We start from the raw sequence: 72,089 nt of genomic DNA, 5'->3' as shown, positions 1-72,089 counted from the left end.
GATTTAAATAATTGCATTATGCTTAGTAAATTATATTTTATTGAGAAATATGTGCTTTGAAAAAATATGCTGCATCTTTAGTTAAAAAGATTAAATTCTACCACTGAAATGAGATTATTTATAAATATAATCATTTGGTTCAGTTATTTGTGTTTTCTGGAAAAAAATGAAAAAATAATTTAGGTCTATATTTTAGAAAGGGGTCATCACCCCTATGAGATAAATTAGAAGCAAAATGGATATTAGGTAAGGTGCGTTATGAAACCAGTTTGAAGTTGCAGCACAGGACCTCCGAACCCACAGGCTTAGCATGGGGTTGCTAGCAAATTCAAAACGAAAGCAGCACGGCTATTTGAAAACTTCCTCACATCACCATTCAACCACTAATCTCATTTCACCACCACAAAACAATTCACAAACACACAATCTTCACTCCCTCCTGTGAGTAACCACGGTAACTTCCGTGACCCCACAAACACAGGCCTGTTCCTGTGGAAGAACGGGCCTTTCTTTCCTAATGTTCATTAATGTTCCCTTTAGTTTGCCCTGGGCTGATGGCCGCACAGCGTAGGGAAACCTTCACGGCCCGGCCCCCGAGAGAATCTCTTGTTGATGTTGTCCCTAATTTGGTCGGCTTGTGTTTGCAAGTATTGAGTCTTGAAAACATGTCCACCATGTAAAAACTGAAGCTCAGTAGGGCTACTAGTACTATGACTAGTTTTGCTGTGTTCAAACGCTGGATCAAATCCCAATCACATATGAATGTATATTATTGTTGATCGACAGCATAGGTGTCAAACTCAAGGCTCGGGGGCCAGATACGGCCCGTCACATCATTTTATGTGGCCCGCAAAGACACCGATTTTAAAAACAAAGATGTTGATAGCAATTTTTATTATCATTCATCTTTTTAAAATATTTGAACAGTTTTTACTAGTCTGATTTCAAAGCTCTCCGAAGGAAACTATGAATACAATGCGACCCACGACAAAAATGAGTTTGACACGCCTGATCTACAGTAATGTATAATGCCTAAGGTGTTCTGTGCTTTCAGATCTGAAAATATAATCTAGATCTACGCAAATATAGCATTTATGAAGTAAACCATGGAACAAAATGTTTCGTGTATTGCACATTAATATCATTGTGATGGCTTCACAATGTGAAGCTCGTTTTCCGTTCCTATTTGTCGGGTTTGATACAAGACACCTGCCTTGCTGACATCTGACAGACACAAGTCAATCTCATTCAATGCAGCTAGAAGCAATTACTACATGAAATGAGATTTTTGAACATGTGACAGTTCATTTTCGAAAGTTCAAACTAGGGCAATGGGTGAATTTTATTGAAATGTAATGTAGTGAATTCTGCAATTCACATTACTGTCAGATATTGCAAGATTGGGACCGTGTGACAGAAAGAACTATTGTACGAACACTCAAAGTAGTTTCAACAGATTGATCAAGGGGCCAAGTCAAGGCATAATTGTCTGATTTTGAAATATTACATAATGGGAATCTGATTAGGTTCTTGGTGGTGAACACAAGCAAACTCTTATCGTAGTAGTTTGGGATGAGAGATGTACACAACAGTAAGCTAGTTCAAGAAACATTAAGCATGAGTGGGGGCGAGGAAATCTTTTTTAGGTAGCAATTGGAGGAAAGTCAGGAAAGGACAAGTGAGTGATGCACAGCACTTGGAGGGTAAAGACACACAGCCTGGAAGTGAAACACTGAACAGAGCCCTGATTGTCCTCCAGGGAAGTCAATTTAACATCAGAGTAAGAAGTAATGTCTTCCTCTCTCAACAGTGTCAACCTCCTTAACTGCTTCTGTTGCCCCTACCCCTCTCCAAACACACACACGCACACACACACACACACGGAATTTAAGAAAAGGGTGCATCTGTCTCCAACGTACCTGAGGATCGGACAGACGAGAGATATCTGGATAGAGGTAAAACTTGATGCCGTCATACGCTCCCGGCAGCGTTACTCCTCTGATCAGCAGAATCAGCAACATGAAGTAAGGAAATGTGGCCGTCACATACACAACCTGCAGGTACAAACAAACGCATGCAACACTGAATTTTTGCATAGATTACAAAAACCGAACAGGAACTCGATAGTAATAATAATAATAAAAATAATAATAATAGATTGTCTCTTTTGTCCCATATTATTCTCACTGTAAATTGCATTTTTTATATATTGTGACTGGTGCATTTTTTTCTTCCTGCAATATTTTTTTACTTACATATATTCATATAAAAATGCAGAATCCAACCATCTGACAGATGATTGTACATTACATAAAACATACTACAGTTCATCGTGTTCATCACAGCCGAAAACGTCCCAAAGGATAGCTAAAGAGCATTTTGAGCTTAACATCTCAAGAAGCCACTTGAAAAAAAGGCCAGCGTGGGCAACATATATCGCCTGGCTTTCTGGAACCCAGTCAACGGTCACCAATTGAGGGCAGAATGGAACAGAACAGAGCCGGCCAGGCCAGGAGAGTGAAAAGAAAGCGAGGGCTCCCTTGGCTCGGTCTCTTAAACAGGAGGAGCCCGGAGGAGTGATGCTGGCAGTGTGGGAAAATGTGCTTCAAAGAGATGCACAACAAACGGACAAATACACAACTTCATTCACAACACAGAAGTACACACACACACAAACTAAAGATTAACATACACTATATGGAATTGATCCTTATGCTGGATTGGCTCTAAATATAGTAAGATGCTAAATTCCTGGCTGAGCATGTTACGCAGTCATGTTTTATGATGCTAAAGACTTATTAAGGCCGTACACTTTAAAATGTGCTAATCCCAACATGTCCGACAGGAAAAGTGTGAGAAAACCTGTCTCCTGCCATGCGGCCTGCTTCTTTCAGATTGACAAATACGACGATTACACATCGTAAGCCTCTCATCCCCCTTTTCTCCACTTTTGGGGTGACAAAAAGGGCAATATTCACTCCCTGTGTGAACTTTGACGCTGCCTACACCTCACCATGAGTAAACATTTAAGCCGGTGCAAATTTACGGGTCAATCCTGCCCCCGCCATGCCGTAAATCTTACCGGGAGGGCTTAAATGTGAGAATGGCTTGCAAACACAGTCACAAAGCAAACAGCTTAGCGGTGTCGCGGCTGAATGGGCACGTTGGGTCTCTGGAGAAGAAAGTGAGGGAGGGAGAGGCCGAGGAAATACTCTGCATGCTCCTCATGAACGCTCGCTCCTCTTTCCCTCCAGTGAATACAGGAATCAATCTTGGACCGGCTGCTAAAGCCCCCAGCCATGAAGGAGCATTCTCTCCTCTTTACTTCACAGACGGACAAAAGACACTTTAGGGGCAAATCAGCAGTGCCACCTCGTTGTTTTGTTTTCCCTCTATCATGTAGAATGCGAGCCCATTCATTTCCCCCCTCCTCACACACCTCTTTTTTATTCTCTGTTTTGCCATTCTTGCAAGCCTTTTCCACATTCTACCTCCATCTCCCGACTTATTCTGGACCACTGGGCCTCTGAGAGTTCTCCCAAAGGATTGTTGGGTGTGCTTATGACCCTGCTCAAGGCAGCTCTGGCGATGGAAATTAAATGTGGATTCAGCAGTGGTGAAAAGTAGTCATAAGAAGAAATCGGTGCTGTCTCACCTTGCCAGTGGACTTGGGTCCCTTCCAGATGCAGAAGTAGCAGATAAACCAGGCCAGTGCCAGGCACATGGCCAGCTCCCAGCGCATCCCCCCCATGTGCTCGATGCCATCAGATATCTTCAGGACTCTCCGTCTGTATGGACCCAGACAAAAACTGACAACTGGCAGCTCACCAATAAGAGGAATTCAATGTCTGCATGAAGAGTCCAAAACCTTTTTTGCTAGCCTTTTTTTAGTTCTATCTTTTGCAGCTACTCGTATGTAAGTTATATAGGGAAAAACACTTGATCGTCTTTTAGAATTACGCAGCATGACATTCTGCTGAGAATCAATTCGCATTTTTCACTCAGAAAGAAGTGATTATTGTCAACTTGCCAAGGGTATTTTATGTGCTATTTTGAAATTGGGTGAAATGGGGTGAGGACTCTCGTGTTACCAGTGATCGACTTTCTGCCAGAAACTCAAATTGAGACTGAGAAGCCTTCATTATGAAAAAAATAAACCATTCTACTGCAACAGATGAGTTATTCTCCTGATAACCATTTTTCTGTGTTAGCAGACTGAGTCGATCTCTGAGTTTTTCTCCGGGTAGTAATGCAGAATTACTTGGCACTTTGCAAGCCTACACATTGGAAAAAAGTTGTTCTTCCATGGCCACAGCGCATCCCCGTGGGCCTGCATGTGTCACAGTCAAGGTGACCCAGTCTGCAAGCGTGCCACCATAGGTCATTTGCGGCAGTGAACCAACCCCGTGTTTCCTGTTTGTCAAAGCATTTCCAGGCAACGGCATTGATGGAGGATGCGAGGCGGCACAGCTAAACGCCGTTTGCCAAATCTTGGCCAGTGAGTTCACCCCCGGAGCTCCTGAGGCAGCCATTGATCATGGTGACATGTTCTTGGTGGCAGGCCACAGGCTAAGTCCAACTCAGCTACCATGTCCTGGTCAGCCACAAGGGCTACCTTGGAACACTACAAGCGATCTGGATTGCATTTGAGTACTCTAACAAGTGCTTTAGACAGATTCATCGTGCAGCATTTGTCTTCAGATAGACTTGTACGCATTATGCTAGCTAGCTAGCTAGCTATACCAAAGGACGATCTTTTGACACCTCTAGGTCAGGGAATCAAAAGCCGTTTTTTTTGTTATCCCGTATGAGTAATTCTGTTTAATTGGTCCTTGTGTTGGTCCTTGAAATACATAATTTAAAAGTGTATCAATGTATTCTTTTGCAGCGCTTAGTTTCAAGACATCAGTAAAAATGGTGCGTCACCGTTAATGATGCCGTTGTCATGTCATGCATGTGGGACATTTTCTTACACATAACAATTTTCTTCACAAAATCACCTCAAAGGGCCTTTTCTTTCAGATTATACTCTGACGAGTTATTGGGTAAAAATTGGACAGTTATGTTGTAACAACAGGGACTGGCAATGAGAGTGGAAGTGCGGTCAGCATTGCCCGCTGACAAAGGCCGATCTGCTGCCATGCTTGTGACTCCAACTGGGAGACAGCTGGCCTAGTGGACCCGAATGACAAATATGAAAAGAGCTGACTAATTATTTTGGCCAGGGGAGTTGAGGAGATCACTGAAACCATCTGAGGCTGCCTTAAGATTTTACACATGAAGCTATCTGGGTCAGGAGATGATTGCTTAAAAAGAAATGGCTGGAGTGTGACTTGGTGGAAACTGTTTCATTCACATTTGATATCCAAAGAGATGAGCGATAATCTCTAAAGAATACTGAAAGTGGGGAAAAATACTGTACTCACTCCCAGAATTCAATAACAGGAGAGGTTGCGTTGGCGCTAGTAATGTTGGTGGCATTTTCTCCATAGTAGTCGACACAGTTCTCTGTGGAGACACATTGCCTTCATTGGCTTGTTGAAGAAGAATAAACATGAATGTGATCAAAGATGCTCCGCTCTCCCACCAGTATTCCAGTAGTGGCCACAACTAGCCCACGGAAGCTCAGTGGTGAAGCAGTTGAAGAGGTAGAAGATAGCCCAGGCGAGGATGACTACATAGTAGACGTTTAGGTGAGCTTCAATCACCTGGGTTGCATAGCCAATGCCTGAAATCACATTAAAAAAAAAAAAGGTTTGTAAAATTACACGTGGATGACGATAGAAACCTTTGAGAGAGCAGGAGGGATTTCTTACCCTCAAACAGGGGGCAGACTTTTCTCCAGCATGTGATTCCTCCTTCGCTGGTGAACTGACCAAGGGCGGTCTCCAGGAAAAACACGGGGATACCGCAGCATATGAAGAAGATGACGTATGGAACGAAGAAGGCACCTTGACACATATGAGAGATTTTTTTCAAATTTTTTTTGGGGCTTAAGAATAGAGGTCTGACTATGTTTAAGCAAACTTTTTTTTTAAATTCAGGAGCAAAAAGAATGCAGCTAATATGTTCTCAAGCTGGGTCAAGGGTACAAAACAGCCACAGTACCAAATCATTAAATCCCGAAAGAATCAATAAAGTTGGAGATGATTAAAAAGTACAAAACCACTCATGACAAGCCATTGTACATATAAATATACGCATTGCACATCATCTGAGTCTATCTTTCAAAGTTGCTATGATCTGTCTTAGTCTTCAATCCTACATGAAACTGTATTCACTTTGTTTGGACTACATTTTTCAACACAGTCCTCATTCACCCAATGATGAACTTTCAGGTTGGGAAACAACCAATTTAGTCATGGCGCTCCATTGAGTCCAAATGGAGTGGACAGCCCAACTCACTGAGTCCAAAGAAGAACCTGATGTCAGCAGACTCCAGGCAAGAGCATGGAAGCAGGACTTCAGAACATTCACAAACATTATACTTCGATCCCACTCTACAAATTGATCGTTTATTGTCCTCACGGTTGATTGTAGTCAGAGTTCTGCTCTTTCTGCTAAATGAGTGACAGTGAGGTAAACATTCTTACCTCCTCCATTCTTGTAGCAGAGGTAAGGAAACCTCCAGACGTTGCCCAGCCCGATAATTTCTCCCGCCACAGACAGGACAAACTCCATCTTGTTGTTCCAATGGCCTCTCTCGTAATACTCCCTGTTGTCCAGGCTGGAACTGGAGTCATCCGTGTCCCTGCCATCCTCCGGTTTACCGTTTATAACCGGCCCGCTCTTCTCGGCTGTCATGTCGCTGCCGCTTTGCGCAGAATCTCCAGCGGGCGAAAAGAGGAACGTTCACTTAAAATGCAGCGGCACGGCCCTCCGCCCTGAATAAAACAGGAACAGTGGGGAAGTGGAGCGTGGGATTTCATTAACAATTCATTTCCATTTTGCTTATGAACCAATAGAATAAAAAGGACATCGCAAAATTGAAATCGTCATGCTTGGATAGTGGAAAAAAATAAGTTTATATGTACCAAGTGAAGTACTTACCAAGTTGACTCCCAAAATGCAACAGTGGCAATGGTCCTTTGGGTTTCCTCAATGATGATGCCTTGGCAAAACGTGGGAAGGAAGAGATGCGATGAGCAAATTAGGTGCAGTGGTAAATTTCTTGTCTACAAAAGATTCCTGGACTGGTTTGGTCTGTGTTGCACACCAGGCGGTGGACAGTGTGCGACTGCGCTCCCACTATCCAACGTGCTTCTCTCAAGCGCCTGCACTTGGAGTAAAGCCACATGGTGGGAGGGAGGTGAAGGCAAGCCACAGGATGAAACATGGAGGAACGTTGCCTTGATGCAGATGAATGGATTCTGAAGGTCTGACTTTTTTTTACCTTACAAATGCAACTTGTGGCTGATATAATAGCAAATTTTGAACTCCTTTAAGGTTTTGACATGAAAATTGGCAGACGGTGGCACGAATAATTTGCATTCTCAGTGGCCTCCTGAAGTGCAATCAAATCTTGTGAGGATACAGTCGTAGCATCTAAAGCAGGGGTTCTCAAGCTATTACGATGATTTAAAAAAGGACTTGACAAGGCCCAGCATGGTTAGCGACATTAAAATAAAATACAGTAGGGTAGTAGGCCCAAGTGTTTAGCAAAAACTTATATAGACTTTTATTCCTAAAGAGTGTATCTAATATTTTTTGCTAGCCACTTTAACATAATGCAGAGTAGCTGCTGTGTGGGGGGGTAAAAGAAACAGTTAAATCTGTATCGCACATAAGAATTGAACAAAATTGCGCCTAAATGTTTGAAAACAAACCTTTTGCAATAATTCAAAGCAAATGTGTTGTGCATAAAAGTTTTTATATAATTGAACTGTACTTAACAAATATTATGTCGTGGTTTAAAAAAAGTTGAAGCCATGCACTACTAGATCACTTAATTAAATTCAGTGATATTTTTCCCCAAACGCCACTAGAGGGAGTCAGAATATCACTAGTGGTGCTCGTTTACACTTTGAGAACCACTAATAACTTTTGTTTTGCTTTGGGCGATACCCTCTCAGATGAGACTCTGTATTGGCAGAGTATGATCATGAAACCCAGAAATTATTATTATTATTATTATTATTATTATTATAACATACATATAATAAAATAAAAAGTAAAAGTAAAAATCACAATAATGACTGTCAAAACAAATATACAAATTTCCGAATTTTTAGTCCTGCATTCATGAAAAACCCAGCAGCACAAAACAAGTTAAGACTTCTCTCTTTGTACCTGGCCTAGTTGGGGACAGTCACCCCCCCCTCCCGTTTGATTTTGTCAATTGATGTCAACAGTCTTGTTCGCTCCTTCTTTTTCGCTTTTGCTCGCAGCATACCAAGTCAACACTCTTTGTCTCCTGCAGCAGTCACAGTGCACTCCAGCATACTAATAGACTCCTTTGTCAAAAGAAAAGACAAAAGCAAAAAATGAAAGGACAGGATTGCCTTTGTCAGCAGCTCATGATAAACGATCAGCCTGTCATAAAGTCCTATCGCACACGCTGCTCGAGGAACAAGAGCAACAACAGTTTGCTCACCGGGGTTTTGAAACTTTCAAACGCTTGTAGGTGTTTGTTCATACACAAATCAATTCGCTGCGTTTCCAGGCGTGATATGCTTGCTGCACAAGGAACTCCCCTAACTCTAAAAGCCTGACCCAGTGTCTAAGAATCCCTTCACGCAAGGGTCACTCGTCATTAGAAGCTGGGAGGAAGTGGTCTGCATAAAAAGCACGGCCACCCAATGCGGCTGGCAAACACCGTGTGTGCTTTTCAGCCAGAGTCAAGTCCTTTATTTATGTTGTGAGCAGTGCAACATTTTCTGAGTGGGAATACTTCCTTTAGGAGGTGGAGAAATTTGGACCAATGCATTTGCAGATGCACAAGTGTTCAGTTATAACCAATGCTTGTTGGTTGTTGCAGTGCTTTTTTTCCTGCCATCCAATCGTTCATCCTCACACGCAGATAAAAATATCGATCAGTCTGGAGTGAGGGAGCACAACATCATCTTCCACATCCACCTTGGTGAGAATTTGTCAATTCCTTGATTGCCGGCTGACGTCTCAGCCTCTGAAGGCCCTAACATTTTCTTTTTTTTTTTAAATCTCTATCAACTACAAATCCATAATGTTGAGTCGTCAGAGTTGTGACTGCCGTCCTTTTTTTTTTTTATTGGGGGGGGGCACTCTAAGGGTCACAGAGGACCCCTAGAGTTGAGAGTATGTCAATACAGCCCATCATACACACCCACTCACTCGTTCTCGCCTTACATGACCCCTTCTTTGGTTGCGAACAATTAAAAACATCCTCAATGTCACTACACGATACATCTACAGAGTCGTTGCAATTCAAGTATCCCAGATACATAACAGCTATTTATTTACATGCTAGGTAACACACCGTTAAGTGTCTCAAATGACACTGTGGCAGGCCTGCTTTAAATCAACCATTGAATGCACCATCTTCTATTTGCCAATGCATTTCCACCTTTGCAAGTATCCATATACTAACATAGAACATTACACACTAAACGCCACCAATGTTGGCCCATTGTAAAGGACTGTCAGTTACGGCTGCTTCTTTTTGGGCCAAAAAGGAAAGCAGCGGGATTCAACTTGGGGGCCCAGTGAAGGGGTTTTCTTCCTGGAAAAGAGTCCTCGCTCATGGACTTGAATGCACCCGGGCGCTAATCTTCCGAGCTGTGGGAGCCCACTCTATATTCACACGCAGTGCCGAGCTCCCCCACCCCTCGAGCAGGCGCAGTTACGCATGCTGATGCTATACTGTGCGCGCAAATGTAAAACGAGGTAACGCACGCTTAATGCCAACATGGTGAGTGGATCGAGATTGGCGTACACGGGTTCCCAATCAGAGAAAACCCAAAAACATGTGTCATCATATTGGAAACATCAAGGTCAACGTCCACAAAGTCTAACAAGACAAATTATGGCAAAGACACCAACAAACACAAAAAAAATAAGTGACCTTTGCTTATTCTTTAGCGTTAGTGCCCGAGGTCAAAGTTGAACAGCAAATAGGTCAAAACTTAGTCTTAAACTCCATCGACTTATACCTCATTTTAAAGCGTTTGATGAAGAATTTCCAAATGAGGGAAAACCCTACTTAAAATATCCACTTAAGGTCGATTAAAAAATTCATTAAGTCACATCTCATATTAAAAAGCTTAGTGTGGATTTTCAAAAAATGTAAATGTATTGCCAATTTGTATTTATTATGATGAAAACTGGAGAAAACCATGAATATCCCCCTCGATAATGTCAGCAACTAAACAAGGTAAAGATCAACGTCCAATTGAGTCGTCCCTCATCTTAAAGGGCTTGATGATGAAACTATTTATAGACATCCACCAGCGTCTGTAATGGTGAGCTACCGCCCTCCAGTGGATTTGAAACGTAAATTTCCAGTTACACAACCAATAAAAGTGCTCAAGGCTGTGTCCTCTATAAATGACCCTCCATCCTAAACCACACATGCTCACATCCCGTACAGGCCTATCAAAGCAGCTCAGCATGCTCAGCACATATGTGCATTGCATACTGCCACATCTGCAATGTGGCCAACGGCAAAGCAAAGAAGATTAAGTCGAAAAGTCCTCCACTTCAAATCAATCCTCTTTCAAGCCACTTAAGCGCTATGAGACCATCAGCAACATTAAGTCCTCAGGAGGAATGTGATATTTTGTATCGTTTATATCGTTAATCCCTAACGCTGTATTTAAAGTGTCCAAGCGGAACACATCCATCCATACGTTTGAGCCCCCCCCTCCATCCATTCCCTTTTCATGTTTTACTTATTTTTTCCTGGAAATCTTCTAAATGGCACATACTCAGTTGGCCATGACACCCATTACACGTGTAAAAAATAAAATTTGATACACATTAAAAGTCTTTAAATCCTTAAAGGCTATATTATGGGATTTAGTGAAAAGGTAAATGAAAAACTAATTAAATTATTACCCCAATTAATTAAACTAGGAACAAGGAACAGTGTTTGAGAATGTTGCACACTGTTACAGACCTTGAGGAACTGATTTGCCGGTGTTAATAGTGAGGCTGATGTTGCTGAACAAAAAAATACATTTTTCTTTAAACCAAAAAGGAAAAGAAAAAGAGGTAAATGTTTTGGAGCTACAGCGCCCCCTGTAGGGTTGGTGGAGCTCACATAAATGTTAAACATTTTCAAAATAAAAGAAATAGGGTCTCTAGTTGGTTGGCAATCAGTCAAGGTGTACCCCCCTCACTCCCTAAATTAGCTGGGATAGGCCCAAGAACACTTGTGATGTAGAAAATAACGTTTGGGGCTATAGCGCCCCCTAATGTCTTGGCACAAACATTACAGCCTTAAAGTGCATTTTTCATAAATGATTGCACTGGTTCAAGAACCCTGTAATGACAAACAAAAAATACATAGATTTAAAAATCAACTTAAATAATAAAAATAATACATAAAAAAAATAAAATAAAGAACAAAGAAAAATAACAAAAAACTGCCTCTGGATAAACGCGAGATCTGCCTGTTTTTATATCTTTAATTGGAGGCAAGTTATATTTGAACTCCTCTTCAAGATAAAAAGCAACCAAGCGCAATCCACAGAAGACTTCACATATCAGGCGCATAAATTGTACATGTATCAAATTCTTTGACATGCATCTTCTTAAAAATACTGGTAAATGTTACCTCTCTTGTCCTTAAAAGGGAACTGTAGAAACACTGGTTTATGCATCACTCATGTCCACATAATATGTAGAAAACTAATACAAAAGCAATGAATCTGCGATATTGCTAAAGCACATTGAATCAGACGAGGACATGTGACACGGGGCCAGGACACACCATGCTGGGTCATGCTGCTCTGGGAGATTTATTTAGTGATTTTTCCATATTTGTTTTGAATTATGTTTCTTTTTTCTTTTCCACTTGCGCTCTTGTCAAGGAGTGTCATGAGTGGGACAGTCAAGCAGCAAGAGTCACAGTTGATTATCATCATCATGAGCATCCTCCCCCATAGTATCAGAATCATTTGTCATCATCATAGAAGTTTTTCTCAAGCTAGAAAATTAGTTTACATCACATTGTTTAACTGATTTTGGAGAGCACAAACATTCCATCAACACACTCTAGGATTAAGGGTGGGTAACAATCAGGGGAGGAAAAAAAAAGCATGACTTTTTGCATAGTATTAATTGAACAAAGACATTGAGTTCTTTATTTACAATTATTGTATAGATTTAGAAAAAAAATAGATATTGTTTAAAAACATGATTAACACTCAAATCACTTACCCAATAAATGGCTAAGCATGTATGCCAAAAGGTCAGTAAGCTTGTTGGCATGTGTCTTTTTCTTGGTTCCACAAACTGCATGCTGCTAAATACAGTACATCGAGGCAGGTGAGAGTATATTGCAAGACTTTTCAGTGATATCATCAGCGGTGGCGGCGTGTGAAAATAAAATGCAAATCGCACATTTTGAGGTGCTTTTGACTGATTGAATTTCATTATTGATGCATGACGGGAGACATTATCCAAGTATTGACAGTAGAACCTCCAAAGAATGTCTCAATGTTTGATCAGCGTGACTTATTAAGTCTTGACAGATTATCCCCTGGAAAATAAAGTCCATACCTTTAGTAAGCTATAAGACTAGCAAATGGAAATAAAGGGGCCGCACGAATATATTGTATTGTATTCCCAAAAATAAATCCCTAACATTTAGAGTTACAGTAACACTCCATTACAAATGAGTCATGCTACCAATGTAACAGTGATGGCAAATGTTTGCTTGTTTAGGGCGCTAATGATGGCTTAGTATTGCTCGCGCTGCTATTTGGTTGAAGATGGATGTGTTGTCGTGGATTAGTCAGATGGGATAGGATCCAGCTCATGACAAGCAGTATAGAAAATGGATGGATGGGTCAGTTTGACCCGCAACATAATAGGAGAGTTGAACAGCACAAGGCTTTGATGACTGTAACAATGCCAACAAAATGCCTCTCGGTGACAAAAAAACATCTTCCCATTATCTCCTAAAGCATGGGTACTTTTACTGTATTTTTGTTTTATTGTGTGTCCTATGAGGAGAAATGACTTTGGAGGTTCCACTATAGATTACATTTGAGTGTTTGGCTTTTTTTTTTTTGGCGGGGGGTGGGGGGGGTTGTTTTTACAGACAATCAAATAAATAAAAGTCATTTGTATCTTGGTCATCTTATTTTCCAACAGGCCTGAGCTGACTAGTAAAGCTTGTGCACCTTCTCTACACAGGATCAACGAGAGGATAGGCGCAACGAGATGGGACATCTTGGAGAGAAGATTGTAAGACTAAAGTGTATTTATTTAGTAGAAAAACGGTTATGATTTGCATAATGAGCCTAGAGACCACACCACGCTTTGCCAGTGACTTGAGTTAATAATAGAAAGAGTACAGGCTTTTTTTAAAGTGGCCTTTTCCTTCCGAGTGCAAAATTTTGGCTTTTTTTTTGTAACGCTCCCTCTGCTGATCGTGTGAATCGGTCAAAGCACAATAAATATTACAACTATACGTGAGCACAGCTGAGATGCTAGAGTACTGTATATTCCGTGACAGCAGGAAGACAAGCTTTGTTAAAACACACAAAAAGCACATCTAGATTTTACACCACGTAAGTTGCCATTCATAACCAAATAGTGCAGAAAAAGTATTTTTTTCTTCTTTTTTGGATGTCTGTATATATGTTTATGTACAGTATATAGAAAAAGAGTCAAAGCAACATTCCATTTTATTATTTTCCCCCTGGAGATGTTTAAAAATGGCCTACAGCGCTGTGAGCCTGTTTGTGGAGGAAAATTAATTAAAATTAATTTGGATTAAAAAAGCAACAACACTATAGCTCAAATTTTAAAGACAGAATAATAGTTATAAAATGATTTCTGTCGGTGGAAAAAGCAAATGAGTAAAGGAGCAAGTTTCACTTAGCAACATGAAATTTGGTCGGCATAACTAACATGAATAGACCCACAAAAAAAAGAGTCAAAAGCCCAAAACCAAATGACATAGGAAGTCTGCCATTTTTTCAGTTGAAGCAGACATTTTAGCCATTTTACGAAATCTTTCAAAGGTCAACTACCCTTAAAAATTTGGTCCAATTGATACTGAATTTGATCAACGTCGACGAGAGAACCGGGTGATGCTAAATTGGGAGCTTTTTGAGTTTTCGCCACAAATATTGATTTCAAGATACAATAGGTCTGCCATTTTGGGTTGAAGTGACAATTTTTGTTTATTTGGGTCGCTTCCATGGGTTTGTCAGAGACAAACAACCCCTAGAAATATTGTCTTGATTCCTCCCAAGTGAAAAGCAAGTCTACCTGAGACTTGGGTGACACCAATCGCCACCCAATTTAAACGCTATAAGCCTTACATGGCGAATAAAAACTCTTGAATCTTCTACTATTTGAGTAATGAATGAAATGTAATGCAATCATTCTTTTTTTGTTGTTTAAAAAATGGCCTACAGCGCTGTGTGGATGTTAGTCTCTCTTACAGAGGAAAGCCATTGAAATTTATTTGGATTTGATGAATAAAAAAATGAAAACTACCACCATGTATCCCAATGACATTGTTTAAAATGATTTCAGTGAGGTCAATAAATGTTCCCTTGCTAATGTGACTCAAGCAGATCATTTTGAAGGTCCTCATAGCAACCTTTAAACTGGAAATAAAAAGTTAGAAGCAGCACTAAAAGAATGATGGAATTATTCCTCGGGTCCCCGTGGAGGCCTTTCTTTAAAAACCAAAAAAAAAACAAAAAAATCAAAGGCAACTCCATTCCAACAATCAAAAAGAATAATACTAAGATTCCACATTTACTACCATTACAGTTTGGTTTCTTTTTGTTTGTTAATCCTCTAAAAATATCTACAATATTTCACAAGATAGCAGGCAAATTCCAGCTCATTTTTTTTCCTATTTTTCCCCCCTCAGTTTATTATTTTTTTTTTACGTTTAATTTTAACCCTCAGCAATAATAACACATCATGTGAGCTTCGGCGTCCCTTCTTCTAGAAACCAGGAAGTATATCTCTAAGTGGTTTGTAAACAAATTACATTCTCTTTTAAGACATAAATAAGTCAAAAGTACTTTCGAGCCATTCCAAGCAGGAACAAGGCAACATGCCGACAAACAAAGATAGAACTCTCTCTACTGTAAATATATTTATGTGTTCATATTTATAGAATATAATCCCGTAAATGCTCGTAAAACGCCGTTGTATTATTTTTGCGCTCCTCTTTTCTTTTTTGGATGGGTGGTGGGGTGGAGGTGCAAAGCTGCTGTGCAAGTTGAGCCCTGGCACCCGGTCACATGATCAAATGTCATGTGATCATGCCACGCAGAAGGAGGAGAAGAAGAGGAGAAAGATGTCCTCACGTCCACCGCAAAAGAATCCAAACGGGTGTGTAGGGGTAGAACCCTTTGAAATAAAACTCGGGCAATGTACATTCATGCAGGAGTGACAATAATAATATAACAATAATATTAATCTGAATATAATTACGAGGAGAGAGATGGTTCCAGTATTTGTCTTCTGCCTCATTGTCGTCAGTCAGTTTGCTCCATCGCAAGAGCGAGACAACCACAAATGCAAGATGGTCGTTTCGCTTTTTCTTAATCTTTTTTTTTTTTTTAGGGGGAGGGGGGGATCGTGCGTACCGATTACTTAAGGAGAGATGAAGGTTATGAAACCATGAGGTTAGAGACTGGTCTCCAAGCTGTGCAAAGGGCTGGCGGGGCTGGATGATGCCGCCGATTTACTGGTGTCGATGGTGAGGTTGATGCCGCTGTCGATTGCGTTGTTGTTCTTGTTGGGCGACGTCGGCTGGCTGGAGTACTTCCCCCTTCGGCGAGCCGAGTCGTCGTCCGTGTCGTCGATGAGCGGGATGTTGGGCGTGGAGTCCTCTATCCTAAACTCGGGCTGCGTCATGAAGTTGTGGATGGAGGTGCGGGAGTCGGGCTTCTCCAGGCCTTCGTAGAGGGAGCTGCGGAATGCGTTCACGACGCGGATCTGCCGTGGGGGGGAGAGGAGCAGATGAGGGGATTAGGAGGATGTGGGACGGCGGGGGCGCGGAGGGATGTGGAAGGAGAGAGCCCTTCATGGATGAAGTCGGAAATCCCGGCTCATTATGCTAATACATAGCCGCCTTATTGGTGTTGGGTCAAAAGGTTACTGCTCCTTTTCATGCTGAATCCAGCAAAGTGGGACATTCACAGATCAAACATGGGTTGTGAATTCTTCCATTCAGGTCCTTGTCAAAGAATAGCAAGTTCTGCCAAAATGTTCAACAGTTGGACAATACCATTCAAATGTTTTTAGGTCAAATTAAGTTCAGATGTAAAGGTTAAAGTGAATTTTAGCTGTATTTTGAAATTTTATCTGAAAGCCCCATATGCGAAATTTTGTGATTAGCATCTGTATTTCATATTCCCAAAATTTGTAAAAAAAAAATATATATATGAAAACAGTACAGTCTGTCATTGTTTCATAAATGACTTTTTTTTTTCATAGAATTAAATTTTTCTATATTTGGTGATTTTTATTATGAATACAAAATAAACATAAATAGTGGTACATTATTGTACGTATATGACCCGGATTACGAATAGTACCTTTTACTCACTAAATTTTCCAATAAAAATGTTCGGGTTCCGAACAGTCTTGGCATGGATTCACGGAAGGCTCAGATTGGCTGCGTACACAGTAGACTATATAAAAACGCTACGACGTTGCACAGTTTTGTTTGAAAAAGAGAAATCACCAAAACCCCTTTGCTTCCCCAAGACCAATATGGCGGCTCATCTTTGTGACATCACATCAACTTCCTCCATTGAAGCTTGTTAATAAGGAGGCAGGGCGAGGGGAGGAGGTCTTTGCTGTGCTTTCACTAAACAGTTCACTCAGGTTGGAGACGTGCACTAAAGGAAAACTGTGAGGAATGTAAAAATCACAAAAAAAAGAACAAAATGACACAAATGCCTGTTATAAGTATACGCTTTTAGTCCAATGTGCTGTATACCTAGAAACAAGCCACGTTAATCAACGTAATGCTCACACACAAAAAAAAAGAAAATAGATAAAATGAATAAATGCGTGGTCGTCGACCACCATTTTGTATCCCACCGGGCACCCTCCAGCTGTCGGCATCAAAAATGATTTGGTTTCTTTTCACACGTTCTACACTGACTATCTGCCCAATCTAATGTTTTATAACAGTGATTTTTACAAAAATAATGTTGACACTGTATTCATTATTATTGCATCTCACTGACAGAAGTTTCTAACACAGTAGACTTTTACAACTCAAGTTTGCACACCCTCTTATAACCGGAAATGCTGCTGAGTCCGACACGCATTCAAACTCATGTTAATTGAAAAGTCTTCTATTTCGAGGAGTGACCCCGCCCTCAAAAAAAAAAAAAAAACTGTTACATTACATTATTTTACAGTGTCAATTACAGCTGAATATATTGAATGTAGTTTTAGCTCCACCCGTCATACACACAAATGCCATTTGTCGATCAATCCAAAGAGTTAAAATCACTCTGACAGCAGCGGAGAGCCGACTATGAAGCCATAGTCTGACACGGTGGGATACAATTCTGGAGAATATCACATGCAAGTTGGAGGAAATCTGGTGGACAAGGTCAGTAAGGAGGAAGGAGGTTAGAACTGAGCCATCCAATCAGGTGCTCTAAAAACCAAACCAAAAAAGTACCAGAGCCAACTCTGCTGACTCTGCATCCACACACTCTGCGTAGACATATAGAGCACAGGGTGGTCCCAAACAAAAGGAGGGCAGGAATGGATTCCACACATACACAAGCAGTGCAGGAGGAGACGACTCACAGCAACATCAAACAGCACACGCATGTTGTGAGATAATGAGCAAACATCGTCATGTACTGTGACGACAATAGGGAAGTTCACACAACCGACATGCAACAAGACAACAAGTAGAGAAAGTTGACACAAAACATGGATGGGAAGAATAGTTAATTTAATGTCTATTCTTTTAATCAGGTCTGACGGTCTCAACTCCATGCATGGACTGGTAAACATTCAAATAAGAGCTTAATCAGTCTATTAGGATAGTTTAATTTTGAAACGGTTTAATGTGCAATGTTGTATAATCTTTCAAATTATGGTTATTTTTTAAATGTGTTCTTGAGGCCCCCCAAAGCATCAGATTATAAAAACAACAAAAAATGTAACACACGACAACTAATACGCTCACGTTTTAGACGCAAAGATATTGAAGAATTTGCCCCTCAAATAAACCCTACAAAATAATTTGCTACACTGCACTAAATGTAATATTTGTATTCAGAAAATACTTTTACTAAAAATATATTTGAAAATCATATATAATTCAACAAAAAAAATTAAATGCACAATAGTTTATTTCGAATTTTCAGTTGAGTTTTTAAATCAAATTTAATGAAAACCATAGTACAGTAATACACTAATTACAGGATTACTTTTTTAAATTCCTGTTGAGTTCTTTACATTTTAAAGTAAGCGTTTATAATTTTAAACACTTTAAAATGTGTATACATTAAAAAAAAAATGCAGGAAACACAGTAAAAGCAATATCATTATTATATTAATATATTCAAAACTACCTGTCGCAGTTTACATTTTTACACTTTAAAAATAATGATCATGCTAATGATACTATTAAATGATGGGTCCTTATAATAATATATGCTATGTATAATCAATTTATCAGTCAAGTTTTGGATCCTCGTTAATAACTAGTCATCGAGTGTTATCAAGACTATCATGTGACAGGATGTCTAACACGTAACACCGATGGAGTGTTCCAAGTCGGCGGGACGTTGAATTCGCCAATTGTCACTGTGGCTGCAGACGATGTACCCTATGTGTCTGTAACCATGGTGACATGACACTCAATTACACAACAACATGAAGCAACAAGACGGGGGTGAATACATTTTATGGTCGCTTCACATTTAATGTAAAATTGAGAAAATACGAATAAGAGTAAATAAAAGCAATGTCTGACAAAGGAAGGCATTTTAGTTAGCAGAGTATCATCTTTACACAATGTATAATTGCTTTGGACCCCAAATAAACCATCACCAAGTGAGGATCAATTAGAGTAGTGCTAATTAGTAGCACATCTTAGCATTAGCATAGTTCCTCTCACCTGTTGACACCAATCAGGATTTATGTGATTAAATAGAACAAAACTGGACACTATTGTTTTTAAACCTAATACCATTGAAAAAATTATTTCACCGCTAACATGTTTAGCATGTTCGAGATTTCTTTTTAGATGAAATAAGACAAGACCCTTGAATGAAGTAAACCATTGCAGCTCATACTTGAATGTTTACCATCAGTGAAATTAGTTTGCGTTAGCGTCCGTCAAGACATAAACGGGTCAGTTGGGATGCCAGTGGTAATAGGTAGTGGTCGAGAGGTGGTGGTGGGGTTGAATGGGCATGTGGGTTGTCGGTTTTATGGGAATATGAGCAGAGGGAGACAAACTCACAACCTGAAATGTCACGCCGTGGGTATCACCCTTAGTCCCGCGCTCCTAGCACTCTGAGGAAACAGACAACACATCGACCAATGAGAGGACAGTACACCAGAGCATGGAAGGAGATTTGAGATCCAGCGTGAATAGCAACAAGACAGAAATATGCAAAGAAAAAGCAGAAGAAAAGCAGAAAATTAAAAATAACGTTTCAGGGACTACACCCCCACCAAAATATGTCCGATTGGTTTAAAGAAACTGGAACCTCCAAAGTGGAAACCATTATTTGTAAAACTAATATTAATGACCAAAGGAGTGTTTTCGGTTACATTTTAGAATTTGATCTGCCGTACAAGTGTAAAAACAACTGTTACATACAAATGAAATAGAGCAAAACTACCTTTGAAAAACTGACAAGACTACATCCTTTAAATGCTCACTAAGATTTGTGAAGGTGGTTTTCAGTTACACTTTTTGGAAGCTCCTTGGTGGTTTTAAAATGTTTAGCAAAGTACAGATGACCTCATTGACCGTACTTTATCTTGTTTATTAGCTCAAAAGCAGACCAGTACTAGCATTCTGCTTTTAATCAATCTAACTATTGAATAATTAGTCGCCGTAGAGGTGTCACTTTAATTGATTAATTGACAATTAATCGCAAATTGCTTCGTATTTTAGTTATCAAGAAATCGTCTCGAGATATTTTTTTAATTATAGATTGTTACGATTTCATGCTCGCAAAAGCAATAATTCTCCGATTTCGCTAGTCACCGAAACACTGATTCAGGCTCACTGAGCTGATGTCTGAAATGTAAAGGCATCTATGTTTAAAAGTGTTGAACTTTTGAGGCTCCACCATGTTTTTAGTATAACGGGGCTGATGTTCCTGAATGCCAGCAGACAGACAAGCAGACTGACAGAGTTCTGACTCACGGCCAGTAGACGGAGCAGCAGCGCTTGTAGGAGAAGAAAGGGCATTGGACAAGGACACGTGACTAGGACTAGAAACATTGGTTACATCCTGGTTCTGGCTGGTAGTGGACGATTGGCGTCTCAGAGCTCCCGCCCCCTGAAAGGAGGTGCCGCTCTTGAAGGTGTTGACTACTTCGATCTGCAGGAAGTAGAGAGCGGAACAGGAGAGGACAAATGGCAGCTTGGGGTGAGCGCGGCGAGTCCAAAGACAACAACAAAGCACAACATGTCCTGATTGCGATGAGACGAGGCTGAAGGTCAGGGAGTTTCATCACCTCGGGAGAAGGGTCTGGCTTTGAGCTTCTCAGCCTGACCGGCAATAGAAATACTATATATATTTTGAGTATTTTTATTTGATTTGTCAACCTGAAAGATTTTTTTTCTTTAAACCAGATTAAGGAAAATAAAGGCGAGTGGTGTGCAAATACTACAACAAAGTTAATGTAATCAGTTAATCATAATAATTTGACTTAATTTCATTCACTAAAATTTGTTATCTTTACATTTATGTGAATAATTATATTATTATTATTATTATTATTATAGTAACATATGACAATCTCACATGAATTCATTTGAGGAGCAACTTTCTAATTTTGAGGAGCAATTTTATTCTGGGGACCTGACACAAGGTTTTTATTTAATAATAAAGCAAAAAATCTGTTGAGCTGTAAATTTAATAACATACTATATTTTGCAGTCCTCAAAAGTTAAAATCAAACCAGGCCTGTATTCTGACCTTTTTTTGTAATTATCTTTACGGTCCCTTGCAGGACATCGACCTGTGTTACCATGGCGATGCTATAACTTTACCCAGGACCATAAGCGACATACACAGTGAGATGAAAGCATTGAGTGCACAACAGTCAGATTGTCTCGAATATCACAGTGATCATGGTCTGTAGGGCTCAGGATCCAAGGACCATCTTCTTGGGGCTTCTCGTGGGTTCACGCGAGAGTCGCGTGTCTGTGAACTTATCTTGAGAGCAAATATTTTCCATTACAGAGTAGGGTAACAAACATTGAACATAATTTAGACTAGGTATGAGATGTCGTGTAGCGTAAAACTGTAAGTGAGCACCCCACCTGAGTCTGAATCCGGTTGAGTCCCCGGAACCAGAGGATCTGGCCTCTCCTCAGCTCCCTCTCCGCGTGGTCGATCTCCTCGTTATCTTCGTTTACGTCCTCCTCTGGGTGTTCGTCCTTGTGGCTGAGCTGGCCGGCCCGCCTTAGGAAGCGCAGCTTGCTGTTGGGTATTGTGGCGATCACCTGAGACCCGCAGAGATGTTGACGTTTACATTGTGTGTGTGTGTGTGTGTGTGTGTGTGCGTGTGTGTGCGTGCATAGATGTTACATGCAATTAATAAATGTGATTGCTAGTATAATCATCCACACTGATTTGCTTTGCAATAAGGTGTATTAGCTCCCACTGCCTGAGCTAGGATTTTTTCCCTTGAAGTGGGCCAGGGGGTCCGCAAAAAGAAAAAATTTACAAATTCAAAACGTACTTCAAAAATGCATATTTTTAACAATTATATTTTTCAGATGATAAATCCCGAATATGAGCCCTGTTATGGATAGGGGCGCTGAGAATTGGTGCGTACAAATTGTGATGGGTTTTGTTCGTTACCTGCCCCCACACGAGTTCCCCCAAGCCGAGGAAAACACACCACATCCATTTCTCCAGGTCCAGAGGTTGGCAGCTGAAAGGTTTCCCTCCAAACTGTACAATTATTATCTAACCACAAATAAAAATAACAAGGACACAAAGGAACATGTTTAATATTTGTATATTGTGTACAAATGAATTCATGCTGTCAAAATTTGTTTAGGAATTTTACACGCATTGGTTCTAATTGACTACCAAAGAATAGTGAAATAACTAACTTACCTGTACGGCGAAGGTGCCGAAAACGATGGAGCAGAAGATGGGGTTCCTGAAGATGCCTTCAAAGACGTTGCGCTCGCCGTGTATCTTACGGGCGTTGATCTCATTAAAGAGCTGCATCATGACGAAGGTGTTGAAGATGATGGTGTAGTGCTCCGAGGGAGGCGCGTGGAGGGGGGCGTTGCGCCCGCTGTCAATGTCAAAGATCTGCTCACCTGTGGGAGGAAAGCAAAGTATGAAGTCATGCTATATATGCAAATTAATTCGACCACCTGCCCAGCAACACTCGATAACCCTAAGTGCAGTGTGAAAAGGGCTTTAGCACCTACCGATGAAAAGGAGGAGAAAGATGATGATGAGCTGATAGACGCCGTGTCCCAGAATGTTCTTGGTCATGGTGCTGGAGATGAGAGGCTTGTTACGTCCGTATGGCCTCCTCTTGAGCAGGGACTCCGTGGGGGGCTCGGTGGCCAGGGCCAGCGAGGCGAACGTGTCCATGATCAGGTTGACCCAAAGCATCTGCACTGCTTTCAGGGGTGAGTCCTGACAAGCAGAAGATGCACGTTAAACCTCCACCAAGTCTAGACATGATCATGTGATCGATAGATCAATTAGGCTCAATATGGTAAAATGTAGGACGTATGCTGTTTTATGGCTAAAGGGGCAGAATGGAGAACAAATTGTTTGACTTGCTTCATTTGTTTAAGATTAACAGCCACAAGTTGAGACCGGTTTGTGCTTTAGCTGCCCCCCAGATGAGTGCCCCGCTAAACATAGTCGTGGAAAATGGGCTATTTTAAGAAGCTCTTAATAAGGCCTGTCACCTGCTTGTGTGGGTTTTCTTCAGGTACTACAGCTTCCTCCCACATACCAAAAACATGCATGTGAAGATCATTAAAGACTTGAAACTGTTAATGAGTGCGAATGCGAGTGTGAATTGTTGTTTATACGTGCTGCTGTCGACAGGGACAAATTGTACCCGGCTTCTCGCTGAAAGTCAGTGTGACTATGAAGGACAAGTGCGCAAATGAAGTACTGTAAAACTGCACTGCTGCATTCTGAGGAGTCTTATTATTTCTTCCGTCCGTACCTGTGTGATGCAGGCGCCTGTGAATGCCACGATGACGGCGACCACGTTGACCGTGAGCTGGAACTGGAGGAACTTAGAGATGCTGTCGTAGACGTTGCGGCCCCACATCACCGCCTTGACGATGCTGCTGAAGTTGTCGTCGGTCAGGATGATGTCGGACGCCTCCTTGGCCACGTCGGTGCCGGCGATGCCCTTGAGGAGGAGTGTGGGGATATTATTTTACCAAACATTTTTGACAGGGATTGTATCCTGACATTTGTCAAGGGGAATCAGTACAAATCGCCTCAGTGCCACTATGACAAAACTGATTATGCCAAGGGCACAATAGTTTGGGCATCAGCTGCAGTGATGTTGTGTCTCCCCTGACATCCTCTAGGGGGAGCTCATCATCTTTACAGAGGCAACCGCACATATCGAGAGGTGAAGAAGATCCATCTGCAAATGTGAGGTGCGCTCTATCTCTAGGTGGAAAATAGTTTTGATTACCATGGCAAAGCCGACATCAGCCTTCTTCAGGGCCGGCCCGTCATTGGTCCCGTCGCCTGTCACCGCCACCACCTGCCTCTGTTCCACCATGGTGCTGTCAATAATACCTGTCACACACATAGCAACATGTTATTTGTGCAGATATGGCAATTGGACTAAAAATAAAAATGTTTTTGTTTTCAATAAAAAAATTATTTCAAGAACAAGGCTGTAATAAGAATAAAGTCACATGGTATAAATGAACTTGGCTCCTAATCTTAAATTGTGCTGTTTTATGTGCCAGTGAAACAGCATGGTGGGCATGACTGCAGCGAGCCAAATATTTTATTTGGCTTTGTGGGTGTTTTATAATTAATGCAGAGCCATGAAAATTTATGAGTGTAAATGAACTTGGAGATTTTTGGGTACTCCTTTCTGTGCCAAGGAAAAAAAGCATGGTGGGAATGACTTAAGTGGCCTATCTCCATTTTTTTTTACTGTGTTTTAAAAATCAATTAAGAGCAAAATGGACAAGTTTTTTTTTTTTAGTGGGTATGTTTCAATTCGTACCAAGAAAACAGCATGATGGACATGACTGTTGTATCTGTGCCTTAGTCACACCATTCACCCACCCCTACCCTGTGAATTCCACCTAGCAACAAGTGATGCCACCAAGACAAATGCGTGTTTACCTTTAACCAGTGTGTGTTTGTCAGTCGGGGAGGATCTGGCCAGGACGCGCAGTTTCGGCCAAACCTTATCAATGCGTTCCTGCTCCACCTGAACACAATTAAGCGCATAGAGTGAGTGATGTTTTGTTTTCTCAGGGTCAACTCTTCCAAGGTCAGGCAGCAGCGTACCTCTCCCTTTTCGTTACGGATCCTCCTGTTGAACTCCTTGCCATCAATGCAGAGGAAGTCCTCCCCGGGATGGATAATGCCGCACTTGATGGCAATGGCCCTAGCCGTATTTATGTTGTCGCCGGTCACCATGCGAACGGTGATGCCCGCGCGCTGGCACTTCCGAATGGCATCCGGCACCTGCAGAAGTGCACAAACAGAGACGTGCAGGGTCACAATATGTATTTCACGAGCATTCAGACATATTTTTCTACAGATTTTTTACACTCAGCCAAAAAATCTATTTTATGGATTTGTTCTGATGTAAGCACAGGAGTTTGTTCTTCTCCCTGATTTCATTTCATTTTATTATATCCTACTGAAGTAATATTGCGCTGCCTAAGATACTGTCAGTTTGTACAATAAAATAAAAATAATCATTTTTAGTCGCCTACTGGGGATTTCTTGTTTCTTATACATGGCCCAGTGGGAACATTCTCTTCACATGACAGATCAGAATTAATGTCCAAAATACAAGTACACTACGCGCTGTATGCAGTGCACGTAGTTGTTGCGGCAAGCTCTCCGCTACCCGCATGTGATGCGGAAGAGCATGGCTGATCCGCTGGGAGATATTATGTATGGAGATTGATGCATGTGAGATGCCAACATGTCCTCCTCTCTGGCAAAGGTCATTGTGGGCGAGCTGCGCTCTCCAAACCCACACATCTACAAACACAGAGGCGGACCGATGCATACGTTTGACTCGCGAGTTACTTGGGCATGTTCCACATACTTTTGCCTTTTTTTTTTAAATCACAGAAATGCACCAGCACAATTACATGACTAGGCCAAATTAAGCCTCTCTCGTGTACACAAACACATTTTTATTTATATTCATTTAACCTTTATTTAACCAGGCAAACAATTAAGAACCAATGTAATGCACTCGATTTGTCATCTTCATGTCTGCCGGTCATCAGAAAAAAAAAAGCGGTTAGAGCAAAAAGCACAACAAGGATTTACTGCAAGAGCAATTACACTCAGCTCGGCCACCATAGTCATAATCTCCCGAGGTTGTTCTTCTTATTAAATTTTCTGTTTAGGTTTTCTCCTCTCCTCCCCCATCTCGGGCAGCCCTCCAGACTAGCCGGTCATCAAAACAAGCTCCCTACAATTGCTCTAATTGAAAAAGAAGACGAGCAAGAGAGAGAGTGGCGGGGTGTTCGCAAACAGGATGAAAAGAAAAAGAGGCTGAATAATTCAACATGGCTGTCCTGTACCTGCACGAGAGATGCCAAACCAGGTCATACAGATATTTCCTTCAAGCACAGTTCTGCTTCTGGTAAGACCAAGTCTTTTGTAAACAACTCGACACCGCAGATTGCTTTGCCCTTGACATATGATCCAAATACATCCATTTTGTGCAGTGCTTATCCTGTTCAAGGTCATGTAAAAAAAGGCTAGGCCCTAACTCTGATGAATTGGGCAAAAAGAAAAGTGCACTGGTCACCAGTCAATTCTAAGGCTGATTAATGGAAGGGTGTAGAGTGCAGATATATTCACGATTTTGGTAATGGAGCAAACAATCCAGTCGCAAGATTGAAAGTCTAGATAATTTTTTTTAAGCATGAGTGGCTTGACATAGGTTAACCAATTTGGAGTAAGCGTGTTTTGTTCAAAAGTGGATCACGGTAATGCTTGATGTAGAAGGAAGCGATCTGCCTATTCCACTGCTTGGGCAGCTCATCGTGTCATCTATTGCATCACACAACATCTGAGGCTTTAACTTGGTTGGGAGGTTGGTGTGAGTGAAGACTTTGATGTATGTGGCTGATGGTGGTCCCATTATTGATTATTATTATTTTTTTCAAGTTAGCTATTGAACATGACCTTCCACGCCTTCCCCTTAAAAACGTACTTGATGAATACATCTGTAAGTGGCAGTATACGGTTGGATCCCAGCTAATAAATATAAATATGCAAAAAAACAGGTACTTTTAGTCTAAATGCTGCAAATATTATCAAAGAATACTGTCTTAAACTCTCCATTTAAGAATGTCCTTGGGAGAATTTCAATTGTCCAGTGCATCCATTTTACAAGAGGAACAAGGGCAACATTTTTCATTTTGATGATTGTGGTGTCCTCTTTAAGCATCTTTTGTTGCAGCTGATTTAAGGACATCCCACTGGTTTAAAAGCTCCGGGTTTTTTTTCTTATGTATTCTGTATTTCTGTTTATTTCCAAAAGGCAAAGCAATGCTAACGATAACAACATCAAAGGACAATGCAAGCCAGCGGCCTCAAAGGATGATACGATTGAACCGTAACCATGGTAACTAAAGGGCACATGTACAGTAACTAATGTGACAGACGGAAGACAGACTTGTGGACGAGCAGGCCGAGGAAATAAATAATTTCCAGTAAAGGTCATTTCGGTACCAGATAACAAATTCATTTCGGCATATTGAAATATTAAGGTGCTGATCCTAGTCCCAGTACAAGTCTTACCTTATAAACAAAACAATAGCAAAGAGATTTTACTAGCAACAAATCCCAAAACCCATCCTACCTCTGGCCTGACGGGGTCTTCGATCCCGACGACGCAAATGGCCGTGAGGTTGCTGAGGATGTTGTTTTCGTCATCCCAGTTAGGTTCGGGGTCGCTGGAGAAATCGCGATATGCCACGCAGATGGTCCTCAGGCCGTCGCAGGCCATGGGCTCGATCACCTTCTTCACCATCTCGTCCTTGTCCCGTGGACGGAAAACCCGAGGCTCGCCCACCTCGTTCAGAATTTGGCTGCATCTATAGGATTTAAGAATCAAGTCTACCAAAACCTTTCATATGATATACTATTTGTAAACTAGTGACTGCCTCTCTAATATATATGTACCCCAATTAGTCACTATTCATTCATCCCATCTGCATTTGAGTAAATAATCTTACTTTTTTAGGACGATCTCAGACGCTCCCTTGCTGTACATGCGGAAACCCCCGTCGGCCAATTTGATGACAGTGCTCATGGACTTCCGCACCGAGTTGAAAGTATACACTTTGTAGAGTTTCTCCTCTGGGATCTGGTTCCTGATTGGCTGGTAATCTCGCTTCAGGCCCAGTACCAATCCCAGCAGGCCACACTCCGTCTTGTTGCCCACCTGTTTCGGCAGACCGCCTTCCTTATCCGGGGGCTGCAAAAGCAGACGCATGAGAAAGGTTATGAGTGTTTGTGTTGTGAGATAAAATCAAATGAACCTGCTCTTTTTTTTCCCAGGCAAGCAGTCGACCTTCTGTATTATCACATCGAAGCAATGTCTGAACATGTCTTTTTGTCACGAAGCTCGCATTAATCTCGCAGTTACTAAAAGGAAAAGCTGACACAAAAAAGAAATATCTGTCCTCTTATACAACAAGTTCCCTTTCAGCCAGCGTCAAAACTCAAATCTCATCAATGTCAACATCCCACATACTTTACTGACGTCTTAAAGCAAGCACATTCACTCATCTCAAGATCACATCAGGATAGCGAGCAATGTGCATTCGCACTCATTTATCATAAGGAAGGCCTGCTTCAACACTCTCCAGGTTGTTGTTGTTGGGTTTTTTTTTGGTGCATCAACGATTCTCAAGGTGCAACTCGAGTAACCGCAAAAACAAAAAATTGTTTAGTGGAAATTGGAAAATACTACAAACAAAATCAAGTCATTGCTTTATATTTTGCAATCAATTATACATTTCTGATCCATTTCGAGCCACTTGCGTTTTTTATATTCAGGCAGATCATATCAGTGGCTTATTCACCAATTCAGAAGTAGAATAGCAATCAACCATCTCCTCGACATCGATTATATCAAACTCTATACCAAGAACGTAAATTGATTCTCTGAATCAACATCCATATCCATTTCTATCATCGCAATCCCTCGGTTGTACACAAAACGGAAAGTCAGGGGCCGTGGGCCAGTGAGCATGACCGGCACCATCCAGAAGGAACAAGTTTCCAAGAATACTTCAAGATGATGCCCCCCCTGGACGAGCTGCTTAGTGAATGCCTGAGGCAACAGAAGCCCACTAAAGAGAAGAAGCCAGATGGACTTGTCTGTCAAAGAATGTAGTCCAACTCGTGCAATATTCTACCACTTGTACTGCAAAGTGATTTTGCAATCTGTTCCATGAAGCAGCCAGACTGGATGAAGACAATTATTCCATTTGCTCATTAGCCAAAGACAGACAGCAGCTCACTGATGTCAATATCGATCAATTACGAGAGTCTTCATTTGTTTTTCGTTTTTCTCACCACATACTCACAGTGATGTTCAACGTGCCACACAGCTAAACACGAATCGTAGCGAGATAAAAGTGATTGGAATTTTAATCACTGAAAACACTTTATGTGATTTCTTTTGTTCCCCTCTCAGCTGGAGCTCCTCGGCTGGTGCCAGCCGCTGAGAGACAGCCATGTAAATATGGCCGCAGCGAAATGAATCAACATTTATTATTCCTATGCGGGAAGTCCAAATATTGAATTGCTCTTTGTAGAAGTGGCTCAATCTTTTCTCTATACCGAGGTCCAGTTATCTTGCTGGATTTTATTACGGTACCTTACCTTTAACTAGGTCTGAAGTTTATTTAATTCATTATCGACAAATAAATCATTAAAAAAAGCATTTAATCACACTAAAGTTTTCACAATGCGCAAATTCCAGTGTTGTGCCGGTGTTTTGGTGTGTTTATTGATTTGAGATTCATTTGTAGATTTTTCTGATCCTGAGTAAAAACACAACAGAATGGAGTTCAAAAAAAGTCTTCCCGGCAGTTAAGGCGGGTGAGATTTCGCTAAGGTTGAAGAATGACGCGACTTCCTTTCTGTCACCGAGAGACCAACGTTGGCACGGTTTTGCTGCCGTTGGCAAGTTTCGGGGCCCGCTCGGGCTGAGGACCAGCTGCCCTCTCCCTGGTCTTCGGGTGTCCCCGCGGGCAAAGACATATGCCAAAAGGAGAGCTGGCAACTTCACTTCCTGTTCATTTCCTTGCCTCCTGTTCCTTGCACTTCTTTTCTTTCGCCTTGGTGATCTATACCCCTCCCTCTCAATGACCTTCTTCAATTCCCCTCTAACCCTTTCTCTTCCACCCCATCCCTCTCGTGTATATGATACACTCGCGCTTCTTCGCGTGAGCTGTACAGGCCAACTGGGCTGAAGCCCGGAGGTGTGCTGGAGGGCACCGAAGCGCTCTCGCGGTCCATGATGAAGACACTTGTCACTCGAGTGCAGTCTTACAAATCCTCCTCCGCTCTCACAGTATCATGTCACCATCTTGTCTGCCTCTCTTTGCTCCAGTTCTTCATTTCCTGCTCTCTCTTCCCACTATGTCCTTCTCATTTGAGACACTACTTTATCAGGGCAAGGTAAATGGGTCCTATAAAAATAAAATATATAAAGTGTAATAAAACGCTTTGAAAAAATCTAAAATGCAAACAAAACAAATAAAAAAGAAGTCGTGCGTTAAAAACGTAAGTACAACTGATTTGGAATTAAATTGAATTAGTATTTAACAACACTCATAAAAATATTTAAAATAAACTAAACCTTTTAAAATGCCTACAGTAAAAAAACTAAAAATATTAATTCAACAAAAAAAGAATATGTATTTTAAAAATCACAAAAATTTTAAATACATTTTATAGGTTAACAGTATTTTTTTCTGTGCATTCTGTGTTATTTTCCATTTTCTTCTGTGCTATTTAAATAATGATGGATACTACATATGTTGGAAAATACAGTCGGTAAAAAAAAACCAACAATTATTCAACACGGACTATGTGGCCTTGAAGCAAAAAAAAAAAGAGTGGCACAAATGTCATTAGGATCTCTTAACGGTTAAAAAATAAAACCCTGTCACAAAAAACACATCACTGTATTCTTCACGTGCTCTGTGTCCAAACATTTCCCTTTAGTGCAGTCAAAAATAACCTCTCAAGAGATACTTGTAAAATATAAGTGGAATCAGATTGTGCGTAAAAAGAGCAAAAAGACAACGATATAAATATCACTTTCACTGTGAAGAGGCGGTTTGGTCCCTGCGGGCCAATCATGAGAATATCTCTTGCCATTCTACTGAAGAATATCTGGACTGGCCCGATTTCATGAAAGAGGTCTGTTTACTTTTCCTTTAGGCTCGACTGATTATCGCCAAACAAACCGTGGATAAGTAATACTGGCGTGGGCTTCCATATCATAATCGCGCATATTAAAAATTATATCACCAGTGGCACCGGTCAGCCCAGAAAAACGATCAGTGGAAGAGTGGAATAAAAAAAAAACGGAGATGCTGTTAAGCTCTCATAAAAGTCTCAATATAACGATGACGTGCCGTCAACTCTGATGGGAAGGAGGGCTGCAAATTCTTAAAAGAAGGGATGATGAGCAAACTATGTTAATTACTATGCGAGGGTGGCTTTCATTTACGAGACACTCCAGATGACAAATGGAGCCTAAATGAACCTCCGTGCTGAGCCAAAATGAGCAATGCTTCATAATAGAAAACACATTGTGGCTTTTTTTCTGTTGTTCTGTTATGCCATTTATCACCATCAGTGGTAATTTTTCTCAGAGCACATGCTGGTGGGGAGGAAAAAAAAAAGTTGTATTTTATATTGGAATACAGAGCAGTAAATCGTCTTATCTTCACTTTTGGGGTGTGGCTGAGCTGAAGCATTCCCAACTGACTTTGGGTAACAGGCAGGGACTAGTTTGACCTCAATAGCCAATCACAGCGCACTGAATAAGACTCAACTAAGAGGCCCAAATATTTATGTATAATAAAGCTGATGTGTTTTGATTGGAATAAAAATAAATGATTGCTTGAGTTTGTTAAAAAAAATATATACATGGGAACATCACCTTGGAAAATAATATTGAGAGGGGCAAAAAAATTGCAATTATCTTAGTATTCAAAATCTTTGAGCCATTGTGTCAATGTTTGTGTAGGTGTGTTTTGGCCACAACCTTTCCACACACTTCATTGTTGTACAGTGTGTGTGTAAATAATGTATTGAGTGTGTGCTAACCCCTTGCTACAGAAGATGCATCTCTATTCATTCATTCATCTCCGGAACCTGAGGCCTCATAGTGGCTGGATTATGAAGACATAGCAGCGGTAAGGATATGAAAATTCTATGCTGCATTCTTTTCCTTTGTGCTGCCGCCGCTGTGTGCAATGGCCATCAAAGACTTCCAGAGCCATCTTGGCATCTCAGTGGATTGGCCTCTTATATAAGAACACAGCGGCTAACATACTGCAGGGCTGGCGGCGCGCTGAGGGAGCGGTGGGGGCGTCAAGAGCTAAATATTGCTCTGAAATGTCTCCTTATTCAGCTCCCAGGATGAACTTCCTTCCTTAATTGCATGCTTTGCTTTTTGTCTTCATTCAAAAGCTACTAAAGAAAGAATGCATCCATATTTATGCATGTATGCGTGTTAATGCATGCTTGCATGGATGGATGATCACGCCTGTGCTCGTGAATGGTTAAATAGGTGGAGATTTATTTTTTTTATCGGATGTGCTCAAAGCGTTTTACAGCGTCTTTTTGTTCACACACACGCATGTAGGCTGAGGAAAAGAAATGTTTTTACTATTTCTGATTATGGCAATTGCGTGCATTTAGCATGGTCAGCTAGTAGCTTTTTCAGTCCCACCAGTTTTGTAGACTGTTTTGGAGCGCATGGGAAGCATTTTGAAGGGACAGCATGACGTGCAGGATAAGTGGATGAACCGAAGATGGTTTTTTTTTTTTTTATGCAAACTGCTTTTCGATTTTGAATCCGACTCCATCTCTCAAGTTCTCCCCAGCACCAATCTGCCGTCTGCTGCACTCGGACAGATTGGATCCAACTTCAGTCTGCTACATTTTGAATATCAGATTAGAGTAAAATGACACAAGGGCTCTCAAGGTGACAAGTTTGAGCGATGCCTACTGCATGTAAAAAGGCAGCCAAGGACACTAACTGCTTGACTGCCTTCATATCTCCAAGGTGTCGGTGGAAGCGCGGCATGAAAGTTTTTCTCTTCCATCAGATGAAGAGGAAAGACGGATAGTGTGCATTGCAAAAATAATCATTTGGTCAAGTCTTCTTAGAAAAAAAGTCCACATCAAACATCAGGAGTCTATTGTAAACACAACTAAATGACATTACCAATCAATTATATATATATAATTTCATTCTATAGCATTAATATATAGTAGAGAGACTAAAATGCTTAACTTACGAGAATTTTAGTGGTGTAGGCGCTGTTGATGGAGATGGAATTGACAAGCAGGTCCAGCGATTTGGGAGGCAGGACCCCCGGCTCGGGGATCTCCTTGTAGTGCACGTCGCCGATGTAACACTGCACCGCCGTCATACGGTTGGTGGTGAGCGTGCCCGTCTTGTCGGAGCAGATGGCGGTGGCGTTGCCCATCGTCTCGCACGCGTCCAGATGACGCACGAGGTTGTTGTCCTTCATCATTTTCTGTTAATCGAAACAAAAACTGTCATACAAAGGCAAATTATTGAAAAGGTGCAGTAGTGCCGGTCATCACCTTAACGGAGTAGGCCAGAGAGATGGTGACGGCCAGTGGCAAACCTTCGGGCACGGCGACCACCAGCACGGTCACGCCGATGATGAAGAACTTGACGAAGTACTGGATGTAGATGGGCGTGCATTCGGGCAGCCAAGGACGCTTCTGGATGACAAAGGCGTCGATGGCGAAATACAACACCAGGATGATGACTGTGATGGCCGACATGAGCAAACCTGGGAAAATATACCACAACCCACTGTCGTTAAAACGCTGTCTTGAAACCCGAATTTAAAAATCCTACTTTGAATGCCCAAATATACAGAACAGATAATTTGATGATCATTCTTTTTCTAAATAAATAGAAATATTATCTGCACACAACAATTTCAATGGAAAACAGGTTGTACTAAAACATAATATCTACAGCAGTATCTGGATATATGGACATTAATCATGGCGCCTCCAGGCAGCAAGTAAATATAAAGCGTAATCATTCAAACCTAATCTTGCTTAGTCGCCCATTCGGAAGGTCAACTACTAGAAGCGCTTTAATCAGTCTTTGTATTTGGATTAAACTCAGTCGACAAATGTGAGCGATTCCCTTTGGTGGGAATCAATATTTTTTTCCCCCTATCGAGCAAGCAAGCAGCTTGTTTGAGGAAAGAAAAAGAATTGACACTGCACACCTGCACAATCGGGTGTATTATAATGCATATCCATGATATATATGTTATTGTTGCAATTTATGCTATCGTGCCCAGTTCTTGGGAATTGTTTGTGGCTACAACAGCTTGTCTTTTTTGTGGGAAGACTTTGTGTACCGCATTACATCCATCTACTCGATGCAATTTCTGCTTGTCCGGCAAGATATGACCAACATTAATGGTGTTTACCAGAATTAATTGCAGCTATGCGACGCTTTATGTCCTGCTAGAAAGTATTTTTCTCTGCCCGGCGTTGAACCCTAAGTCACCTCGCAAAGCTTTAAATGGTGCTTAGCTGGGGTGTCAGACAGAGTGCACGGCGACGCGATAGTAACATAAAGCATAAAGGCAATCACAAGCTCCTGCAGTGAACAAAGTCCACACAGTCTGCGTCGAGAGCACCTGATGATCCAAGTATATGCTAATCCATCCGCAGCATTGCATTGTTCTGACACCACGTCCTCATTCCGTCACTCACGCCGACCGGCTGATGTAACGGTGTCGCTATGACAACAAGGATTTTCTTTGAGGAATTTTCGGATGAGGTTGTTTACAAAAATAGTGCTTCCAAAATACTTTTAGTGCTTAGCTAAAATAAATGCATGTGTGTTACATGCCATTGCAGCAGAGAGAACACCCACGATGTGGGCATGTAGATTGTGCTAAAAGTGCCTGCCAATACACGCACGCACACACACACACACTCCTTCACACCCAAACTTGTATCATGCAGGTCCACATGCACAAGAGTATTTTTGAAAACTCAATGAGAAAACCTGTTAGCAGGTTGTCAAGTGTGTGCCAAAGAAAAAAGTGGCGCTATGACCCCTAAACATGGCATGAGGTCATTTTAATAAATATAAACGAATTACATGAGTGACTAAAACGACAGGAAAATATTTAAAAATTCATAAATATATTAATTAAATAAATGAATAAAAATATTTTTTTACTGAATTAATTTTGAAAAAAAAAACAAATAGAACCAAAATTGAATTGTGTGTATGATGCTATAATTTAACAATACATTTATTTTAATGAGGCACAAAAAAGTGATAGTAAAAGATTAGAAAAAAAAAATCCTAATTTCCAACTTGATTCTTTGATTGTGATTCTAAATTGTTAGACTTTACCTGCTTTGCCAATCTGTACAGCCAGCTTGGTGAGCTTCCCTTGCAGCACCGACTTCTCCTTCTTAGGAATGGACACCTTTTTCCGCTCCTTCTCCTCCTCGCCACCCTCTGCGCTTTTAAGAGGCTGCATCTCCATAGCCGCCGCGCCATCCTGCTTCTTGACTGCAAAGAGCACAAAGCCACAGCGAGAAGCAGCGTCAGGAATGGTGGGTATAGGGCACGGAATAAAAGTTCAGAAGAAAGTCAGGGTTTACCAAGGAGAAATCAAAACAGGGGGTAATTAGTGTGCAGCTTCCTTTCGAAAGAACATGATCAATCCCACCACGTAGACCAACACACAAAAATATAGTTGAATAAGGTCCAGGATTGGATTTGAGATTCCATACAAATGCAAAAAGACCACTGACTAGGTTTTTAATAGCAGTTTCTTCCAATACGAAACAGATTTGAAAAAAATATATATATTTACATAAATAAAACTATAATGATCTTATAGTGTCAACTACAATAGAGAACCTACATAGTCAACGGCAGCATGAGAGCTGAAAGTATTAATTGCATCATGAGCCTAGAGACGCAAACAAAAAGTAGCATCAACTACATCATGACAGCAGAGATTCAACTATGCTACATGCATAAAGCATCAAAAAGTTTCAATTGTCAAATGAAAGCCTAAAGTGTAAACGACTAAACGAGAGATTAAAGTGTCCACTATTACATGGGAGTCTCAAGTATCATTGATCAAAGTCAACCATATAAAGAGAGAGAGCCTAGATTTAGCCTTGTTAAAAAATATCAAATTCATAGTGTCAACATTGGACCATACTTTCTGAGAACCACCCAACTCAGTGCTTCAATAATAAAACGCTCATCTCCCACCCACAAGGATACAAAGAATAAAAAATACAAGAGCAACGGATGACCTAAGCACCTGAGGCTAGGTATGGAACATTTTGTGAAGAAACTTTATCTCACAGAGCCGTCCACACCAGGATAAGATCAGAGACCGCAGTTGCAGGCCACCAGCACTGAGTCCCCAATACCGAAATCCATGAGGCAGGACCACTGTACGTCATCTTTGCGTACTCATTTAAAGGGCATATGTGTTTTCTGAGCCTCTTTAAGTATGTAATGCTAAAACCATTTGCAATTAATGAACAACAAATGAACAGTGGGGGAAAAAAGGCATAATGTGCAACTGGAGCACATTATCAGGATTCTGAACGTTTTCAATTACCTGGATGACCTGATCACATTACCCAGGCTGCTCTCGTTACCACAACATGTCAACAACAAGAAGCACAACAAGAACAACAACAAGACAACACAGCAGTGGCAGACGCAGCGGTGGGAAAGGAAGTGGAGGGGAGGGAAGGGAAGGGAGGGGGGGAGTTTGTATGCTAACCTAATAAGACTCCAGGTTAAACAAAGGACAAACATGGGCTCTGATACAGCCCAACTCTTAATTGTCTAGGTGAGGTAATTCCACAGGATCCTTTTCTGCATTAGAAGTGCGCATTCCTCGTGGAGACGAATGTAACCTGCATTTGACCCACAGCTTATACTGCACACCGGAGAGCGGGAGGAGAGGAGTAGGAGTAGGAGTGGGGGAAGTACAAAGGGAGAGATGTGGTCTGGTTACCTTTAATCTGGTTGCTCTCCATATTGCCATCTTGCATTTTACCTACGATGGACACATACAAGACAGTAACAACAAAGATAACCAAGGCAGACATGTCAACAGAATCATCACATGGACAAAATAGAAAACAGTGAGGGGAAACCCCACCCAGCAAAAAAATGAAAACAGATAAAACAAATATAGGGAAACAAGAAAATGACTTTTAATACATCTTTGCAACATAGAAAGTGATATGTGAGTGGGCTGGATTGCACGATTTAAAAAAAAAAAAAAAATCTCGCTTTAAAAAAAAAAGAAATTGAAGTTCAGGCTGTGTTTGCAGCACCAAAGGTTTTTCACTCATTGGATCAACTCGCCGTTTGTTCTCGAGTGTCCAACACAACTAAATTGGCCGGGTTGAAATGCAGGGAAGGTCATCCAATAGCACTGTGTGACTAGCAAAAAAGTGTCTGACTGCTGCAGCTCTGTATAATTTTCCCTTAAACAACTTAATCGTTCTAATCTAAAAAAAAATAAAAGTTCTGTTCGTACAATTGGATTAGTGGAAAGCCATCCCATATCAGTGTGTGTGACCACCATCAGTTGAAAGGTTCTGGATGGTTCTTACTAACACTTGTTCATCCGACAAACTAAACAGGCTAAAACATATCGTGTAGCATTTGACATTGAACACAAGATTGTTTCCACAGCGCACGATGGAGACAAAAGTGTTTATGCATGCAGCATCACAGACTCAAAGTCAAGCAGAATGAATATGCGAAGAAGGGAGGGAGGGAGGTAGGTAGGGTAGAGAGAGCCTGAAAGAAAAAAAAAGCCTCCCACACAGTGACGTTACATAAGAAGGGGAAAAAGAAATCAAAACTTAAGTTTGCGGACAGAGAATTTAATTTGTCAGTGGATTGTTGCTAGCTCAACGAAAGAAGTTTAATTTAAAAATATGTCTTGCTTATGTTTGCCGGTTGTCTGTAACGTTGGCGCTTGAGCACTGCATTGTAGATGTCATTTATCTACCCTGTGCTCGAATTACAGTGACGAGCACTAATTGTCAAAAAATGAAGACAGATTTTTTTTAAATATCACCAGACAGGTATGCTGGAGCAGTCCACACGGCTGGAAAGTCTTTGATTTGCACAGCAGACGCCAGAGTTGCAGCGAGGATGACAAACGGCTGCATCCCGGGACGCTGCAAGGTCGCCGTCACAGTACAAATAACCGCCCAGCTGTGTCGAGCACAGGCTCCGCGTTTGCGCCCGTCTCCTTGGAGACGCCGCGGTGCCACCGTGAAAGGAGTTCATCTTTTATTTCATCATGTACCAGCAAAAACCTCAAAGAGAGGGATTTGCACTAAAGTAAATAAAGACGACAGCTCTTGTATGATTTTTGTCAGGCAGATTCTCATTTGATGCTGAGACTAACATTTTATTTCTTTTTATATGAAGATATATGCTAAGATAAGATAATAATATAATTTCAATGAAATTGCACTCTCTTCAATTACAATAAATATTTAATAGTAACTTTGAAAAATGGAAGCATAATTTAATGAAAATTCGAGCAGCCAGATCCTCATTTGATGCTGAGACTAAAATTGTATTTCTTTTCATATGAAGGTATATGCTAAGATAAGATAATAATATAATTTTAGTATAATTGCACTCTCTTCAATAATAATAAATATTCAATAGTAACTTTTAAAAAAGAAAGCATAATTTAATGAAAATTCGAGCAGGCTTTTAATGGCACCGTTTTTATATCAGATGGCTTTCCTCATCCATTTCATTTTTATTCAGGATTGGAGGCAGCACTGGTTGGAAATTGGAAAATGGCATTTTAAAGGCTTGCCGAGGAACCCTGACTGAGATTTGAACACCAACATTTCATCCCAGTGACCAAACTCATCAGTGTTACTCTCTAAGCAACCCAACCACCACCAAAATCCTTTTAGGAGACGAACGACAATGAACAAAATCCGAATCATCAATGTTGACACTAAGTGACAGTACAAGGCCAGACTGTGGGGGGAAAAAAATGGTAGCAATTAAAAAAGCCAAGCAGCGAGTACGAGGCGGTGGATGGAGGCAAAGATAACGACAGAAAGAGAATCAGAGGTTTTGTCAACCTACCATTAATAAGGTTGGCACTGCCTGGGGCGTTAAAGCCCGCCGCCCCATCCGTGGCAATAGTGGCAATGGGGTGGATGGGGGGATGCGAGCAGTCTAGCCAGTAACAATGGAAGCCCAACACAAATGGACACACGCATCAGAACAAACAGTGAACAGAAACAACATGGTTATAAGACAGTCAACATTTTCAACATCTTTATTTAGTCTGTCATGCTAATTTAACATGTGGTGTGTTTATCATTCGTAATATTGAAAGTGTAACATTGGACAGATGCAACATATGTCTAAACATATTTATGGAAAGGAATCGGCATAGCTCAACTTACTGTGAAAGGAAAAATATTGCGCAATAGATCTCGCAGGCATTTTATTTGTTGGGCAGCTGCCATGTAAACTTTGGAAAGTAAAAGAAAATGAGCTTATAGTGACGCCTCAAGGAGATTTTTTTCCACGTGAATGACTTTACTGCTCACAAAAACAAGTTTATTTTGTCATTAGTTGTGGTCATTTCCTATTTCCTTTATGATCCAATTAGGAAGTAATTGCAATGCAGCACTCAGCGATTTTTCCAGGAGGGTTTCAAAAATCTTTACTAATTGTCCTAAAAGTTTGAAGGTAAAATATATTGTATATGAGAAAATGGAGGATAAAAGTGCTGTGCTTTTAACTTAAATGTAAAAAAAATATATATATACAATAGGTGCTCTTGAAAAAATTTCAATAGAAAGGCATGAATGCAATGTTTATTGACAACCGACTCCTTTGTAATTTTATCATAGTGATTATAGAAATGTTAAGCTCGGTCCAAGACTTAAAGAACTATTGAATGGAATGGATGACTAACCCACAACCCAAATGGAGAAATGCTTAAGTAACTAACTGACTTACTGACTAATCACTGTCTGAGCAACTAAATAAATAACTGTCTGATTAACCCACACACTAACTTGCACTGAAGCAACTAACTGACTAAATGACCGACTGACTTCCCGAGTAACTTACGTAAGTGACTCATTCACTTGATTGAGCAACTGACCAACAAAGTTATTCAGTGAGTGACAGGCTATCCAAGTAACTAACTGGCTGACTGACTAGCCAATCAACAAAGTAATTAAGGGACGAACTGATCAATTCACTAACTGACCAACTAACTGATAAACCGATTGTATATGACTGTCACCTGATTGTCTGGCTTACTAACAAACTGAAAAACTCAGTCACTGATTGACTAACCAATTGAGTCGCTAACTGACTAACTATCGGACTACCTCTGGATGCTGCATAGTTTAAATGACTTTGAACTAATTATAAAGACTCCGCATAAGAATTTTTTTTTCTTATTGAGGACAAATATTGAAGTAACTTGCAGCTGATTATTAGAGTAAAGGTCAAAGGAATTGAAAGTGGCAGCCACAGTGTTGAAACAAAGAGGATGCTCTACCTGTGTTCTGGTGTCCGTCTTCCACTGCGTCTCCTTCAAGGTAAATGTGCAACAATGAGACAAAGTAAAGGACAAGACATTTCCTGAGGTGAGGTGAGGTGCACCTCACCAGCCAAGCATACGATTTTGTGGACACAAATGTTTTTTTGTGTGGGAGAATATTAACCCATAGAAAACAAATAAGTCATGTTTATTAATTCTACTCAAATAACTCAAAATAGTATGAATAGCTTGCCTTTCTTTTCTTTCTTCTCCTCTTCCTCCACGCCAGCGCCGAGCAGGGTGAAGATAATTCCAGTCTGAGAGTTGACGCCCACCGCGGTCACCACCATGCGCCCCGAGCCTTCCATCACATGGGTCCCTGGAAGTAAGAGATTTTTTTTTTGCCCTGTTTGCAAAAGTATGTTTTAAAATTGCTGTTATTATCATTTGTATCCTGCAGTCGGGAAAAATATTTAGTAACATATAAATGTAAGTCAAAATGGATGCCTCACTATAAGAAGTATGTTGGTCATTAAACAGCCAATCAGCAAACAAAGGTAAAAAAAGTAATAAAATGGCCAGATATTTATAATAGTAATATGATAAACCATATTCAATTCCTATTGTCAGATTACACTGGCTTTACATTTATCTATAGAGCTACAGTTGAAATATAGGTGACAATTATGATAATTGGTCAAAAACTATAAGAGCACGCACACAACACGACCCTGATTAACCTTTGGAAGAATTTGGGTGAATTTGAGGCTAATTAATGAAGGCGGCAAAACGGCACACAGCTAATTATCCACGGAGGAGTGGGGGATTAATCCACCTTTTTTTATTTAATCAGAGATATTGTGAAACTCCTAAAGATACAGAATGTGATTTATCTGATGCAGCAAACCTTTAAAATGCCCGGGAGATAAGTTAACATCTCGTAAAGGGGAAGAGTGTCAGCCTTGAAATTATAACGAACAACTATTTTTCCTTTGTTTGATTTCATGCCAAGATAGCACATTAAATGTGTTTGGAGGGAATGCAAGATATAAAAAGAAAGATTTAGTGCAACTGAACACCGACCAATTAATGTACTTTGGATTAACCTCAAATAACACGGAAACATTCTAGTTGGCTTTTCTCTTTTTTTTTGAGGAAACGCTGACATTTGAACATTGGTATGTAAAAATTGGATTCGATTTGTCAGCTCTTTGACATACCAGACAACAACATGGGGTCTTTATCTGCGGCCTTCTTCACGTGATCAGACTCTCCGGTCAGCGACGACTCGTCAATCTTCAGGTCGTTGCCTTGGATCAACACTCCGTCGGCAGGGAGCAAATCACCTGAGAACAAAACCACACGAGCTCGGCATAACACTCACACTCATCGTATCACTTTCATTGCTCAAATCAATAAAAGGTCTTTTCTTTTTTACTAGCAATAATAGTAAATATTTGGAGGGAGGAATTTGGAGGAAGCACTCACGGGCAAAGAAAAAGTAAGATACATACCATATTTAATTTGTGCGATGTCGCCCACCAGTATGTCCGATACGGGCAGCTGGATGACTTGGCTTCCGCGGACCACCTGGAACTTCTGCTCCTGCTCGATGCGGCTTTGCAGCCCGCGAAACTGCTTCTCCTTGGACCAGTCGTTGAAGGCGGTCACCAGCACCACGCAAACCACCGACAAGAGAATGGCGGCACCCTCGATCCAGCCCGCCTCCGCCTCGCCCTCGTCCTCCATGCCGCCCGACACCGAGCCGCAAGCTGTCCGATTGAGACGGGTTTATATGTGATTTAATGTGTTGGATGGACATGTTGCTTCGGGTAATCATCCACTTCTACAAATAAACAACACACCGGCGTCTGTGTGGTGGACATTGTATTGGTAAAAAGTTTAAATACAACTTTCTATTAATTTGCAATTTTGTTGCTTTAACTTAGCGTGCACAAATGCATTAGCCCATCAATGAATGAGCAACGTGTGATAAGAGCGCCACAACAGCTCGAAGCAACATTGTCGCTGTCCATGGTGCTGAAGCCCCGACCATGAAAACGGCACTTTTATTCATTGTTTACTTTTCACTACACAGTGATTTATTGTCACTGATTACTGTCCCGAACTAATCCTTGGATTGGAACGTGCATTATTTAATGTCATAAGGTAAGTAAAATAATAGAATAGAAATAAATTAAAATGAACAAAAAAAGAATTTAAATCTATACTCAAAAATAAAACACAAAAATAAAACTTAACATATCAAACTAAATAGAATATCACATTGCAGAAATAAAATGAAATATTATAATAAAAGGAACATATCAAGTAAAAATTGTCAATAGCAAAGCCCGTTTTTAAATCTACAGCTGTACTGACATCACATAATCAAAAAATAATGATGCATGAAATCAATCGCTTTTACAAAGCAAATCACCATCATGCCGTGTATGCATCTTGCTTCGAATATTCAATCTCCACACGACATGCATCGACAAGTTAAAGGAGACAATTTTTTTACGACTAAGCTTTGAGCATAATGATCAGCACAAGTCAGCTCCTTTTGCCGAGTGTGCATTTCTAACTTTGCTGCCTTAACAGGCAGTCACAAAAAAGAGAAGTAAAGAAAGTTGGCACCTCAATACATTCACGCAATCTTTCAACTTTGATGCCGTGAAGTGTTTAATAACTCGTGAATTTATATGGATAATACAAGCATACTAAACACAAAATATAAATTGGATCATTTTGGTTCCCTCTGGTCATTCTCTAACATTTTTACAGACTTCAAAATGATGACTGGTCACTTTTGGTGAGGTAGGGCGTGTGCCATTACTCTCATAACACTGCGGGCTGTGGTGTCTGATGGCGCTGACTCAGCGCCTCGTTATGGCTCTTCATTTTCTGTTTCACGGCTCGGGGGGCTAATGTATGGACAGTGGGTGCCCAAGGTTATTTCTCGGCGCGACACTTCATTAACCTCCCGCTAACACGCCCGTGCACAAGCAAGTATGCGCGGTGAATCCGATGAAATGCCGCCCCGCCTCCTTCTAATGTGAAACCTGACCATGGTTGTGACTCTCCTTTCCCACATTGGAAGACATCACAGAAGAGGTGACTTGCTAATAAAATAAAATAAAATAAAATAAAATAAGTGAACTCACACTCTCCGCTGGTCTCCCCAGGTGGGTGGTAGAAGGAGAGGCCAAGTGAGATGAGAGCGGCAACCTCCAGGATGATGAGGGTGACGTCCTGCAGGGCCTCCCATACCAGCTGCAGGAAAGTTTTTGGCTTCTTTGGAGGTATCAGGTTTTTCCCAAACTCTTCTTTCCTCTTGTCCAAGTCACCTTGCGCACCCGTGAGTCCTGTGATAGAAATTAAATGTAACAGCCATGGTCAGTAAGAAGACAGAGTGATTGCATGGGAAACTAATATTACCATCCTTGTGGTCTGAATACCTTAACATGAAAACAAAAAACTGAAAAAACGAAAAACTGTACCTGTTCATCCAAATGGTTAAATTTGTGTTACAATAACAAAAATACCAATGTGTATCTTAAAAATTTGTTTTTTTGTTTTCCTAAAATATTGAAAAATATACATCATGTGTGTTTTTTTAACCATCATTACAGTGATTGAAAGAAAGGGTGGAAAAGACGAGGTACGGATCCAAAGCACACCACGTGGCTGGCTATCTATAGAATTAACGTGCTTCTCATTGTCGCTCCAAAGTGTGTTTGCACAGCAGCATTGTGCACCCTCACACAAGGGCAGACATCAGCACGCCGTTATGTCACGCGGTCGTGCGTCACCAGGGTCTCCCGGGAGTGCCCCTGGATGGTACCTGATAACGTGTCACGTGCGCATCACATCTGCATAAAACAACCAGTGGATGACAAGAGGGGGTGGATGAACGATCAAATAAAAAACAGATATGAGGAGGGCGGGTGGGGTGGCGGGGGGGGGATCAGAGAGAAGCATTCCCCACTCCTACGTAAGAGAATGCCCTTGTTACAAATAGATCCGTCTATAAATAGCGTCATTATCCATTCCCTTTTAATTGTCTCTGAGAGAGGACCTAGCATTCTCTGTCGCTGAGCTCACACAGTAGCAGCAGTTGCACGTTTCACATCACACATGGTGCGTACACGTGCATGTGTTGGTGCATCTCGACGAGTCGTGACCACCAGCACGTGCTTGGCGTGCGTGCACGTGTGGGACAATTAATGACCTTTTGAGGTCCTTTCAGCCGTGTCGTCAATAAACACATTACCCCACCGCATCAAAGGGTTTATTCTTTCGCGGCGGAAAGATGTAAAATCAATAAATATGCAAATCTGCGCGTGGCCCATATTTCCACGCGGGCGAGGGAGCTAGTTGAAAGCGACGAAACTGCATCGACTGCTGTTAGCCATCATTAGCATGGTTAGCGGTGATGCAGCATCAAAAAATAGAATGCCCCGCATGCATGTTAATGTCTGGGCTGCGGTGTAATGGGACTTCATGGCTCGGTGCAACATCTGAGATTGGAATTTAACCTCAGTGCTGATGGAGACACAACTCTTTTATGTCATATTATGTGCTTGAAGGTAATGGAAGCTTTTTGGGGTTTGATTTATTTATGAAGGAATGCATAAATCAAATTAATCCATCCATTTTCTAAGTCGCTTGATCATTATTCTTATTTGGTTTTACTTTTTGCAAGTGCAGTGCAAACGACTCATTCCTTCCAGGAAGATCATCTGTTACACAAGTGAAGCATTCCGCAGCAGATTTAGTTGGGTGAGAGAAATACTGTCAGCCCACCTAATTGCTCATCAAGTGTACATTGAGGAGTGGACAGAAGTAGTGGGCTGATGCACGGGTGAGTCAGAAGCACCTGTGATGCGATTAAAGGTGAATTGTGTGTCGTGTTGCGAAGCCTGGGAACCAAAACACAAGATATATTCCACATACGTGAAACTTGCTTATAAAGAAGTGAGATCAACCAATGTAACAATTTATGATATTCTTTTGTATTTGTCCACTGGGTGATGTTAGTTTCCCCCCAATAGAAAGTATGAAGCTAAATTTCACACCTTTTCTTGTTTTCCGCAAGGGTGCCACACGACAGACATAACACGTGCACGTCTATTGATGCTGGACCTTGCGCAACACTGTGCCATAAGCAATTAGCCAGCTCCTACTGAGTCAAACATAGCAGCGCCTGTTTCATCACTTTCCTGTCACACCTCGGAAGTAGACAAATATTTAGGTGTAAATGTATTCATGCTTTATTTGTATCTTGATACTCAAAACTATGAAATTTAAGAAAGACGAAATAGAAATGTGACAAGTCGTTTTTTGAAGGGGGCCTCATATCAGTCATATTTAAAAGAAAACTTAGCTACAATTAAGAGGTTGTACTTTTCATGAAAAAAATTACATTTATTTCATTTTGACAAGTTGTGATGAGAATATATAATTTTATTTAAAAAGTCTGAGAAGTTGTTATCGTTTTGTGGATTTTGACTGAAAGAGGTTGGAGACTTATCATTAAGACTTTTGGTTTCAAATTGTGGATTATAATCATCTTTAATGTTTTCTTGTAAGACAAAATTAGAGCTGTTTAAAGGCAGATAGACAGTACGGCGGCTGTCTGTTCTGCCTCTAACAGTTCATGGCTGCTAATTTGCTGATCTGTCAAATGTTGCTGGCTCTGATTCAAATCTGCTGTGACAAACGGCGCCTACCTAACATCCTGCTTCCGAACAAACGAGACGGGGACATGAAAACCAAGAAAAAAAAAAATCTTGCCTCGTTCGCTCGCTCACTCTCTGCATAAGGATTTTTTTTTTTTTATGTCCAAGTCGGAACATGATGGCATATTTTAACAGGGGCTAAAAATAGATCTCTATGGAAACACTACGCGTCCCACTCGTGTGGAAGTACCCGCAACCAACTCTGAATCTCGTAAATTAAATGTGTGCGGTACATCCTCGTTGGCGTGTCCAGGAGCACGCGTGTAGAAAACAGGAAAAGACGACCGGCAGATATAAAGACGCCGTGACCTTTAAATGTCCTTGCGGAGCAGCAAAGGGCTTATAGTTTATATTCAAGTTAATTCTCATGATATGTATCGGCTGTGTATTCGATCTTGCATCTTTCCCCCTTCGAGTCGTCATGGCAACAGGCCGGCGTGATGATCATCAACGTATTGATGTGAGAAAAGTGAAGTGAATCAATACGTCCGTGGCGCATTTTCAGTCGCTTTTTGAAAAGCGAGCTGGAAATAAAAAGCAGAAATGGCAGAGATGCTTCAAGTGTGACTCAGAGGGAGAAAGTGTGTGAGAGAGAGAGTACACGGCGACCGAGAGAGGAGGCTGACTCTATCGTGAATAATAAGCTATCAGCGAGCGCGCGGCTAAAAGGTGGCTAATTATCACACTGCTGTTACGAGATGGAGAAATGTGTCACCGTGTCCTTGATAGTGACCGACATGAAAACGGCAAGTATGCTACTCACTAAGATGTATTAGGGAGGATATACAGCATTGAAACACACTTCAATAGTCAAAGGTCAAAGTTGAACTACTGATCTTTGGATGACTGGGCAACGTACTTTGCCACCCGAGCCACAAAAAAAATTAAATAATGAAATTAGCACAATTTGTAAATCTGACAATGGTTTCCTATGCCAAGTTATCTTTCTATTTGTTTGAGTGCACTTTAACTCGAGCCGACCTGTCCCGGGGCATCAAGGAAGCGAAAAGGGCGTTCTCTTGCAAGATTACCGCCCACTTTAAGGACAGCAGGGACGCGCGGAGCCTTTGGCAGGGCATTCAGACCATCACGGACTACAAGCCCGCGCCGCAGAGCTGTGAGGGCGACATCCGTCTGCTCAACGATCTTAACCGCTTCTTTGCTCGCTTCGACGCTCAGAACAGCACTTGCCCGCTGAAGACCCCTCCCCCTCCACACGAGCAGCCCCTGTGCCTCTCTGCCGATAGCGTGAGGAGGGCGCTTGCCGCTATCAACACCCGTAAGGCGGCGGGCCCTGACAACATCCCAGGTCGAGCGCTGAAGGACTGCGCTGGGGAGCTGACGGGTGTCTTCACGGACATCTTTAACATTTCCCTGCAGCAGGCCATCGTCCCTTCGTGTTTCAAGGCTGCCACCATCGTACCTGTGCCGAAGAAACCTGCTTCAATGACTACCGCCCCGTGGCACTGACGCCCATCATCATGAAGTGCTTTGAGCGGCTTGTCATGGAGCACATCAGATCCATTCTCCCCCCCACCATAGACCCCTTCCAGTTTGCGTACCGAGCCAAACGGTCCTCTGAGGATGCCATCTGCTCTGCCCTCCACTCGGCCCTCACCCACCTGGAGAGAAGGGACTCGTACGTGAGATTGCTGTTTGTGGACTTCAGTTCTGCCTTCAACACCATTGTGCCACAACGACTCATCTGCAAACTCGACAAGCTGGGCCTCAGTACCTACCTCTGCAACTGGCTACTGGACTTCCTCTGTCAGAGGCCTCAGGTGGTACGTGTTGGCGACAAAATCTCCGCCAGCATCACGCTGAGCACGGGGGTCCCCCAAGGCTGCGTGCTCAGTCCGCTGCTCTTCACCCTGCTGACGCATGACTGCACTGCAACCTACAGCGACAACCGCATAGTAAAGTTTGCTGACGACACGACTCTGGTGGGTCTCTTCACCAAGAGCGACGAGACTCAGTACAGGTTGGAGGTTGACCTTCTGACCACGTAGTGCAGGGACAACAACCTCCTGCTGAGCGTCAACAAGACCAAGGAGATTGTTGTTGACTTCCGGAAGGGTCACGCCCAACACCTGCCGCTGACCATCGACGGTGCTGTGGTGGAGAAAGTGAGCAGCACCAGGTTCCTGGGGGTGCACATCAGTGAGGACCTCTCCTGGTCCACCAACACCGCATCACTGGCGAAGAAAGCTCAGCGCCGCCTGTACTTCCTGCGGAAACTCAGGCGAGCAAGTGCTCCTCCGGCCGTCATGACTACATTCTACCGTGGCACCATTGAGAGCGTCCTCTCCAGTTGTATCGCTGTTTGGGGTGGTAGCTGCACTGAATACAACATGAAGGCCCTGCAGCGCATAGTGAACACGGCTGGTAAGATTATTGGTGCTTCACTCCCCTCCCTGAAGGACATTTACACCTCCCATCTCACCCGCAAGGCGACCACGATTGTGAGTCACCCCGCTCACTCTTTGTTCGACCTTCTGCCCTCTGGGAAGGGGTACAGGAGCCTGCGCTCCCGCACCACCAGACTCACCAACAGCTTTATACTCCAGGCTGTTAGGATCCTGAACTCTCTCCCTCCTTCTGCGTAGCGTCCTGTACTTTTGCGCTATATTCTGACTGTCTGCTGTATGCACACTTGCTCCATTTTTGCTCCTCTTATTTATTATGTTATTTGTTTATTTATTATTTATCCATCACTCTTATTTATTAATTGTTTGTGCCTTCTTGTTTTTATTTTTTTGTGTTGTTTAATTGTATGTATATTGTGTACTATGTCTTGTCACCGTGGGACAGTGGGAACGTAATTTTGATTTCTTTGTGTGTCTTGGCATGTGAAGAAATTGACAATAAAGCAGACTTTGACTTTGACAAAATTATTATTATTAGTTAGTTGTAAGACAACAGTGGGATGAGTATGTCGGCTTCCCGGTCAGAAAAAAGACACACACGGGAGGTGCCAGGCTGTCCACTACCAGCATGCAACATTCATAAATGAAAGAGATGAAACAAGGAAGGAAGGAAGCGGACCACACCCAACACAACAGCAGGTCCAGCCACATGGAAATGCACAAACGACGATTGAAAGGATGGATGTATGGACGGACGGACGGATAGATGGATGGATGGATGGCGTGTTGTGCACAGCATGAGGCCAGATCCAAGTGATGTGTCATGACTTGAGTAGCAACACTTCACATGAAAGCTTACACGGAGCTGTGCACACACACCATTGAGCAGTCACATCTCACAGGCCTACATAACTGTGCAGACAAAAAAATAGGGTAAAAACAACAAAGGGCAAACACTCTATAGGGCGCACGGCTGAGGACTGCGCCATTTTTTTTATTCAGGAAATAAATGTGTAAATGTTTTCCTTTTTTTTTTTACTCTTTAGGGTAAGCTAGCAACTTTTAGATTTTTATTTATTAGGGTAAGTGAGCAACTTTTTGCTTTTGCCGGTCACCATATAATGATCAATTTATGACCTTTTTCTTTACAAGACTATCAGCAACAAAATTTGGAAGTTGTGGTTTTACGGGAAAAAAACAAAAACAAAACAAAAAAAAAACTGCAGGCAACATTTTTAATAGCCCAGGAGAACAATGCAGTGTTCAGAGCACTTTTAAACAGCTTTGCAACAAGCCAGATCAAATGAAGAAAATAGAACGTGTGTGTGTGTCCGCGTGTGCGTGTGCGTGTGCGTGGGCAGCTGTACAAGTGGGTGAGTTTAGCTGTCAGGCACTGTGCTCTATGAGTCTGACTCATGCGAGTGATAACGGAGTGGAGTGAGAGAACACAGCTCACAGCTCCCTCTTTCACATTCTCACATTCTCACATTCTCACATTCTCACATTCTCACATTCTCACATTCTCACATTCTCACACACACACACACACACACACACACACACACACACACACACACACACACACACACACACACACACACACACACACACACACACACACACACACACACACACACACACACACACACACACACACACACACACACACACACACACACACACACGCACACACTGTAATCTCACTTCACAATGTATCTGGGCATCAAGGTTAGGAGCAATTTTGTAAAGACGAAACAAAGTGTGTGAGAAGAACAAATGAAGTAGTCATACATCAAATTAGCCATCTTCTGACCCAAAATACACACACTCACACATACTCTTTTGTTACCATGACAATGATTCTTGAGATTTTTTTTTTTTTGTTCTGTTTTGAAATGCAGGAAAATGGGATTGTGTAACGTTATGCAAGAAAAACTATTACGAAACAAAAATCAAAAGCACTTTCAAAATTCATACATAAGGATTCATGCGGAGTTCGGATTTACCACATTTCCACAAATTGTGGTCTAAGATTTAAAATAGCGAATACTATTACAAGACAATATTGCAGTGTGTAGTCTTCTACGGAAATTTGTAATGAAAGTGCACACAGTACATAAATCAACAATCCTCGGGAGGAATGGAAAGTGAGAGTACTCTTGACAAAGCGGGAGTAAGGGTGTGTGACCTTCCTGTATCTCCCATCTAGATCTCTGGTTTCAGTCTCAGGATCAGATACACCCGCAACACAATAGGGGGGGGACAGTCCTTTATATCCAAAGTCGCAGAGAGAGTCATGAAATAATCATAACAGTTAAGCAAAAAGGACAACTGTCAGCTATTAAAATTGTATCAACCTGCTGGCATTTTTTTGTATGTATTAATGGTGACAACTCTTTCATTGTCTTTCGTACACACTGGGAATCGTCATGGTAACCAAAAGCCAAACTCATCATTAGTCCAGTACAAGAGCAACAAAGAAAATAAATAGTGTGTGGGTTCTACAATTCTTGCTATTGGAGTATTGTGATTGAAAAAAGCTATATTTTTAAAAGTATTTTTTGTCTTGTTTTATTTAAAGTATTTCTTTAATTAGGCTCATAAGTAGTAAAGCCATAAAGAAAATGGTAGCTTATTGAAATGTACTTGAAGTCCTTTCCAAAACAATTACAAATGATCCATCTGTCGCATAACTGTCCTGAAATAACACAGGTGAGTATTCCACACTCTTTTGTCCTTTCTGTCAGAAGAGAAACTGGAGCCACGTTAAGCTCTTCAAGGTGAGACATTCGTCACTGGTAAGACATTTGCTCAAGCTCTGATCTTTTGGTGTTACAGTGAACCCGCGAGAGCAGTCAAGAGTGTCTGCCGCCTAATGCCCAAAAGGGTAGGCTGCACTTTATCCGCAAGCCTAATGAGGACAAATGCTGTTTTCCACGCCAGTGCTGTATTGAGTGAAATAGGAAGTAGTAGTTTAACAGTGATTAACTGATTTCACAAATCCGGCAGTTCTGATAAAGCCACGGCTATTTTAGCATCTTTGCAATTTTTGTTTTTTTTGGGGGGGGCAGTCATGTTGCTTGACAGCCATGACAGTCTGATATTTTCACTGCCTCAAAGCAATGACCCCCCCCCCTGCTATGTATAAACATGGGGAAGGTTTCTGGCTCAAGATGAGAGAATTATATGCCCTTATTAAGCAAAGCAGAGCTGGATTTGCTCCCAGGTTTTTGCATCTTAAAAACATGTGTTGAAATGGAGAGAGTCCTGCTACCGCCCGACTGAGTGTTCGGATAAGAAAGCGAGAGGTCACCCCAGGAAAAGCGCTGACGCCAAGAGAAACGACCCGGTTATAGCCGGGGAGGGACTGTGCGTTTGCAGCTAACAGCATCACGTCTGTCAACTTGTCACACCGCCATCTTCCAAGTGGAGTATTCTTCGGGACATGAACTGAATGGAAATGTCCGATGGAATAGTAGAGGAAGAAGCACTTGGATAGGAAGATGAGGATGGCATCATAATTTAATCATTCAAATTGATAGTCGCTTATGATTCAATTTAGACCCGTTTTTTTTTTTTGTATGTACAGCTTCCAGCAATCTGATGGCAAGATCATGTATGATCATGTGTGATCATGTGATCAAAAAAATGTCTTTGAATTAGGGTCAACCGTCATTATTTGCTTATATCTCCTTGATCTTTTTGTTTCAAAGTTTGTTGCCTTGAAATTTCACCCATTTTTTTTTTTTTTAAATCCCACAAAATGGCGGCCTCTTGTCAAGTTGCTACTAAATGAGTTCAACCATCATGGCTCTTTGTACACAATATTGATAGTCTTCATAAAATATTAGCACGCTGATTTACAACTATTAATTCACACATTAACCCGCATGAAGCTATATTGTATCTGTTTTTATAGCGCATTTCGTATCTGTCCTTTGGGATACATCGTTCTCCATTTTGTCTGCCTCCAATTTTATTACCACTCTTTCTTACCTACAATGTAACCTTCTGAATGGCTACAGAAACAGGCGACACTGTCCTTGTTCCTGTACAAGACATCCCTTGTGGGACGGAGATTAAATAGACTTCATCAGACAGGAACGGATTTGGAGGGAGGGGGGTGTGATTAGTATGATCATCAGGGAAGAGAGAAGGCGAGGTTTGGAAATTAGCACCCATTAGACGCTGGGGATTTGATTTGAAGAAATGGTGGGTGATCTGGCGCCACTAAGTCAAACGTTTTGTCCACAATGTCAGCTACGATAATCTTCAACTTCCCAAAAAGAAACGGGACGTGCAGAAGCAAAATAGATGTTTGGAGCTGATGAGTGCAATAACGTGTCACACTGACCTTAAAAAAGGACAAACGGATCCAAATTTAGATCATTCTGACACTGATAAATGCAAAGATCTTGAGTCACATTCCTACAAAAACTTTGTAAGCATTTGGGAAAGATTTTGCCCTAACAGTTGACTGTCGGATTATTTTAATGAAACCTGACTTTTCCTTATTTATATACTTTTTGTCTACATTCTCTGCCATCCATCCTCAACCTCGTTTTCAGATTGTATGAAAAAAGGATGCAAATTGCCACATAATAATTCACTCATGATCAATAGTGTCAGGGTGTGCAGGGGCATAGGGATCATATGACGATAAGGAACGCAAGTGGGCTGTTTTCACCAAAGCCTTCTCCCGGGAAGAAAGAAGGATGTAGCCGGCCACCGGTGAAAGAAACGCAAGGTCATGACCCTTTGGGGTTTGTGCCAAACACAATTGGCTTCCGTCCAGCATGTGTCCCCCCGCATTGCTACACTGCCTCATCACCTTTAAAAAAAAAAAACTGATTTAACCTTTAAAAGGACGTGCTACTTTTCTAGCCTTGTTAACCAGCGAGCAAAGGAAGGAGAAATGATAAAGGTTACAGATGTAGAGCAGGTATATTTAGGCTACGCTTTGCAGCGGCCCGCTGGGACAGGCGACCGACCAGCAAATGGAAATAGAAATGGGAGCAGAGGCGCGAAAAAGACAGATAAAAATAAAAAGGAGCAGAGGAGAAAAGGCAGGTTGAAGGTGTAATGAGAAGTTTATAGCGTCCAGATTAATATCAGAAACTATATTGTCTTCATTTTCTAGCACAGTGTACTGTATGTGGATTTTAACTCCTGCTGTTTTCGGACATCTCACTTACACCACACATGGAAAATAGTTGTGAGTAGCTGATTCATATTTGTAGGTCAAGTCAAGGCTTGTTCTCACTTCATCAAAGATTCAACCTGATAGACTGAGGCGATGCGGCCTTCGAGAGTTGAATGTGTAGCGTCAGCAAAGTAAGCTCCCTTTCCTGTTCCGTGAGTAACCAAGAGTCGCATCTATAGCATCCTGTCGGAATATCTGTGAAAGTGAGCTGTAAATTCACTGACATCCCATCTGGCCCTAGCATGACTGATTCACCTGCTGTTCGCCTGAGGGGAACACTAGCTTCTTCACCTCGTATTCACCTATACGACAACGCATGCTGTGGGCAAACGCTTCCCGCCTCCGCATTGTCATGTCAAACACATACAATCAATATGTGCGATGGATTCAAAAATAGAAAAAAATATTGGGGGGGAACTTGAAGAAAATACTTTTAGTTTGTAAATGAGCATCAAGAGGAGCCTGTTATAATCAAGTTTTAGTATAAGGGTCACTTGAAAAATGATTTCTTAATTAAGGTCACTTTGATAAAATATTAACATTAAATAAATGGAATCGTCGAAAAGCTGTGATAGCATTTTCAAACCTGCAAGGCCATCGCGTTTGCGGTGCATGACGCGACAGGATTCTCTTTAAATGTGATTATCCTTAATTTGTATCACAATGGAAAGATTAATTTGATCGTAATTAGCCTTTTTGCTGTGAAATAAAAAAAAACTACAACAACAATTAAGAGCCTAACAATGGAAACAAATTTTCCCACGAGTGCTTGTTGATTAAATATATACTTACAATTAGTTCTATATAATATGGCAGGTTAAAAAAAGCACCAAATTAAAATTATTCTTTTTTTAAATTTATTTCTAAAATGATTAATGCCTCATTTGTCTGACAATAAATAAACTAATTTAATTAGATTATGACCGGAATACTGAGTTTTGCTCTACTGGAAGATCCCTCACTTTTCTTCCCAAAGGTGAGCTGGAATGAATGATCCCCATAGGTGGCTAACCACGACGCTTATGAGAAGATGTATAGAAAATTCATGGATTAAAAAAAAAATACTTACTACTGCGAGAAAGCAGATTAATAAATAACCAGTCGCTGAAGAACTCGAGTGAAACTGGAATTTCAATTGGAGCGACCCTTATGCATACATGCTGCATAATGGATTCTAGCTATCCGTGGGTATCATGTGAAAGGGCCAGTCGAGGCAGCAGGGGCTGCAAGAGGTCAGCCGTCCTCGACGGCCTCTACGCGCGCGCAAAGCAATACCCTCGCAGCTAATTAGCGTGATCGTATTTCTCCCGTAACATGTGTTCTGCGACTCAGCCACACAGAACGGACCGATACGGCGTAAACACGCATCACCTGGGATCGCTAATGCAAATGACAGCGGAATAATGCATTCTATCAATTAATGATTCTCACTGAGAGAACAGAGCCACAAACCAAATCCAAGACAAAGTCATTATCTGAGGACAACGTGGCACAAAAGAAATAAGCGTTGCTGGACAGCTAATTAATCTCACAAGTCTACACTAAATCTTGCAGTTCATCAGACGTTTTGAGCAATTGAAACAATTGTGTTGCTCGAAACGATTTTTAAAATAGAGCATGGACATGCATCAAAAACTCTCAACTTCCACGAACAACCCCGGCGATATTTAGCTCCTCCTCCGTGACAAGCGTTTGAAATGCATGATTGAGAAGTCCTATTTAGACGGCAGCCATTTTGTGGCAATTCAGAAAGAGCACAAAACACATAAATGCTTCAAATAAGTTGCACTGGGGGTTTATGACAATTTTTATGTGGGGGACGTAACCCGAATTTGTAAGTTAAATTAGCTTTGTGACCTATGTAAACACAATAGTAAAAAAAAATTACAAGAATAATCATGAATATAAAACTGTTGAATGGAAAACAGTATCTACGGTGGTATTCTCACACCAGGATTTAAGACAAGTGATCTGAGAGATATGTAAAACCTCATTAATATTTACTAAATTCCTTCTTGTATTTATTTCATTTGGTGCGGGTCCACGGGCATTTAATTCTCCGCCGCTGTTTAGAACGCTAATAAAATGGACGCTGGTGAGAAATTATGTGTCACTTAAGCTAATTTTATCGCACTTTGCAAAACAGTTTCATTTTCAAATATCGCTCGCCACACTGCGGGCATCGCATCGCACCGCGAATCCTGTCTGAGTCATTCACCGCACTTGTTATGCAACTCTGTGTGTAATCTTGTTTATTAAGACCATCCTGCAACAAGCAGGTGCCTTGAAGGCTGACTTTAGAAGAAGGCACTGTTGAGAGGAGCATTTTAAAAATGTGTGCTTAAATGACTCCAGGAGTGCCAAGCCAGAGTGATAATTAATACAGTAAATATATGATGAAGAATGGGGGCTGGAACCATACACACAGCAACATTCTACAAATGTGTGTACTAATATTAAAGCTGGCACATTAGTGTCATGTCGTTAATCAACTATTTACGGAGAACAAGCCCACCCAGATATAGCGAAAAAAATAATAATTGCTATTTAATCAGTGGTGCCTTGAGATATGAGTCTGAATTGTTTCAGCAACTACACTCTTAATGTAAAACACTAATAACTCCAAATGTTTCCATTGACATTATTTGAAACGCCATTACGTCTGCTCTAGCCACATTTTTTATACAACCATAAAGCAATAACAAATAAAATATAAAGAACAAAACATTTTTGGGCACATTTTCCACTTCAATTCAATGGACATTGTGCTGTTCCTTCTGGTGTGTGCACCTTTGCCACCTGGGGGCAGTATTGCACAGACAGGAAGAAGAGTTTCACTACTAGCTCAGTAAGCTGAAGTAATAATAATAGTATTTTTTTTTAAATAAATGTTGAAGACTATATGCCTGTGAGTATTGTTTTACAGTCTGTCGACGGTACATACGTCGCACTGTATTTTGTGTACAAAGAACCAATGCTATGCATCAATTGCTTAATGACTCCCAAGGCGGAGCCTAATATAAACCTAACCACACAACAAAAACGATTACGCTCATTGTATATTTAAATACAAGAAACATCGCAGACACTCCATGTAAATTCACATCACGCTGTCAGGCTAATAGTCAGGCTAATAGAAAATTAGCAAATTACAAACATTCACACACAAATAGTGTCGTGACAAAGACAAATAATATAGCCTATATTCTTCATAATGTGTGAAAATAAGTTACATTAATAAAGATCAATTGCAAATTTCTTTTTTTTTTATCTTAATTTAAGTGTCCAGGGCACGACACCACCCCCTAATAGGCCAAGATAAAGCAGGAAAAATACATTTAAGGTTACATAAAGCCATCTTATCTTAAAATTTGCCATTGAGTAGTGTAATTACAGCATTAAGTCCAGTTGAGGAGGATACGTCTGACATGGAAGGCGGCAGGTGGGAGTGACGCATGACAGTCCTATGCATACTTAGCAGGTAACCTGGCTAAAGAGCTACATTTTAAAAGGGATTTGCTCCATTGTGAGGATGTTCCTACAAGCACTTCTTCCAAGACTCCATCCCAATGGGATAGTGTCATGGATACATCAGTACCAGATAGCCCGCATGCACAAGAACAGGAGAGTGTGTGAGTGTGATGATGTGGGACTCACCTTCCGTGGGTGAGGTTTGCAGTCGTTTGCACAGTCCCTCAACTCCCCCATAGTCTTCCTGAAGCTTGACCACCGCCTCGGTGCCGCGAAGCTCCATGAGCGAGCGCAGCTCCATGAGCGAGCAGCCGAAGCCCGCCGCGTGGTTGGCGCCCTCATTTCTTTGGTTCTTGGCATAGAAGTCACTATTGGACATGTCTCCCATGATGCCAGCCGGTCAGTTATTGCTAATAGCGATGGGATCAGTCTCCAAAGTGGGATTCAAGTAGAGAAAAATAAATAAGCGAGAGTGCCACTTGTGGAGATATTAAAAAGGAGGGCAAAATCCAATTATTGGAGCATCTGTTTCAGCAGAAGAAGAGGGAAGAGGAGGTTGGAGGGAGAGGGGCGACGAAGCACAGACTGGGGAGCATCCAGGTGAGCGTCGGACGGCCCCTGTGGTCAGGTCCTGAGAAGGTCGCGAGGCTTGGGGGGTGCGGGGGCTCAGGCTCACCACGGCTGCAGTCCAGACCCGCTCCATGCGTGGCTTCCCATTTCTGCGATACGGCGGCCGCTTCTACATGGTGGTCCTCTGCATCACTACTGGAGAGACGGAGGGACAGAGGAGGAGGAGGTTAGTTTCCAGAGGACAGAGCGTGAAGGACGGCGCGGGAACGTCGCGCAGTGGTACAACCACAGCCCGCCACTGCGGTAACTCCGCCGCTTCTGTGTTGATCTAGCGCCGCTAACGGAGCTGCTAACCTCATTCTGAGGACAACCAGAGAGAGGCGGGGAGAGAAAGAGAGCGCGACGGGTGAGAGGACGAGGATGAGGAGAGAGAAGAGGATGCTCCTCTCAGATGCGGAGAAAGAGGAGAGGAGGTGTGTGCGCGGGGGCGGTAGGCCGGGAGCTGCTCTGACGACAAAATGGAAGAGGTGGCACGCAGCGTCGCACTGGCGCCGGGGAGGGTGGGCTGACATGGAGTGTGTGTGTGTGTGTGGGGGGGGGGGGGGGTGCTTGGGCATCACTTGTCTCATCGAGGTCCGTTTCATCGGACGCTGTCACTTCAAGACGACAAGAAAAGATACTTTGGACAGTTGTACTCACGATTAGGCAGTCATTCACGTATAGTTGTCACTGCTGATCATTTTGTTTATTCTATTGCAAACTGATTTTTGCTTTGTATCAGAAAAAAAAGGTCATTCTTCAAAACTGTGTCATTGGTTGAAATATGTATGAATGATATTTGTTGAGAATTGGTACTCGTACTGATATCAATATATAAAAAAAAGATATTCTGCACTTTATATTGGGCAACAATTTGCAGAAATAACACCCTCGTGTGGGAACTGACCAGTGACCAGTAATATAAATTTGTGGGGGGAAAAAAATTGTGGGATAGGCTTTTTTGGCCCGACGCCAGTGATAGTAAAGTATTTATGATTCATCACAACATACTCTGCTGCTTCCATTTTGCTTGGTCACATTGGAAGAAAAGAATCCTCATGGGCACAGAATAATAATCCAAATAATTATCTTGCATTAGTCTTGTTTGTGTTGTCTTGCTTTACAGTTACTCCACTTAGTACTGCTTCACTCCCTTAATCTTTTTTTCTCCAAACTTTCCAACGGTACTGGCCAAGTAGACGTCGGACGTACTGTGCGCACGCCAAGGCGGGCATCTGTGTCGGCCAGATCCTCTAAATGAAAGCAAACAAATGATCTCCCAGGAACGAGTGTGTGAGTGTGTGTGTAGACATAATCAAGCACCAAGCTGAGGAGTGAAACTACATCACTCGCCTACAAAGAAATGACATCATCCACAGGAGCAGACAGATCCCCTAACTCTACCATAGCCATTGAACCCAGATGTTTGTCTTTGAAGAGAACCAGACGGTACCGTATAAAACAGAATTCTAAATGGAAAAGATGGAATTTCTCTTTGGTATCACAAGAATCCTGGTTATTCAGAAAGAACAACCTTTGTAATCTGACACAGGCTTGCTCATCACAATTACAATCTAAAGGTATAAATTGATATTTGCAAGTTTCAACCAATCTTCAGGCTAATTTTAACCGACATGATTCATTACTTGTGACTGTAACACTCTACCAGTCTACAAATTAGAATTAATTTTCATTTCAAACATGTGCAAAGAGTTTTTGGTTTCCAAACAAGAACCCGACTGATGTTAACTGATAACAGAACTAAGAAGTGCAATGTGTCTAAAATAGGGCAAAAAATGATGAATTGAACAACTATTAGTCTCTCTTATCTCTGTCCTTATACCTCGTATTGTAATAGTAATATTGTCAATACATTCATTCACTGATATACACGTTACTCACCAGGCATCGCATGCCTTTTAAAGCCATACACCTTCAAAGTTACAGATACTACAGTATGGAACATGGGGATGGTGTCCCCAAGCGGACAAGAATAATATCGGCACCTCACATGCACATTTATTATTGTGATATTGATGTTTACTGTTTGCCGGTTCAACACTTAATAAATTTGATCATTGTGGGCCAGAAATCATCTTTACATGTTTGAGTCTAGAATTGAATTTGAGTCTTACATAAGTGATCTAAAAACTACAGCGCCCCCTTGTGAGACTCCTTGAAGAGTCCCACACCCCTCCAACCTCCCACTGTGTCTCCTTTCACTCACTTTTTGCACTCATGACCTGACAGTGACTAATTACTTACACAAGCCCACGCTGCAGGACAAAATGCCAACCATGTGAATACTGTAATTAAAAAGTGAAAGTCTAATTGGACTTTATGGAGGTGGACACCATATGGGTTGTGAGCTTGAATTTGAGCCTTTAACACCTGATCAAACATAAAATATGCAAGTGACGGGTAATAAGCAAGAAACTTTTTGACTACAAGCACTAACCATGAAAGCAAGTTCTTACATTGACACGCTTTCTCAAAATGTCCTTGAGCACAGTGCTGAGATTTGAGCTGTGCCCACTGCAGCACTAGCAGCAGCAGCAGCAGCAGCAGAGCATTGGCACACAGCGCCCCCTGCCTCTAAGGAAAAGCACTGCAAGAGAATCCCCTGAAGGATGATTGACTCACAAGCTACCACAACATTAGGTAAGGTCACCCAAATATTATTATGTCCTCTCAGTATGATGTAGTGGGGTGCAGCACACCAATATAAACTACAACCACAGTAATAAACACAGAGTAATCCTGTTTATAATTGTAACAAATAGTCTGCCATCCAACCTTTAGGAAAAATAGGGAAATGTAAATAATGGATTGTCATTTAGTACAGCAAGCACAAAATTGTAAATATTATTAATGACTTAGGGATAGAAAAAAAAAACATAGCTAATATGTATATATTGGTAATGAATTAATTAAATGATTGGGAGACTAACAACTGAAATCAAATTTCATAATCATTGACCTATTTACACAGTACTTTAAAAAAGACATAAATTAAGCAATTCATTAAATAAATATTGACTCACTACCTAAATAAAAACCTTCAGATGATGTGTAATGAGTAATATTTTTTTTTATCTTTAATATTCAAATTTGGCTAGGTTTAACTGAAAACTAGGACAACGGGCATCAGGCCTAAAGAGGAGGATTGGAAAGAGAAAGGGACGTTGGTCTATCTTTGAATTCAGCTGTCTACAGGGAGATAAGGCGGAATGGAAATGGTTGGCTAGTAGAGCAGGTCTATCGTGCTGCTAATAGAACAAAAGAAAAGGATCAGGAGAGTCGCTGCTCGCCATTTTAAATGCATTTATAGTGTCCTTGTCAATATTTTGCAAACTTTAAAAAGGGACGGAAGGAGGGATGGAAATTTCACACATAACCTGTCCTGTTCCCTTTTGACCTTTCGTCAGTGTTGGAATGCTAATTTGTGAAAAGTGTAAGCGGACCTTCCCCAAGAATTAAAGGAATTAAATTAAAGGTCTTGGTAAGTTGAATGATTTCATTCTATTTAGAGCTCAATGGTGTTGCTGAAATGATTGCCATGGGCGACCATCTAATAATTGCACCAGTGGTGTCTGAAATGCTGGCCAATCTCAGTATGGGCAAAACCAAAAGCAGACTGAAACTGATCCAACCTGTGACATTTGTAGGCATGAGTGGATGACGAGAAGGAACAAAAGCCCTTCCCAAAACTATTGCCATTAATTTTGAGCATTATAGATGTCTTGTTAAGAAGGCAGAATTGAGAGGGGGAGATGCACTTTAAGAGCACAGTGGTGCTTCTATAAAAATCGACATTGGCCTGAAATGCTGGCCAGTGGCAGTACAGATGGGAGAACTTAAGGAGGACAGCACAATGCTCCAAATACATTTAGGACACCTTGCCGATGTAAAATGAAGGCTACAATTAGCCTCTTCATCATGCTTCTTGTACTGAGACGTTACGCTCACATTTTTCATCTTTTTTCCTAATTAGCCACTGAGTAAACTGCGGCTAATGTGCTCACACTCGGACTGCAGTCAATAACGTGACATTTGAAGTTGCGAAGCGAGCACCCGCGTGTTCCAAACAGTCAATGTGCAGAGCAGATTGTGGCTATTAGTTGTACATGATGTTCCAGCCACACAAGCAGCCATTGACTTGACTGATGATTTTAAAACTCTTATAGTACAAAGTTATTTAAAACTACTATATGACATCATGAAAATAAAACCAATTCATGATCCCAGTGTCAAGTGTGTGCCTTCAATCGACAAACAGAAAATAGTACTATTTGGCACTAAAGGAAGGAACCGAAATCAAAATGGTCCATACAACAGGAACAGACAGTGTGGTCAAGTTTAGTACGGTTGAAGGATGCCAAGATAGTTTAGAGACCCATCTATTACGATATCTTTCATAAAGTAAGGGTCTTCACCACTAGGTCCCCACAACGTCACTTGTGCTTAAAAGCACATCTTGGTAATATGAATGCATGGTACAATTTATTCATGGTCAACAGTTGTGAATAAGACCAAAACCTGGACCAATTTTAGATGCACTTTTGTTTAGGTAACAGCCACAGAGAGTATATGCATTATTCTAAGAATGACCTTGTAAATAAAAGTGTACCAGTGAGCCATTTTCCTGGTGAACAAAGAAGCCCATTCCACTTGAGCAGGGTTTTGAAAGTAAGAGCATCATCAATCCAGATACCAAGACACTTGTACAGATGAACCATCTCAATTCCATTTCTCTCAAGAGTGAACACTGCGGGTAGTACTTGCAGACCCTCCCTGGAGTTTCAAAACATTAATTTAGTTTTGTCAGCATTGGGGACTAGTTTTAGCGGCAGAAGTGTGTGATGCACTTCAATGAAACATTCCTGCAGAGATTCAATAGTATTAGCAGGAGATGAGCCAAAGCAGTAAATGATTGTGTCATCGGCATATTAGCAACATGCACATTTGATCCCAACTCATAAATGAATAGGAAAGCTCCTAATATAGAACCTTGAGGCACTCCCTTTTGGATGCTCACGATTCCAGCAATACATTGGATTCTGTCACTAAAATGATTAACGAACTAGGAAACCACATGACCTCACAGGCCAAAACTGATAAGCCTACACCAGTTGACGGATCAATCAAAAGTGCAACGGGTATATTATTGATCACTTTTATAACAGCAGGGTTAGTGCTGTGCTTTTTTTCTGAAGCCTGATTGCAGTTTTGAGCGAAGCTCATTTGAGTCTAGAAGGTCTCTTTTAGAGTTGAACTCAGATGAGATATTCAAGAATTTTTTTGGCAAGAAGCATAAATTGGATATTGGCCTGTCAGTAGTGAAAACTGTTGGATCAAGTCTTTTTCAGGGAGGTTTTGAAAACTAGCAACCAACCAAAGACCAACCAAATTTTCCACGATTGTAGGACATTTTTGGAATTATTCAGTACAGTTGTGGAGGGAATCAAAATATCTGAGCCATACTGTTCCAACCAACCAATACCAATAACAATGGTAAACCTGTTCTAACTAGTCTACAAGTGACCATTTTTGGACATTCTTCTGCTGGGGGTGCCAACCATTGTGGTACCTGTTTGAGCCAACATGGAATAGTCCAGAAATGACTCAACCGCATTGGAGCATGCATTTTGCATCCTCCTTTGGTAATAAGATGTTTGGAAAAAATATAGCAATATTGAAGAGTATAAAAATGGACATTGAAGCCAACTCTGCAAAAAAATGGTGAGCAGTAAAGGGACTTGATGGCGGCGACGCATTAGTATGGTTGAGGTCATTCAGCCATCCCCGCTTTCCAATAGCGGCTATAATAAATCCCTACGGGAATCTCGCTTGTATTAACAGTGATCTTCGGGTACGTTGACATATCTGCCAAAGCAGTCGCCGCGGGCAGTCGAACCGGCGACAAGTCGGCCGTTTATTGTACACGCTCCCCGGTTGCGCACCATCAATGAGGTAGCGGTCCCTACTAATATTAACGGATGGCAAAAAGCAGGAGTCAGCTACAAAGATGTGCAGTGAACATACATAACAGGGATGATAAAACACATCATTCCATGACTAATTTTGCATCTCAATCCACACAATATGACAAAAATCACTTACATGACATCAAGATTACAGTCACCCGCAGTCCTACAATCCACCTGCGAGCGCACCAGCACATGCGGCTGCGACGGTGTCGGCGGCGGCGGACTAACCACCGCAGCAATGTGCTGAATGTGTGTGAGTGTGTGTGAATGTGAGTGTAGGTGTGTGAGTGTGTGTGTGTGAGTGTGTGTGTGAGTGTGTGAGGAGACTGAGACTGTGAGCAGCTCTCTCTCTCTCACTGTGCTGCCGCCTCAGCTGGGGCCATCTCACTGCACAGCCTGTACCATGTCGGCAGGCAGCGGGGGTGCTGTGTGTGTGTGTGTGTGTGTCTGCGACAAGGCGTTTTTTTTTTTGTTCCTTAAAAATACATTCCACCTGACGATGGGATGAGATGGTGGGAAGGCAAAAAAGGGCAAAGAGGTCAGACTCTAATGAGGGTAGAGTCCATTTCAGTCCCTCCAGGTTGAAGCCACTGACTTGGGACTCATTGCATTATTATGCTCCAGTTGAAAAGGTCAAGTGCCAAAAACTGGAAATGTGCTATCAGTAAAGAAGTCACCCTCCAAGACATGTCCAGGGCTCTGATATAATTGTTGGAAACGTCAAGAAAGGCATGCTGTGGAAATAATGGAGGAGAACATGGATCTTCTGTGTTTGGAGATTGAGGGCACCCAGCAGTAAAGTAGAGACTGTGGAGCATAATAGGGCAATTAGGGATACACTGGTGTGTTGTCTGCGCTTGTACTTGGAAAATACTTTGATGCGACACCACAAGTACCACCTTTGCAGTCTAACATAACCTGGCAAGAGGAGCAAGAGCCACATCAGCCGTGAGAAGATACTTTACGTTAAACACGGATGACACCAAGTTGTCAAAGTCACTGAAGATTTTTCGTTGCGGGAACAAAGCAGCCAAATGTTACGATACAAAACCCATTGAATGCTAACTTACGACAATCCCCGATATTTCAGAAATCCACCATCTAACATTTTCAGTAAGTTTTGTAAAGTTGTCACACAGAGAAGCAATAGTTGACTCAGTCGGAGAGTACTCCGAGTGAGATTCAAGCAGAGCGTTAGTTTTACAGAACAGCTGTTAAGACTATTTAACTTGGACATTACAGGAAAAGACCTAAAGAGTGAGAGCAAGAGAGAGGGAAGGAGAGCAGTGATGGGGATCAGACACAGGCTTTGAATATCAATGCAGCGCAGTCTGAAAGATTCCAGAACTGCAGTGCACCAAAAAGCTGCGAGGAAGAGCAGGAGAGGACACGCAGCCTAGCGCTGCAGGTACCACCAGGTGCGGGTGGTCCGGGCATCTGCAGTATGTTAGACAGGCCATAGCCTTCGCTTGCCACTTCATTAAGTATACCTGCATCAAATCCATGACCAGAGCTGCATGAAAAATGTATAACAGCCTCAAAGTAGCATTTATTTTTACCTGTGTGTCTTTTTATTCTTGACTCCTATCAATAATGGAAGCTTGCCGGCCAAGGTACATCTGTTACACTTTCTGCACAGCTTTAAGACGATGCCGATAGTCGTATCTTTTATTGATGAAGTTGTCTGTTTCTTTTCAGAATCGTTTTCAAAGATGATACATGTCTAAAGGGATAGTGCGCTTATTTAGCCATTTTCAGCAGTAAAAAATTCATTCATTTCCTAAGTTCGTTATTTTTCATGTACATTTAATAACAAACACATTTTGTCACTTCCTGTCGACTGAAATTGACATCATATGTGCTGAGAACCCAGGTAACCCAACAATGGGTTTGGTCATGTGACATTAGCAAGCTGAGCCGTAATTGGTTGTTGCCTGAACCCTCATCAAATAATGATATAAAAAAAAGTTGTAATATAAATAATAAAAAAATAAAAAATAATAAGAAATAAAGGTAATTGTTTTCAATGTGGATGTCTTATTGTAGTTTCTATACCATGTATGTATTTCGCAAACACAACACTCAAGTTTAGAATCCATTTTCCCTGTTAAGTGCTGTGTTTATCTTGTGGATAAATCTCCAACACTGATCACTACTAGCTACCGGCCAATAACCATTAGCCTTATTAATTGCTCAAGCCTCAAACCATTTCCTAAGTGCTGTAGTAAAATAAAACCGCTTCTGTCTGCGTCTGACTATGCAAGTGCACGTGTGACGTTAATGAGATGGCTCCCAGCAGTATAACCTTCCACTTAAAATGATTAATTAATTCATATGTTCCTCACACTATTTGGGGGTGGGGGGACAGGTCATGGAGAACCCCAAAGACAGCCCAGTGGCATCAGAATGGGAAACAGACAGGAAAGGCAGGAAAACATTGAGGCTCAGTACATACAATAAAAATGTATCCAATAAAATGAAAAATATGATCATATCAGATTTTGTTCGATTCTCTACTACTTTCTTTCAAAGCCTGTCTGCCTCCAAAATATCTTCTGCAATTGCACTGGATGAAATGAATAGGATGTGAGAACCCATTGGTATAAACTATATTCTTTGTGAATATTTTTCTTTCTGTGTTCTTTACATCTCTTACCACCCCACAAATTCACAAAGTATTTAATGCTAACTGAATATCAACCCCTTGTCTTGTCCCTCAAGAAAACTATTCGCTCCAGAAGAATCCTCAATGACTCGTCATTTGGAAAAGAGACAAAGGAAAGGAAAGTTAGCTGACACAATATTGGCAGAGGGAATTGCCTGTTTTTCCAGAGGAAGATCTTTTAAGCAAATAGAAAGAGTACATCCACAAAGAAAGAGTGTAGTTACTTAATGAGATGTAAAGCAAGTTGTGATGTGCTCAAACGCAAGTTATCACACTGCAGCATCCAAAGCACATCGTCTAAATCACAAATCAGAAAGCCACAGGGTGCCAATAAATTTAGATAAAATTAAAAGTCAACTTCCAAGATGACTGCAGCAGAGACAAATCATCTTTTGGGCTGGTCGTATTGAAATCTACTGTGAAATATATTGAGCAATTAAATAAAGAGGAGGACTGGATAATGATGTACATTATTCCCAAAAGCATCTTAAATTTTTATTTGATTGCCATGTCAGTACCAGTGGGGTCATATTGATGGCTAGCAACGATCGACGATAACATCTTCCTGCAGACTAAGACTAATGCTAAAACTAATAATAAAACTCAACTAACACGAAACAACTCTAAAATAAATAAATAAATAAATGAAGAAAGAAAGAAGGAAAGAAAAATAAATTAATAAATAATTCTGACAAACTTTCTCTAAAAACGATTTAAAACTTAGTGAATTTAAAAAAGAAAATATCAAAACAAAACACCAACTGTTATGAAAAATCCAAAGCTATAATAACCCTGGTAAAAGGCAATAACATTTTACACTGCGTCATAACAGCTGGCTTTACCTGGCAGCTCATGACCGACTGACATTTTTACCAATTTTAATGAGCAATTTGATGACTCGATGTTAACATTTATATGGTTCCCATACTCATGTCGCCACTCTTGCTTCGCAGAAAAGAGTGCAGCATTTTAGAGTGCGCGCCGTCAGGCAGCAAAATTGCCCCCCCTCTCCGAAAAAAAATAAAATAATAGCAGCCACACGTTCAAGCGTAAAATGTCATCTCCATTACTCGTGGCGCAAACAATGTGACATTTACACACCAAGTCGTTGCCATGTTTGTGGCACTACTTTCACAGGGTGGGAGGTATCAAGTCAGTTCGATTCGCAAGTGTTTGGAAATGCATTGCGGGTCACAATTACAATGACATGTCATGTCAAATGATATCCTAAAAAGGTTCATGTTGACATTTTAGCAATACAGCAAATGCACAATATGTCTCCTTCAAGTTTATATATATTTAGTGCATTGACTAGGAAAAAGTTCAGGGAGCTCATCCTTCCATATCTCATTGCACTGCACTTGTGCTGAAAGATTTTTTTTGTTCTTGAAAAAGTTCCTGTTGCTATGCAACTGATTTGCCTGGCACCGAGAAACGTTAGCTCGCACAGGCGACATGGAGTGCTACACATGAGCGTGCTGTAAGCAGCACAGACTAATTCTGTACTTGTTCAAAGAGATTGGACTATTAAAAGTTCAACGACAAACTGTGCATAACCTGAGCTCATATTTTTTGCAGTGCTGCAAAAAAAAAGTCCTTCAGTAGTTCAATGTGTTACTTAGTGCTCGATTTTTAAATCCAGCCAATTTACATCTATTATGTGTAATATCAAACGCTGTGATGTCAGAATTAAGCAGAAGACAGAGAAACACAGGTCCTAATCCTGAGTGACATTTTTAGGGGAATAATAAGAGAAGAGCCCCGGTCGTCTAAAGTTATGACATTATCGTACATTTTTATTCAAAAAGGGTCAATTCAGTAGAGGATGTCGCCAGATTAAAGACAGAAGCAGGAACATGTGACCACAATGGCCCAATTGGAAAATGTCTAGCGAGTTTACGGTCATAATTAGGGCCCACCAATTTAATCAGTGGATATTAACTGTTTCAAATTCAGCAAAAATTGAAATTGCTTTTTTCTTATGCATTAATATATTGCAATATTAGGACTCTTTCTGTTGTAAAGTTCAATTAAAACAGAACAATTGAGTTTTGTAAAACAGTCAAATACTCTGCCTGTAATTCACATCTTTGTTGTTGTAAGCATTACGGTAGCAAAAAAGTGTATTGTTTATTAAAAACTTTATCCATCATATATTTAATTAATCAATCTGCCGATTTCAATATCAACCAAAAAAAAACATCCATATTGTGCAGGCCCAAGATAAAATTCAGGTCCCTCTAACCTGCTTCAAAGATGCATAAAATGGATTAAGTAGTGGAGAAAATACAACTATAGTGCTGCCCCGTTTTCTTCTGGTTTGCTCCATCCCTCCTGATATGAACATTTGCATATACCAACAAGCAGCCGAGAGAAAAAAAAACTTGCTTGCTCACAAGCCTGCTACTGCAGAGATTTAGCTCATGCATCTCTCTCTCTCCCTCTTTACTCCTCTCTCACGGTCACACCAAGGGCATCGTCTCCCTCGGAACAACACACTAGCTCATCACAGGAGGAGGAGGATGAATTAACGATTTCTCATGGCGATGATCACACGTGAAAGGCAAACAGGAGGCTAATGTTAAAAAAAAAAAAAAAAAAAAAAGCACACACAAAGGGAATTAAGAAAAGGAAGGACAGGGGAGAAAGGGGAGCCGCGTTAAAATGAAGTTACGTAGATGTTAATGTGCCTGCTGGTGATAATGACGGAGGTGATGAGGATGAAGAGGAGAACGAGGAGGACGCACTGCAGCAAAGTGAGGGAGGTGACAAGGTGGGGGGTGAATATATGAGCGGGTGGACCCAGGCAGAAGATAGCGAGAGGTGGTAGATGAAGCCAAGACAAGACCAGAAGAATAAGCATAGAGCAACTTATTTAGAAGTGGAGAAAGCTCTTGTTGACCCTGAGCGAGGGTCTTAATAAGTGTTGGTGGGCCAGATTCCAAGCACTCATTAGTATCGCTTCGTGTGCTAACTTTCCGACGAGCCCACCCATGTGAAAAAACAAACTGTTCCAACTCATGCTAAAAATTCATAAGCTAACTTTTTCATACCACAAAAGGATGCAACATGTGATCTAATTATAGCCAGATCATAACTACAGAATATATTGGCATCACTAATCCATGTAATCAATCTATTATTGTAAATACATATTTCTTATGCAACTCAAGTCTGTCGTTACCAAAACAGCGCAGTCCGTAAAATATTCACTCAGGGTCCCGTGGCGTGACACTTTAGAGGCCGACCTCACGAAAACCAACGTTGGTCGTTGTTTCACACCTCGACGAGCTAATATCTGCCTGCTCCCACAAACGCTAGATTTATTTTTAACACTTACGCCATATGCTGCATACGGACGGCCCAAAGGCATTTTGGAATTATTGTGAGGCGTAATCACGTGTTTATCATATGGCTCTCTGACACATGACTCATGATTGACTTGCCTTCAAACAATAATACGTTGTGTTTTACACTTTGGATGAGAGCAGCTAACTCACATACTTTTAACAGAAGCTGTTAAAATTGATTTATTATAATAAATTAGTTTTGCTCCCGTAACAGTGAATAAATCATTGAAACAAACATTTTTTACCAAATTGTGTAAAATTCAAAAAGCAAATGTGCATTGTGGAGTAAATGTGGCAATAACAGAATAGTTTTCCGTTTTCTCTTACTGTTATCCATTTATTGCTATCTACCACAGATTTCATAAATACTGCAGGGAAGTAGAAGTAGATACGTTACCCAAACATTTCTGTGTAAATGCAATTAGGGGAACATTGTTTACTACATGGAGATGTGCATATATATTCATCAGTGTTATATCAACAAGTGATCAGAGGTTAAAGTTCAGCTATGTTATCAGCTATGTTACCTAACCGTGAAAAGAAGTCTATTCCAAGCCACCGCCCATAAGCAAATAGATCTTTGATAGTTCGCTTGAGGATTTAGCTAACCACGCCCAACTTCTTTACGCGACAGTGGAGGATGCGCCACCATGAAGAAAAGAAGTCCCCTTGGGGCTGTGTCAAGCCGCATATATTATCTGAAGACCAAATGACGGTCAACTTAATCTCAGGGTCACAACACCAATGTAATGTAAAATTAAATACAGCTCATGAATGAATTGGAATATATTGTGTGCTGTGATTGGCTGACAACCAGTCCAGGGTCTTCTCCACCTCTCATTTGATGTGCACACAGTAAACGGTGGTCAACTTCTTTTCCCACCCGGCATGGCCGCTTTTATGGCGCTGAATAATACGGCCATACAAATGACACGGCCAATGGGCTGCTAGCATTTTAGCAGCTCGAGAGTGCAGCACAAAGTGCGGTTAGCTGCAGGCTAACTTTTACATCTTTAAATAGAAGTCACGCTTACAGGCACACGAGAAAACGTCTGCACTCTGCACGCCTGTGTTTATCCCACTTTTTACACATGCTGACTTACTGTATTAACGTTACGCAATACACACCATAGAAGGCTATTGAGATTATGAAATATGAAATATTCAGATGAAACTTAATACAGCTTGTATGAAAAACCTATGAGAAAGTGTGAAAATGTTCAAATGTTTTGACACTGAGAAAAATGTCACAAGATATCACTTTACTCGGCTTCATTTGCAACGTTACTTTCAAAACCTTTTTTTGTGGGGGGGTTTCTGTATGTGGCCTTCACTGGAAAAGGTTTGTACATCCAAGTACTGGATTCGCCTGCACTAGTTCAAACAGGTTACTTCTGTGAAAGTTTGCCCCCTTGAGCTTGTTGTCAAAGTCAGGAATTCAGTTACTTTTTGAATGTTAGTTACCACACACCTCAGGCCAAGCGTTAGAATATCACACCAAAGAAGACGCATATATGACATAGAAACAAAAATGGGACAGCCATCAAAGAAAGTCTGCATTCATTTTTCACTGTAGTGGAAAATAAAATAGATCCATTTAGTTCTGCGCCAATTTCACTTATATTTAGTTGGAATGTGTTTTTTTAATGTCTTTAGAAATAAAAATTAAATTACATTGTTTATATATATTATCATTAGAGATTGCACTGTTATGACCTGCTGAGAGTCATTTTATGTGACCATCTTTTTTTTTTTTCAGCTGCTTTCATTAACAGCGGCTAATTAACAAAGAATGAACTGAGTCAACTCGCATACAAAGCACTATTTTGGGATCATTCTGCAGGTCAGGCAGCGTAGAGTTAGTCCACCTAGAGCGGACGCCTTGTCAGGAGCAGCATTGGTTTCGGCTGCGATCGAGCTAACGGGCCAACGGCGCGGTGCAGCGGGTGCATGGGGGTCGTTGATTGTATCTTTAATGGCTGCTGTGTGGACGCAGCATTAGCATGGTAAAGTTATTTGCTCTCAGGGGCAATTTCCACTGACTGAACACCATTTTTCCGTTCACTCCTTCAAACGTACACTAAGAAAATGGCAGGTCCTTTCATTCTTTACTAATAAAAGGGGTGAGTGCTGATTTCATTTTAGCGTACCAAGTGGTGACAGCACCTTGCGAGCATATAAAGCAAAAAGTTGAAGTATATTTCGAATTTTAACCCCAAGAACTTTTATAAAAACATT

At 41.2% G+C, this 72,089-nt stretch overlaps 2 protein-coding genes across 8 annotated transcripts in view; both read right to left on the bottom strand.

Moving 5' to 3' along the window:
* Positions 1-7,260, bottom strand: part of slc6a11b (solute carrier family 6 member 11b) — a 14,499-nt gene extending 7,239 nt beyond the window's left edge. The window contains exons 1-7 of the mRNA XM_037251139.1: positions 7,051-7,260; positions 6,594-6,884; positions 5,817-5,951; positions 5,588-5,728; positions 5,427-5,508; positions 3,656-3,788; positions 1,920-2,054 (exon numbers count right to left, since the gene is read on the bottom strand). Of these exons, the coding sequence (XP_037107034.1) occupies positions 1,920-2,054; positions 3,656-3,788; positions 5,427-5,508; positions 5,588-5,728; positions 5,817-5,951; positions 6,594-6,804 (837 nt within the window). The 5' untranslated portion in view covers positions 6,805-6,884; positions 7,051-7,260. The remainder of the gene's footprint in view (positions 1-1,919; positions 2,055-3,655; positions 3,789-5,426; positions 5,509-5,587; positions 5,729-5,816; positions 5,952-6,593; positions 6,885-7,050) is intronic.
* A 7,294-nt stretch (positions 7,261-14,554) lies between these two features.
* Positions 14,555-64,120, bottom strand: atp2b2 (ATPase plasma membrane Ca2+ transporting 2). Of its 7 annotated transcripts, none has more exons than XM_037251335.1 (25): positions 63,970-64,120; positions 57,424-58,002; positions 43,621-43,821; positions 41,968-42,225; positions 41,674-41,799; positions 40,707-40,832; positions 40,472-40,504; positions 39,031-39,123; positions 36,908-36,949; positions 35,266-35,427; positions 33,447-33,661; positions 33,134-33,376; positions 27,815-28,056; positions 27,439-27,673; positions 24,888-25,067; positions 24,720-24,807; positions 24,049-24,155; positions 23,563-23,754; positions 22,802-23,015; positions 22,476-22,687; positions 22,215-22,322; positions 21,671-21,853; positions 20,546-20,723; positions 19,631-19,680; positions 15,981-16,116 (listed from the first exon to the last, which is right to left on the bottom strand). In XM_037251335.1, exons 2-24 carry the CDS (start codon positions 57,623-57,625, stop codon positions 19,673-19,675), a joined length of 3,648 nt encoding a protein of 1,215 aa, XP_037107230.1. In that variant the 5' UTR covers positions 57,626-58,002; positions 63,970-64,120; the 3' UTR covers positions 15,981-16,116; positions 19,631-19,672. The 7 variants fall into 7 exon arrangements, with proteins under 7 accessions (XP_037107232.1, XP_037107226.1, XP_037107228.1 ...); XM_037251336.1 differs by having other exon boundaries at positions 16,030-16,116; positions 19,628-19,680; XM_037251337.1 differs by lacking the exon at positions 19,631-19,680 and having other exon boundaries at positions 14,555-16,116; positions 20,631-20,723.
* Between the last annotated feature and the right edge of the window lie 7,969 nt (positions 64,121-72,089).

This window comes from Syngnathus acus, chromosome 5 (assembly GCF_901709675.1).
Source record: "Syngnathus acus chromosome 5, fSynAcu1.2, whole genome shotgun sequence".
NCBI classification, from domain to species: domain Eukaryota; kingdom Metazoa; phylum Chordata; class Actinopteri; order Syngnathiformes; family Syngnathidae; genus Syngnathus; species Syngnathus acus.
This window is presented reverse-complemented; position numbering and strand designations above follow the sequence as displayed.

Coding starts and splice junctions, on each gene's coding strand:
- atp2b2 (XM_037251337.1), bottom strand. CDS start 57,625: ATGGGAGACATGTCCAATAGTGACTTCTATGCCAAGAACCAAAGAAAT. Junction 42,226..43,620: donor TGGGGAGACCAGCGGAGAGT/GTGAGTTCACTT, acceptor TCAATCGGACAG/CTTGCGGCTCGGTGTCGGGC. Junction 23,016..23,562: donor CAGGCGCCTGCATCACACAG/GTACGGACGGAA, acceptor TCTGCTTGTCAG/GACTCACCCCTGAAAGCAGT.